Consider the following 72,089-nt stretch of genomic DNA (forward strand, 5'->3'; position numbering starts at 1 on the left):
GGAGTGTAAAGGGGCTGCGCATTAATAAGCCTGTATCACTGACATGAAAGACGTCTAGTAAGAAACATCAAATACACAAGGCTAAGCTGCCTTGCCAATTAGCTAAAATAGCTATTTAGTGACAAATCTTCTAACCCACAAATGAAACCACGTCTAATGTACAAGCGAGGAGATGAATGCAGTTTTAATGGACGCATTAGCACGCTAAGGGATTCTTTGTGAAAACTTTCTTCACTCTATCACTGTGAGTTGGAAGATAGCGGCACACATGAAGGTGTCAGGACTCGCTAAGTGAACTGACTTGACACTGCGCAGTATTGCAGCAGTTCCACTGTGGGAGTAGCTAATTGGATGGTAATTAATGGAATGGAGGCCGATAAATACCTTTGTGAGCAGGCTTGTCAAGGACACGGAGGTGATGGGAGGGAGTTTGAGAGCCGGAGCGAGAGAGAGACAGAGAGAAAGCTACAGGACAGACACCTTTTCTTCATCGTGACAGCTAATCCTCATCCCTTCATCCCTCTCCTCAATTCCTAAATGAAAGTACCCCTCGCTCATCAGTCCTCCCCTTCCACTCCTCTCTCTTCCTCCCCTTATCAGGCCCTCTGCCTATTCTTCTCTGCCCCAACTTCACTCGTTTCCATGGAAACACAGGATAAAAAGAGTTACTTCTAGATTAAATCAAAGATTTTTGAAGTGCCGAAAATATTACAAGCTCTTTTGAATCGTGTTCCTCGAGTTCAGGATGATACTCTATTTTCTCCTTCCAGATAGCTCATGTGTGCTCCTTTCTTCGCTGTAAGAAGAAAGACAGAGCGGCACAACTTATTCTCTCACTGACACAAACTCTAAGGCCTGTCTGTCTCTATGGGACCGATGAAGGGCTGGTGAGGTGACAGTTTTTTCATTCTTCCTGGTTTTTTTTTCTTCTTTTCTCTCTGTAGTTCAAGGCTCTGTAGGTGTCCCGCAAATCTGCTTAACCAATCTGTCAGCTGCCATCGTGGAGGTCTCGGGGAGAATTTTGTGCATAATTGAAAATCCAGGCTAGAAAAAGAACAAAACCCGAAAAGGATTCTTGTCACGTTGCTGTGGCTATACTGCAGTCAACAGTCAGATAAGGTTTCTTGTCTTCAAACATACTATATGTTGCTGTAAAGTGTGTTGTCTTTAGCTCTTCTATCTCTTTGATCCTGATTTCCACCTCAGTGCATTATACAGTGTGTAGCTGGAAGTGTCAGCTCACTTAGCTAAAATAAACAGTGGCTTTTTGCCTTGGTGCCGAGCTTACTAGCTAAATGGCAAACGTGAAAAGCAAATGACTTAACTTGCTTCTTGCCAATACACTAGTGTTTGCTAGCTGAGAATAAGCTACAAATACAATGACAATGAGTTACTTAATCATACACTACAGGCAAAAGATATCATTTCAAATCCTCTTGATTTTTCCAAAAAAGCACTGAAACCATTTTTGGACATATTTTGTAAAAACAGCATCAAAGATTCAAGCGCCTGGGTCGGTTGACATAAGAACCCGACCACCACCACCATCACTACCACCAAGCAGACATAGGCTTTTAGCTTTTTTTTGTTAAGTACAATTTTGATCAAAAGTTAAAAAAAACTTATATCTTATGAAAAATTTGTTTTACTTTCAGCAGTGCTGTAAGTTTAGTCACAAAATTAGCAAACTGTAGCTGTTGTTAGCAGGAGCTGACCTCCAATATGGCTGCAAGAGAGTGCTCCATGGAAACAACTGTCACTTGTCCATTTTGCTCAGTGCAGATGAGTGCCAGGAGATCCATTGTGATGCTGGTAGCACGTAAAGCTTTTACCATCAGCAGACAGAGTGTGTCCCTCCTTCACACATGGCCGAGTCCTGAAGGAGATGAAAGTGCAAGTTATACCTGACTGGGGGCAGGCATGTTCGCATGTACAAGGACACACACACACAGACACACAAGAAGGTGGTGACTTAATCTCGGGTGAAAAGTTGGAGTTTGGACATCAGTCTTTACAAGAGAAAGCACGCTCCATCAGTCCACAAGGGGACCATTTGAGTAGAAGCAGTCTACCTTGCTCAACGTCAAGACTGCTCTGGTGGAATTCATTTTCCCTGAACAATACATTTAATGGACGTTCAGTTTTTTCTTCAGACTGTATCCCCCTCCAAGAGAAGAAATCATAGCTGTGTGAAAAAACTTCAAAAACGGCACGGTTAAATGCTGCAGGACTTTTACATTTTTTAATGCATACATTTTGTATGCATGTTAATAGGGCTGTGTAACTTACGTCCTCCTTCTATGTGGCTCCATTGTACTCGGTTGCTGAGAGCAATAGCATGCATCAGGGAGAAAGGATTTTGCAGATTGGGTTACATTACTCTGCTTATGCCACCCCATACAGTGGTGCAGTGCTACCACCCACCAGAGTATGATTTATGAGGTACACTCTCACAAAATTGCACCTAATGAATTGAATTGCTACTGACTGAATTTAACACCCCCTTCTTTTTACTGCCTTTGTTAAACATGGGTTAATTTCCACAGCAATACCAATCAATGCTTAAATGGTTAATGAGTAAACTGTGTGAGATGGAGAATATAGATCTATAATATATTATATATATATGATTGATTTGCTCTTGCCCTAAGTGGGATTTATAGTGTGTGTTCTCACGCTGGGCCTAAAGATTAACTGCATGCTCTGTACTACTGTGTTGGTGGAGGTTCACGTTACTGTATCCATATGTTCAGCCTGTGGCCCATGGAGGATGGCTTATAAACAGATCCCACACATCTGTCTGCATGTCTCAGATGTGCCTCGACCTCCTCCCCATGACTGACTGGGGGGGGGGGATTTAAGTTTAGCACACACCTGCATCAAAACAACGAATTCAGCCATGCCAGAGGTCAGCATTCTGTAAATATCCTCTCGCTCTTGTTAACATGTCACAGCTTTTAAATGGATCGACAAACAGCCCACCTGGGACTCATGGGAAAGAGAAAGGGAGTGGGTGGTAGGGGGAGTAAAAAAAAAAACAACAGAACACAGCCCATCCGCTCCCGTCGTTATTTTTACAAGTCTTTACGACTCAATTTACCAGATAGAAAATAAAACAAGCAGGGTGTCGGAGCTCCGGGGGATGAGATGAGTTAGTGGGGCTCCCTGAGCTGTCAAGAGAGCTCGCCGCCACGGCATGGGGGTTGGGGATCAGAGAGAACGATGAGGGGGGAGAGGCAGAGCTGCCCTAATCAAGCAAGTTTATTCAGATCAACGTCAGTCTTTAACTTCGCTTCACATCTTAGCAACCTGAAGCGTGAGTGGTTAGCTGAGGAAACTGGGTACTTCTCACTTTACTTTCAGTGTTTTTTGGCATTGGCCCTGTGTGTAAATTTAACATGTTTAGTTGACTTTTTCATCAAATTCTCCGTGCTTTTAATTCTCCAGCAGAACAAGACAGGCCTCGGTGCATTAAGAAGAATGATTTTCTCATGGCATTCAGGCGGTTGAAATGCTCCACATGGTGTTAATATTGCGCTCAGATATTGGCTTTTTCCAGCACGTTCTGATAGTGCCGCGTTAATGGCACCGTCTGCCCCTCAGAAAGGCCCCCTCTTTCTCTTTCATTCGCCTCTTCTTTTTTATTTTTTTTCTTCCTCCACTGTTATTTCAGACCAATTGGGAGCGCACACGCGTGGAAGGGAGGAGAGGGTCGGTAATTAAAATTCTGTTCAGCATGACAACGCTGTTTCATGCCTCATTTTTTGTCACACGTGGGATGAATACGGGATAAGCGCCGAGACTTTGATAGGTAAGTGCACGCTGCTGGTGCGTGCTCAAAGTGCACGCCGCGCTGCTTCGAGCACACAGGTGGAAAACACACGCAAACCTTGCAAGCTTATCAGCAAGACCAGTGCATATGTTATGTCCGTTAATGACTGAGGATTTAATGTTGAATGTGCACTTAAAAAGGGCTGGAGCTTTGTGTTCAGGCTGTCCCTCACCGACATCTGAAATTTTGTGTATGTGTGTGAGTGTGTGTGTATGCTACGCACTGCATGCTCACACTTGCTGATTCTGTGATGTTTACTCATTGAAGGGGGGGGACAGAGGCTCCTGGGATGCCATCCACAGGGCTTGTCAACTACTGTCACTCAGTCATCGCCCTCCCTCCCCCACAATCCCCATATCCCATAGTCCCCTGCAAAACAAAGACAGCGGCAGCCACAGCAGCTGCATCCAAAGGGACCGTCACTCCACCAGTATTTAACCTCTGCTACAGCTTCTTTCTGTCTCACACTCTTTCCTTTCTCTCTCTCTCTCTCTCTCTCTCTCTCTCTCCCTCTTCCCTCCCTCCTCCTCCATCTACCACTCTCCTTCATCAAAGCATTTCTGGCTATTTTGTTTCCCAGCTCTACAGAGAGTTATTGCTCATGACAACGATCACGGTCGTTTATTTTCTCTCCGCAGCCCGGCCTCTGTATGCACGCCGGGCTAGTATTACCCTATGATATTCAAGCGCTCTTTATTAAATATGCATGAACCCTGGAGATGAAAATTAATTTTGGGAATGTTCTCTCCCTCTTTCTCCCCTTGTTCTCTCTTTGAATGTTCAAATATGCCTTCACCCGCCTTTGTGTCAAGCCGTGAATTCATTATTTCATTTGCCGGTGATGGTGTAACATAACACAATATGCGGGGGTACAGCAATGTAGCGATATTGATCTTGTTAAAGCAAGGGGCAACGAAAACAACTCTGGCCAAAACACATGTCGCAGGAAGCAAGTTTCCACAGATTTGCCAAGTTTTGAGCAAGTTCGCCCTGAGCTCTTATCATTCATGAATATTTAGGGCCATAAAATGGGAAAATATTAAATTGAATTATGCATGTATGAAACGATGGAAATCTGCAGTAGGACACTGCAGCTTTCCATGATCGTCTCAGCAAGCCATCCTTATTTCTGCTCATGATACATGCCCCGGCGACCTTCAGACTCATGGCATGTATGCAGATGTTGTTACACTGCTGTCCGTTCTGCTGTGCAAAACGCTGCAGACACAAACAGGCTTCGTGTGTGGGAGGTGAAGCCAACACAAGTTATACGCTAGCTAGTTGCTAACTTGGTCTGTCTGCTGTTTGGTGCTGGGTATGCAGCATACATACTGTAACCAGCAATTAGGGAAAACAGCAGCCATCTCGAGAGCAATGAGAGTGAAAGCATAGAACAGCATAAAATAATGCCCTGAAAGTCTACGCAGAGCTCTAGTCATATGATTCATTACTAATCATCGTCAACCACTTATCCTGCATAGAGGGTCGCGGGGGGCTGGAGCCTATCCCAGCTTACATTGGGTGAAAGGCGGGGTATGCCCTGAACAGGTCACCAGTCCATCGCAGGGCACATTCTCACATTCACAGCTAAGGACAATTTTAGAGACACCAATTAACCTAGCCTGCATGTCTTTGGGTGGTGGAAGGAAGCACCTGGATAAAACCCACACGGACACGGGGAGAACATGCAAACTCCACACAGAAAGGCCGGGGCAATCGGGGGTTTGAACCCACGACCTTCTTGCTGTGAGGCAACAGTGGAAACCACTGTACCACCCATTACCAATCATAAAAGCTTTTATTTTCAACTTCATCTCCTCTTTTTTTGGTCAACAAAATGACATGGAGATTTAGTCACAGTTATTGCTTGACTATAGCCAGTTTTGTCTTGTTTGGTTGTTGTGAATATTTTCCTTCAAAATTTTTGCGAAACAAAATTAACACTATGCAATGATTCAGTGTGACATTAAATCAGTTTCTGTCACCTGGAAGAGCCGGGAAGCTTTCGGCTGCTCCACCAGCCCCCTATGGCCTGCATTCACTCACACTGAGCCTATCTGCATAACTGCATCTTTCATGAGGTTTGGTCAATGCCCAATCCATACCGTATAGGCCTCTGTGTGTGTGTGTGTGTGTGTGTGTGTGTGTGTGTGTGTGTGTGTGTGTGTGTGTGTGTGTTAAGGTGAATGTGTGTTTACCCTTACCTTGTTTTCTGCTCTGACACTACAGATTTTGTCTCACTGTGTCTTGCATGAATGTTTTTGTGCCTAGCCACGTAGAGGGCATGTTTTCTATAAATAGGTGGCGTGTTCTCACCTGTTTGAGACACAATCTTTATAGACTAATCATCTGGGTGAGCAATTGAGCGGTCCTTCTTTCGCTCTGCTATGAATGAGCACTCTCTCCCAAATCTCTTCATCACCTCCATGGTTCCTACTAGTGGCACCTTGTTTAAGCCCGGTCAATACTAGCAAAGAGGGATGTGGGTGACCGTAGTTGGTAGACGGCCAACGCAGTTCTTATCAGGTAAAGTGGTTTTTGATTAGTGTTAATGGCTGGGACTAAATAGCCTTCAGCTTTTCCACTGGCTACACCTGTTATATTTGTATGCGTGTGTGTATGTGCTACTCTGCTCAAGGGTATGCTTGCAATTCATCAAGTTAAGATATATCCTCTGTGCACTGACGAACAGGTTTTATGTCCTAACCTGCCCCCTAAACTATAACCTCTACATCGTCTGGTTGCTTTTGGCTATTTCGAGAATGCTGCCAGATGATGTCTGAGCAGCAAAGTGTTTCCCTGCAGCCACAGCAGAGAAGTTTCTGTATGTCAGCACCACCACAATGTACAGACAGTAAGAATGAGGCTTTTCTTGTTGTGCATAATCTAGCCATGATCCACCCGTGGCCCAGAAAGACAGGCTGCAGCACCCACTCTCTCGGAAAACGCTGGGCATCTGGTGCAACAGACAGCCTTGCATGTTAATGCCGAGTTAATATTATTATTATGAACTGCGAGTGACTTCGCATGTTAGTGAGTGCTCTGTCAAATTAATGTCAGTTCCATTAATGCCGCCGTCTATTTCATGTCACAAGTACGCTGGCGTCAGACTCCCGCTCGCTTAGGCACACTGGGGCTAGATATGCAAACACACAAAGGAGCGCGCGCACAACCTGCCTTGTGAAAAGATTCACACCACTGCACATCAACAGTAGATACATATTTACACATGCACGCCTAGATGCACTCACACACATACACACACACACATCTTTTCTCTACAGAAGCGAGAGATGAGGGGAGGAAAATGAATGTCCTGACTCATTTATCACATAGCCCCAAAAGTACAGATGAAACCAGTGATGAAAATCTGTCCTGAGAAATGTCAGGAAGATATTAACTCCAATACATCAAAGTGGAGCTGCAGTCTCTAAGCTGACTGCCAGCCGATACTCCCAGCCTTTGGTTAAATAGGGGGAGCACACCAGCGCCGATGTAATTTTAGCCAACTCTGACCATTTGTCAAACAGAAACGAGTAAATAAAGACACAAGTCACTTCCGTCCAAAGAATGACATCCGAAATGATGCAGAGTGATTTTCATTAGTGTGCAAATGCCATTCTTTAGATCTGTCTGATCTCAATGAAGTGTGAGAGAGTGAAGGGAAAGAAAAGAAGGGGGAAATTGCCTTTTCATGTAGATTTCACTAATCGCTTCCCTAACAAAATACGGCAGACTTGTACTAATAAGTAAGTTAAGGCTCAGTGGACAGATAGAGTGAAACAGCACAGAGGCTAATGGAATTGAGAGCTTTCCATGCCTCCATGGGTGTCTTAATTGTCAAAAGGAGATTCTCATAGGAGTATTTCGCAACTCAACTGCTGTATTGTGGGAAGCCTAAATTGGAGAGCGACTCACTGGGCTTGTTTTAAGCCAGGGCTTCTCTTGTGTGTGCGAGGTGGATCAAATCCCTTATCCAATGTCTGGAAACAGGTCCTGTGATTCACTCTTGTTTATTTGGCAACCAGCTCTAGCAAAGTATATATTTTCAATACAGCCAATAGGGACTGCAGTAGACTCATATCTAAAATCCATAACTTCTGCTGTTCTGTGCTTTTTCATTTTGCACTCTCTCCTGGAATGTATCATGTGCTCGTTTATTTCTGCATGGATTTATTTATTCATGAAAATGTCACGTGTGATTCATTTGAAATTTGAAGAAAAAAAATATATATGCTTTTTCAATCTCAACCAGCAGGGATTTATTGACTCCCATTGCTGTTGTTATCACAATACCTTTATAGTGATCTATTTTAGCCTTTCTACTCTTCACTAGTTATTACAGCCCTACAAGTTCCAACCACTGTGGTTTCATTAGTAGGGAAATTGGACTGTAAGGGACTTCATGAGAGATAGAGAATGCGCTTTTAATCTAAAAAGGTCAATGTGCGGCAGCTATTTTGGAGATTCACTGCGAGCTTATAATTGGGGCCTTGTCTGAAGACAATGTAGAATTAAATGAAGACAAAGTTACCAAGCGTATGGTTGGCCTTTGATGAGAATCAGGGAGTGAGGACCCTTCATTTGCAACCTTTAATCAGTTCAGTGAGATCAGATTCGCATGTGATTCTAAAAGAAAGGAAAATGAGGGGAGAAATGAAATGGTAATTAGTATTGATTACCTATGGGCATATGACCCCGCGGTCTCCCCTTGCATTCTTAAATCAACCCAAATTATTGAATTTACTAATTTCATGCTTGGAGAGAAGTAGCCACCAACATGAAAATGCCTCCACAATGAACCATGTGCCAATTGAGGTTCAAGGAAATTATAGCGATGGGAAACGAGGTGTCTTTTTGTGGAGGGGCGTGGGAGTGAGGCTGAATTAACCACACAGGTTTAAGTTAAGGATGATAATTATCCCAGGAGGGTCTGGTGGGAGTAAAGGTGATTCAGGTAGCTTTTTCTTCAAATTACATTTCACGTCACTGCACTGTCGCTAAGCGACGGCCTAAGCCCGGATATATATACATGTAATTACTCGCAGTTAAGACAGAAAAAAGGACCATTTAGGTGGGAAAAAGCAGCACAATTACATGTATACACAATTAATACACCCAAGGGAAATTGAAATTTTCTTTCAAATGATAAGATTAATTCCTAATTATAGCTACAGACACACTCACATGCACATACACACAAGGCCTCACACAGTTAATCTACTTTAGTGGATTTAAGCCACCATATACTGAAATTGTGAAGAGCCGAAGTGGACAGCAACTGATGGAAGGAATCGGTGTCATAATGCACCCAATGAACCCGGGTACCTGGGATGTGACAGTGCTCTGCCGCCATCTGCTGGCTTTTAGATAGGACATGAAAACAGCACTACTAGTGCAGAGTCTGGGAGTCTTTTTGAATCCTGTTGTAAAGACTGCATTTATCAGAAGTTGCATCTCTATGTTCTGTTTCTGCACTTTTCTGTTCTGAACAGGACCCTGTTTTGCATGACAAACTCAGTTTCCCTTACTACTACTACTATATTAATTAAAATGATACAAATTTATTGAAGATAATATTTTTCATTTCCGGCCTTTGTGTATTTCTCAACTGTGTTTACAGTGTTACCAAAAACCACCATCAAGGAACATTAACATTGACGGATTATAAGACACTCGGCCCCTGGGCACAGACATGTAAACCCCCCACCCCTCCTATATAACAGTAAGACTGAAAGAGACAAAGAAACGAAATAGCCGTTTTGTCTCTCTGCAGTCAATTTGTCTCTCTTTGGAATTGTTTTGCATCTCCTTACAGTTGTTTTGGGTCTCTTTGTGCTCCTTTGTAGTTGATTTGTGTCTCAAATTATTTGATTACCAACAACAAACATTTACTGACACTTTAGACAGAGGCTCTGGTCCAGTGGCCCCTTGTAGAGGCTGACATTTTTTTGGGAATCCTGGGATGAGAGTCAATTTCACTAATCACCACAGGAGTAGGTGGGATGTGTATCATAGGACAGTTTTTATCTGTAAATATGCAGTTCGAATATAAATAAACTATTATTATTTTCTGATTCGTTCTTATAGTGAACAGGATGGGACATCATATTTTAGTGGGAGTGAGATGAGACATGAGTGAAAATCCACTCCCGCATCAACCTGGAGCCCTCAACTCCTGGGCCTGTGCGTGGTAGGCAATTTAAGTAATCTCTCCATGTCCACTAACCTACTGATGTGTCAGTCATTACAAACTTATTTTAGTTGTCCATAGGGCTGTCCCCAACTAAGGATTTACATAGTGGAATCAGAATCGTCAAGTCCTGCCTATAGTCTAGTCGAATCATGTATGTTTTTGTGCATGGCGATTGCGAGCCGAAGCTAAACTGAGACTTATTGTTGACCATTTTCCCTCTCTCTCTCTGTCTCTCCCTTGTGCAGAGGTTTTGCGGTGCTGCTGACAATTGCAGCCAAGTCGCAGTTCCTCACAGGTCTATTTCAAGTAGTGCCTGTTTAAAAATGATATAATATTCTTTGTGTGGTTCATCAATGGTGATAAATTACCCAACGTACTGCAAGGTGTGGACAACTTGGAACAACACTGGTGAAGCTGTGGCTCCTCTCTTCAGCAAGTTTTCCTCCTGCCACTACACACATACAGGCTACGCATACACATGCGCACCGACGAGGGTTACAATTTTGGATTCATTCGTGCACTTTAAAAACATTTATTATTATTATTTTTCTTTTTACATGTTTATTTACAGCATTAAGTGTTGAAATGTTTTGACAGTCGAATCAGGCTCCGCCCATTGAATCATGAATGTTCACTATTTGGGGTCAGCCCTAGTTGTCCAAGCTTTGGTGAAACCTAATATAATGTATTTCAAATTCTACTAAATATTTTTTATATATTTTCAGAATTGTATCAAATGAAGCGCAAGACATCGACAATATTTTTATTTTTTAAATATTGTTTGAATATTTCACTCAGTGTGAACATCATGTAGCTTAACTGAAGACTGAAGTGTTGGCTACCCTGCCCTATAAAAAAAACACACCAATTTTAATTTTGCTATTCTAATGAAGCATTCCCTGATGTGAACCATGCCTTGAACAAAAGAGCTCTCAAAAGACATAAGATTAAGAATTGTTGACTTGCATGAAGCTAGGAAGGGTTACAAAAGTATCTCTAAAATCCTTGATCATCAGAAAAATGAATTCCAAAGTTTTTCAAGAAATTTTGCTGGAGAATGTAGGGCCATCTGTCCACTAGTTGAAGCTTAACAACACAGTAAGTAAGTCAACAACAGAATGGCTTCAGCAGAAGAAAATACACCTTCTGGAGTGGCCCAGTCAGAGGCCTCAAGAGAGCAATTCACACCAGACATTCCAAGAATATTGCTGAACTGAAACGGTTTTGTAAAGAGAAATGGTCCACAATTCCTCCTGACCTATGTTCAGGTCTGATCTACAACTTCAGGAAACGTTTGGTTGAGGTTATTGCTGCAAAGGAGGGTCAACCAGTTATTAAATCCAAGGGTTCACAAAAAAACATAACTGATTGTGTGGTATCAGTTTAAGCAGACCGTTTGTCTGGTTGTGACTTAGATGGAGATCAGATCACATTTTATGACCAATTTATGCAGAAATTCAGGTAATACCAAAGGGTTCACATACTTTTTCCTGTGACAGTATGCGTTACTGTCAGAACTTCCAACTTTACAGCTACTTAAAAGGGTAATAAAGGGGAGAAATGGGATGTTTAAGGGGTTACATAAATAAGGAAATAAAGAAATCCAGTGACACTAATCACTAGGGTAAAGCTTCTCAAATCAGATTTTTATTCTGTGGGAAACAGTCTCTTACACATCTAACTTGTTGGTGCAATATGACATGAATATACAGCTATTCAGTATAGCAGTGCCTACAGTTAATAATATATCCATGTTTACAAGCAAAATCAACAATGTTAAAAATATCAATATTAGTTTCAGTGTAAAGCACAGCAAGCAGTTCTCTTGAATTGCAGCAGTACAACTGTATTGCATCAGTCTCACATAAATATGCTGAACCTCACACTGGTTCTAGGCAGATACACACACACACAAACTGGTTTTTACAGTCTATTCAGTCCTCGTGCAGCTCTGGTCTCAGAGCCTGCCTAAACAACCGCATACAGAGAAAGTGCAATTTAAAAACAATGGTGACACTAAACATCCGGGGCAACAAGGACACACAAATGTATGGCAGGTCAGCTGTTTCTATGTGTGTGAGAGCATGTGTGTATTTGATGTTAGAAACACAGCAGAGGCAAGGTTACAGTTCATGACTTTGTCAAGACAAAACAGAGAGGAGTGACACTGAAAGGGAAATGACATGGTATGTGGCCAAACAGAAACTGCAGTTGACATTGACGTTACTGGAGCTCTTTTACAACACACCAACTGACACCTCACAGACTTTCAGTCTGACACAGAGACCGGACGTTGCAGGCCGCAAGATGTACAGGCCTTCACATTGCTACTGAAGCGTCCGATTCTTTAGGCCGGTTGCGTACAACATGCTCCAGCTGTCCAGAGTCTGAGACGTCGTAGCTCGTCTTGTACTTAGCCAGGATCTTCATCAGAGGACGCAGCTTCAACCACCACTGCTCCTTAGGGATCCTGTGACTGCAGACAGACGAGGAAATATCAGCACTGTGGTTATGTCTTTTTTTCCCGCTCTAAAAATGTAATTATCCAGCAGTGAAAGGCTCAATTCCCATCTGCACCAAATGGATATGTGACACAAGAGTGACTTTAAATGCTACAATATTTATTTCTGAGTACTGATGGATCAGCTCCAACATAAATCTAGGAGTATTTAGCATCAGTCAACTTAGCTTTGACATTACAGCAGGTTCGGTGAGCCAGCATTAACGTGTAGAACAATTAGAAAAGATTAACATAAACAGTGTGATAATTTCCCTTTATTATCCGTTTTATTATCTTACTCACACACTACCAGGCTTATTCTGTAACTGTATCATATTATCTGTGGCTGCAATTACCCAATTTACCCACAAGGGTGGATAAACTCCCGGTACGGTCATTTAATGTGCATGGCATGGATATAACCAACAGTAACCCAACTTTAACAGGGCAAACTGGAACGGATCAGAAAACAAGGAAGCTTCATGCTAAAAAATGGACATGACATGTATGGAACATAAGTCTACATCAAATAAAGGCCTGTTACACTCTAAAGTTGAGGTACTTAAAAGGCTCCAGACACTATTTGAGAATTTTGGTATTCAAATCTACTACTACTACTACTACTACTACTGTCAGTAGTCCTAGGCATGTTAAAGGGATAAGGTTGGGGAACTCACAAGATACAGATTAAACAAGAATGGTATAACAGTGTCAACAGTGACAAGACGACATCATCTGGGTTATTTTCTCAGAATCCGAAAACTAAGTAGTACTTCCTGTGATGACTAAACTGCTCTTCATGTGTAAAACTGGTGGAGTGTCCCCTTTAAATTCAAGTGCTGTCATACGTACACAAAGTCAGTCTGGTCCTTGAGTTGTACAACTGGCTGGAAGACCAGAGCCCTGCGACGCATCCCCAGCAGGCAGCAGGAATCCTCACCGTTAGCAAACACTCGGCCTGCAGGGAAACAACTTAGCATCAGAGGTCGAGACACAGGGACATACTTTAACAGTCCTTTTTTCTTCTGGGTTTCAATCATACAGTAACGTAGAACAGACATTTGACAGTGGGTTTGGGAGCATGTATATAGTGATGATGACCTTTCTTATAGCTGGTAGCTATCCTTAAGATTACAAGGATAACAGTAACTAAGAAGAGTTTTGTGTGGATTCTCAGGAGGACTACAGTGGGGTGCAACTTAAAGTCTATGAACAAAAAGCCACTGAAGCAACAGAGACAGACAAGAGCATGTGGGGCAATGCAGGTAAAAGAAATGTGTACATTATTCATACAGCCCACGCTCATAGTTTTCAGTTTTACAATTTCAGAAATGGTGTAGCAGTGATACTACTGATAAATTAGTGAGACTAAAGCCTAAAATCCACTGACTCTGGCTACGGCGAGTTACGGCTGTGTAGCGGTTGCCGGAGCTCATCGCGGCCATTATAGTCAATGCTTGCGAGTCCACCAGAAGCGGCTCTCCGCTCCACAGAGAATAGGTAGCAGGTCCATTTTTGACGCAAGCCGCGTTAAGCAGCGCAGAGCAGATCAACCCAGGCAAGAAGTCAGACACAGAACGGCATAGAGAGCTCAAGACTCTCCCCTTACGGTGGAACACCATCGAACCTTACTTTGGAAAAAATATGTATGGTAGTCAATGGCAAGGGACATCAAATGTTTTTATCCAGTTTGAATTTTGCTCTGAATTACACGTGATGATGGTCAATTTAAAATATACATTTAAAACTCAAAGTCGCAGTTTGTTGTAAAACTGTTGAGGTATATGAATGTGAAAATATATAATTACAAAGACCACAAACCCAATAGTCACGTATGTGACGTCATTACTGTTTCTCTCAATGACTGAAGCTAGTTACTGAAGCTAACTTCAAAGAGCTTCCATGTGTAGCTTAGATGATGTGATAAAAGGACGTAAAACACATCAGGTGAAATATATTTCTGCATATCTATGTATGTACTCATTATGAGCTAGGTTGTATGTTGCATCTTTTATTTATTTATTTATTTTTTGTTGCTGTAGTATGTGAAGTCCATGAAAAAGCATTTCAGTATAATGTCTGTGTTCCTTCTAGCTCATTTTAATGCATGCATTCATAATGTATGACTTCATCTTAAAAGATTGTTCAATTAATTTTATACTTGTTTTTTAAGTTTTATAGGTTGACTATTTAAAAACTGTCCAGGGACTACAGATGAAAAATAGTCTTTTGGCTAACTGCACTGTCCCTGCTAAATTAAACTGATTAAATAAATTAAATGGAACATAGTTAAGTTATCTAGCTAGCAGCAACCAAGCAATGAACGTTAGCTAGTAGTACCGCGTTAACATGTTGGTGACGTATACTGTACGAGACGAGATGTTTTTCACACAAAACTAAATGTAACACTGTTTTACGACAAACATCAACTTTCTTGATGGGCAAAATTATCTTTTAAATTGACAAAGAGGATCAAAAAATAAGTTCTCTCTCACCATTCACTACCGTACATATTTTTCCCCGAAATAAGGTCCCATGGGGAGCGAGGGACTTACGGTCTCTATAGAGAAGCCAGTCAAATTTCAAAATAAAGACACCCTGTCGAGACTCAGAATCAGAAAAAAAAACAATAAACACGTTTAAAACAGACACAAAAAGAAGCCATTTAACTACGTAGCCTACTTAATCACAGTAGAAAACACAAAATGCAAACACTGATTACCAAATCAACAAAATCTGAACATGTCAGTAAAATCAGGCAGGCAAAACGCTACGATTCTGAAATGCTCCTTTCATATGCAGCCTGAACTATACAGAACAAAAAAACGGGGTCACAGAGAGCTATGAAGAAGGTAGAAGCACAAAAAGGACAAATTAATAACAAGTCAATAACGTGGTGCAGGCTGCACGCTCTGCTGCTGAAACGTTTCTGAGACACTTCTAGTGAACTTTCATGCCGGCCTATGGACGCATCAGAATCATGGCGCAGCCGTAACGTGCCGTAGCTGGAATCCTGGACTAAGGCATACACTCAGACTGGTAGCAACACTAACCAGTCATTGCTGTACCCCACAAGAACCTATCAGACAGGCTGTCTGGAGCATTGCAGGTATGGCAGAACAGTGGAAAAGACAGACAGGGACATGGAGCTTAATATAAAGATGTAGATGGTCATGGAGCTAACATGCAAAAAAAAGATTTACCTTCATCTTATGTCATCCATGTGTATGGGAAATAGAGATAAAAAACAAAGAGGAGTTTTAACTTTAATTGTAGCCTTTATACACAAGCAGTGTGGTTTTAAGACAAACTATCGTTCAGAAGTATCACATCACTTACAGTTTTTAGTGTTATCCGCCAAAAGAGGACATTTCTAAGTACATTCAACTAAATTTCTCATTTTGTTACGCTGATGGATGTGAACGATAAATAAATCATTTCCTTTGTGAGGACAAAAATACATCAATGCCACACATAGTGACTCAATGACAGATCTGTGTGAAGGTCTGCTTTACAACGGTCACGCTTCTGTACGGTGGGAGGATCAACTACCACCCGTCATTTCCCTAATGCTGTAGTGGAACATTAACCTTACCGTGTCTGAATGTCTCCACCAGCTTTTTAGTAACCCACTGCATCGCCTTGGCAGAGATCTTGGTCCCAAAGTTGCGGTCAAACGGAGACGGTGCTCCTCCCTTTCAAAAGATCCAAAATATATCATTTTGTTGTTGTTTTTTCACAAAACATGAGGATGACACTTGACATTCTGCATGTTTTCCATATATGCTGTGTGTAAAATTAAGCATTTGTTTTGTTCATTTGTTTCAGACTGTTTGTCTTAATATTTTAGTGTTTTGCATTTATGTCTGTATTGCTTGCTCATGTGTATTTCTAGCATTCATAATTACATTTCTTTAGTACACCATAGTGTGCACTCTCACTCTCAACTGCTGGACATATTTTTTAACAATTCATTTTTATTTATTTTACTTGTCACGTTTTAAAGATATTACATTCAGTCTGACCCAGACCCATCAGCACAACCGCCAAACTTGTTAGTTGTGCTATGTTTAAAAACGCTTAATATCATATCAAATCTCCTTTCATTTTCTCTTTCCTATATCTCATTACTTGCCGTAGACGCAACCCAATTTCCCCTTTGGAATCATCAAAGTTTTGTTTGATCCAGTTTTATCTGCCCTAATCTCAAGACACACAAAGCCAAAATACAACAAAGCCCATCCATGTAAAACGGGGATATGCATATTCATGATACAAATATAGAAAATTGTTTATTAAATCTTCCTTAGTGTCGTCGAATTGTTTCCCCAAGAAACTGCTTCAGAAGGCAATACTCCCACTTAATCAGTATGAAATGGTATGTGGCTGTGCCGACCTGCTGCATGTGTCCCAGCACATTCTTCCTGGAGTCAAACACTCCCTTCCCTTCTTCAGAGTACAGCTGGTAGATAAAGTCTGTAGTGTAGTTCTCATTACTGTTCTCGTTCCTACACACACGATAAAAAGAAAAACAGTCTGAGTCAACATTCATGCATTGTTTCTTAAGTGCTACTAGAGATGTCTGCTGCATTATCACTGACTTCATGTTACAGTGATATCAAGAGCAGCACTGCAAAATGTCAGCTGTTGCCATCATAAATGTGTGTGTTTACTAAATACTGAGAGCTGGAAATACTGGATTATAAGCACAGCATCAGTACCCCCAGTTATGTGTCTGTATTTTGCATTTTTACAAAATCACTAAACCCCTAAACTAACACAAATTAGACCACGGACCCCTGTTTGAGTTTGTCCCAGGGTCCCCCATGTGATAGAATTTTGGCTTTAAGATATTTTATTACAGAAAATGTGTAAAAATTATCAAAAAATCCATACAATGTGTATTCATGTTACTTACTGGACTGTGGTAATTCTGTCATAATGTTACCTGAGAACCAGTCCTCTCTGAATGCTGGTCTTCATTTTCTCTGTCAAGTGTTCAACATTGGCCTGTGGGAATATATAGTAAATGTGAGTATTGTTGAACAGTAGATGGCATTGTGCTGTAGAGGCTGTCGCAGAATTAAGCCTGAGTGCCCTCTAGTGGATGAGGTGAGAGATGACGTGTAAGGGACTGACCGTGTGTAATCAGAGAAAACAGCAGAGGCAAGTCAGTGTGTGTGTGTGTGTGTGTGTGTGTGTGTGTGTGTGTGTGTGTGTGTGTGTGTGTGTGTGTGTGTGTGTGTGTGTGTGTGTGTGTGTGTGTGTGTGTGTCTCTCTAAGAGATGAAGAGTTACCTGCAGGTCTCTGATGTCAAATGGCTCCTCATAGATGTAGGCAGCATCAGCTCCAGCAGCCAGGCCTCCTACACTGGCCAGGTAGCCACAGTAGCCTCCCATGGTCTCAATAATGAACACGCGTCTCTTGGTCCCGCTGGCCGACTGCTTGATGCGGTCACAAGTCTGACATGCATATAAGCTCACATCGTCAGCGTACATTAAGTGATCTGAGATACCTCCAGTTAAATTTCATGTTAACATCACAGAATCATAAAGTAAACCAGCAAGATTAGAAGAGTTCTGATTAGAGATCATACACTGTTAAATTAATACACTCCATATAGAAAAACAACAAAAAAAGCACTTTTCTCAAGGCCAGCATGCTATTTTTTTTCTCAATCTGCACAAGAGTCACATTTAAACGTTCAGGCAGATTCAAGCTAAAATGCTGAGTTCACCAGTTTGACTGGAGTTCCTGCGTGAGAATGAGAGAGCACATCAAAATAATAAACTTCAGATACATTTACAAATCAAATGTTATACACTTGGTTAATTAATATTTAGAGGGAAAACTGTCTTTTTCACTTATTTTGATAGTCCAATGCTAATAATCAGTTTGATATCAGGTGACTGATGTCAGAGTTTCAGATGTGTTAAGGGGCATGCCAGTGATTAGCATTTAGCCCTTCCATAAAGTTGGGGGACTCAAAAGAGACAGATCAAGGCAAATCAAGGCAGTAGAGGCTGAGATATTCTGACTTTTAATCCCTAGTATGGGTCAAGCTCCAAAAATGCTGGATCCGATATTTTCCATAATGCAACTTGACAACATCTTTCATCAGACCCTACTTGCCTTCTGAATGACCATGTCTCTAACCTCGCCCCTGTAGTTTGATGGGTTTAAATGGGTTAAAGTTAATCTTACATCTGAGGTTGATGTTGTAACTGCAGTCTGGGTAAGATTTGAGCTTTGGGCTAAAATTGTGGTAATGGCTTCGGAAATCTTCAGAGTTGCAGCAAATACTCATGCAACACTTATGGCATTTGGAACCTGACAGTTTGAGTATTAGCACTGGACCATTAACTCCACTAAACTCATATTCATCCTCTTTGCATTAGCATCTTAAACAAAGCGGTCGAAGTTGTGCGGGCGGCGGTTTGACTGCCTTACCTCCACAATGGCATTGAGGGCCGTGTCTGCCCCGATACTTAGATCTGTGCCTGGTACATTGTTACTTATGGTGGCAGGCAGCATACACATCGGGATGCAAAACTCCTCATAGGTAGCACGAGCCTCATACAGCTGCAGCAGACTCTCAAACGCCTGAAGCGGCAGTATATGAAAACACGTTAGAGCCACAGAAGGCTGGCCACGGAAAGAGAGAGAGAGTGGTGAATCTCTCTCAGTTTGCTAGAGCGTATCCTGCCATTCCGGCTCGTTCCGTGTGATAGTAGCAATGGCTTCCCTTTGGCAGAAAAGACGGGAGGACAGAAGTGTGAACAGAGAGACAGAGGACAGAGGAGAACGTGAAGAGAATGGAAGGACAGTGAAAGAGTGAGAACAGAGCGTTTGGGGGACACAAAATGTAGAAGTGCAAACAAAACAGCTGAAAGAAAGACAGGAGAAGACAAAGACGTGAAAGCAAGAGATGGGACAGAGGTCTGTGTGTTTGTGAGCCTCGGCAGCTCAGTGCAGTCACACTGCACAGCACAACCATATGACAGCCATTTCTGCTGTGGAAGCTCATACGCAGGCAAGACAAACACTGATCGAACCTGCATACACAGGAGGATGATGAGGAACGACGAGGACGGTGGCAAAGCCGACATTCAGGCTTAGAGGTCTTTCGGTTTATATTTACGCTGGTTGCTTAGTCTTAGTTTTTGTTAATTTGAATTACAATGATGCTTTAAACAAAACAGAAAGATGATGCTGTATTAATGTTTGAATGTATTCTTCACACAAAGAATGTCAAACGCATGTTACTGAATAAAGTTGGTGAAGGAGCTTCATCATCAATTCAAGCATAGTCACGCAACACAGTGCACGTGCTGTACAGCTGTATGTGCGAGCTAGTTAGACAACGTCAAACCTGCGTACTGTTAACCACTCATCTTGGTTGTTGATGTGGGAGAACACACATAGTCAAGGAGAAGGGCAGGCACAGCAAACATGGTGGTCACTACAATCGTGCACCTCACAGCATGCCTCCATGTCGTCACTCACTTACCTGTTAGGGAAGGGAGGGATGCTACTCTGAACATGGTTTTACATTTACCAGTCATGGCTTAAAGTACAGCTACAACTCAGATTGTCTGTTTTTTTGTGTAATCTCTGATCTTTTAGTGAAATTTGATTCCAGATGTGGCTAACAGATACCATATTCCCAAAATTTCCTCCAAATAATTTACCGACAGGCTGGTGAAGTATTTGAATGACTGGTAAAATGACTGAGTGAGCGATTTCTCCCTTCTTGAAACACGGCCAGCTATGTGAGCATGAGCAAGTTTGAGTTGCGTGTTTGTCTGCTTGCATGCGTGCGTGTATGTGTTTTATATCCGTCTGTGTGTTGCTGAGATCAACTAGTTCTGGTTGCCAGCACCATCACTTACAGTAGTGATGGCGTTCAGAGCCGTGTCAGCGCCAATGCTGAGGTCTGAGCCTGGCACATTATTGGAGACAGTGGCTGGGACCATGACCATGGGCACACAGAACTCGTCATATTTCCCGCGAGCCGTTAACAATTCCAGCAGTGACAGGAAGGCCTGCAGGGCAGAGCCAAGGGCTTTAGTGTCTGCAAGGGTGGAACTTTGGCAGGTTGGTTTGGTAGGGGGGTGCTACTTGCCACAAGGAAGGGAAAGACAAAAATGGAGGGTGCCAAGGGGAGGAGCCAGGTCTATCACAACGGACAGCAGCGAAACAGACAGGTACCACTCCACATACTTTAAACATTCTCTCTCTCACACACACACACACAAAGCTGGTGAGCATCTAAACAGGAGTGCGTGAAATGACTGGAAAAAAAGCAGGTGCTCTCTGTTTCCAATTAAAACCAAATCATCAGATTATTTAGACAGTTACAGTGTTGCTTCACTTTTCATTCAAATTATTCAAATGTCACAAATTAACAAGCCTACTTTCTCTGTAGTAGTGTATTAAAAGTAGCGAAAATCAACCTTTGAACCAACTTTATGCTACAATTCATGTTGTTCCAGGTTTTGGCAGAGAAATTACTTTGAAGCATGATTATGTACATGACTATGGAACCATATGGTGGTGTGCTGACATAAAATGGCATAATACTGATGAAAAGGATCAACATTACAGTGTTCACTGTCTTATACTGCACATCTGACAATATCATTAGCAATGCCTCAACATTTACTTAAGTGTAGGAGCAAAAATATAACTTCTCACAGCGTCGCTAAATATGAAATATTGCATTAGCCTTTCTCTATTGAATTTTCAAAACTCAAGAGCTTATGGAAATCAAATATAAGAATGTAGCCTCATTCGCTAAATTAGCTTGCAGAGACAAAAGAGTTTTAAACGTACCTCAAATCCGCCAACAATTAGCAGTGCATTAATGTTGTGCTTCTGCATCTGCTCAGCAATTTTATCAATATGCTTTGCAGGAAGTGTTCTGAAAGAAGAAAGGGAAAGAACTACATTGTTATTTGTAAAGAAATAAATAAAGCACAAATTATACAATCCACGGCCACTTTATTAGCTACACCTGTTCAATTGCTTGTTAACACTATAAATAGCTAATCAGCCAATCACATGGCAGCAACTCAATGTTTTTAGGCATGTAGACGTCAATACAACTTAGTAAAGTTCAAACCGAGCAACAGAATGTGGAAGAAAGGGGACTAAAGTGACTTTGAACGTGGTATGATTGTTGGTGCCAGACGGGCTGGTCTCAGTATTTCAGAAACTGCTAATCTACTGGGATTTTCATGCACAACTAAAATATCCAGTGAGCTGCAGTTGTGTGGACGAAAATGCCTTGTTGATGTCAGAGGTCAGAGGAGACTGGACAGACGGGTTTGAGATGACAGAAAGGCAACAGTAACTCAAATGACCACTTGTTAACACCAAGGTATGCAGAGTACCATCCTGAACGCACAACACAACGAGCCTTGAAGCCAATGGGCTACAGCAGCAGAAGGCCACACCAGTCAGCTAAGAACAGGAAACTGAGGCAACAATCCAAATAGGCTCACCAAAACTGGACAAAAGAATACTGACAGAGACAGAAAAATGTTGCCTAGTCTGATGAGTCTCGATTGCAGCTGCGACATTCAGATAGTCAGGTCAAAATTTGGCGTAAACAACATGAAAACATGGGTCTGAATATGGGTCACAAGTCTATGAGGAATGTTTCCAACAACTTGTTGAAAGTTTGCCTCAAAGAATTAAGGCAGTTCAGAAGGCAAAAGGGGGTCCAAAACAGTACTAGCAAGGTGTACCTAATAAAGTGGCCAGTGAGTGTAGATAACATTCAAACAGTTACAAAGGTATAGCTGTGAATTTGGAGAGATTAAATCTGTACCCAGAGTCTACAGCAGTAATATTTACTCCAACACTCCAAGAGATGACTAACAAATCAAGACTTTACCTTTTGGTTCCAAGCAGAGATCCACCTTGTCCCGTCCATCCACCAACATCAGCCCATTTAATCTCCTTAATCTGAGGAAAGAACAGTGATTTTATTGGAGAACTCCATTACCTTTTAAATATTTCCTTCCTTCATTCTGCATTTAAATGTAAGAATCCTTTGCCTAAGATTGATCTTATGTTGTTTTTGGTCCATTTACCACACACCTTAATGCAACCAGAACCTCCTGTGTTAGCTACAATTTTGTACTATCTGACACTTCCTCCTGGGGTCTTTGTGCAGAGATTGTTAAGAGGAGAGTTCATTTTCTGGACACACTCTCTCGTCTATTACAGAGGAAGTGGACCAGTGTAAACACAGAGGTGTGTTGGCAGAGAGTCCCAGAGTACTGAAGTATAGAAATCCATTACTCCCGCTGGTCTAATCTTCTTAGGGTCAGTTGGCGCAGCCTGATTTCAGCTGGCCAGGGCACACACAGGCTGTTTAACTAACCAGGGATATTGGAGCCATTTTGATGAAGATAAATGGTTGGTCAGATGGTTGGTTACATGTTCTTTAAACTACAGATTGAGGGAATTTGAAAAAGTCAGAGGACAACAACAGTGAGAGGAGTGTGGAACCAGTTTTACCAGTCAAGGAGCAGGAAAATATGATGTGTCAAATTACAGCACAGTCTAACACAAAACAGATTTCACTTACAGACTGAGATTTCTTTTGTCTGAGTTTACCTTTTATTCCTCCATAATTAGATCAGGTGAGAATCATCCCACTGACTGATTACTCCAAAGCTGTGTTATACAGTCTGTGTATTCTGTTGCCCTCTATCGGTTTATTGTGGTACTGTGTCAACTCTGGCTGAGCAGGGACAGTAAGTGTGGCAAATTGGTTTACATTAATCTGAGCAGATTATCCCCTGATTATTCTTCAGTCAGCCAGCAGTGTCTGACTCACCACTTCTCTTTGACGTGTTGATTCAAACATGAAATGATTACACACAATATTTTATTTAGCTCTTGGAGTAGATTATCTGATGAATACATTTAAATTATAACATTAAATCGCCTTAGTGTGATAATCTTTCCTGAAAGGTTTTTAATTTTAAAAGATTGAGATTGCAAAGTGTGTATACATTCACCAGTATATCAGTGCTGTTGAACGCACCTGTCCTTTGGAGAATCCCTCGAACCCATCACTGACCGCAAACATCTTGTGCCCCTCAGAGATGCCCACCCTGATGGCTGAACGAACTGCAGCATTCATGCCAGCTGCAGGGGCACCAACATTCAACACCGCCACATTGAAGTTGCTCTGAGGGCATAAAACATCACAATCACACCAAATAAAGCGAGTATGTTACGGACTCTGTAGAGCGAATTAATAAATGGCTTATGGTATGCTCTCAGCTACATGCTGGGCTTGCAGCGGTCATTATCACATGCACATGATGCAAGGGGAACTCCACAGCATGCCGTCTGCCATGCTGCCACTTCACTGATCTTCAGTCTGGCCTGCCACAGCTCCTGGCAAGGTTGAACAAGTCATTTCTCAGCGGGGAACCAGGTGTCATCTGATATCACTGCACAACAGACCAACACTGAGCCACCAGGGCCTCATGTGAAGCCTAACATGACAATTATACACTACACAGCACATAAAGGTAGCACAGCAAGCAGGCAAAAATATTATTTACTAGTCACCATGACTATAAGTCATCTTATTTTCCACAACAGTTGAGAAAATAGACTATATCTGATGGATGCCAGTATAACTAGTGTGCCATAATTATTGAACCTGTTATACTGACATTACTCAATTTTGCCAAACCACACGTTACAGGAATCTTTTACTCAGCCATTTTTTGCCAAGGATACCTCTGAAAATAGCAGCAGCCCATTGCATCATGAGTGCAGTAGCTGAGTCATTATTTGTAGGCAGATCTTTAGGACAGTTTAAATGCATCGTGGTGGCTTGGGAGGCCAATTCAACTCTAAAATCAGCCTGCACTCCGGGCATGGCGTGGACTGCTTCAGTATGTGTGGAAAAAGAAAACAGCGCCTGCTTAGTGTACGTCTGTGTGTGTACATGTATGGCTTGTGTTAGGAGTCAGCAAGCAAAGCTGACAACACTGTCATTGTCAAGTCCCAACAGGAATGTCAAGATGTCGTGAAGTGACTTACAACTGGCAGTTCGGATTCTGGTTTACGATGAGCCAGCAGTTTGTATGTCTTCAGGTTGTTTTCGAAACTCCTGCAGTAAAACATGGGACATGTGATATTGTTAAAACAATAGTTTGGCACATTTTCACTGCCACATACAAAAAAATACACAATGTGGGATCAAACCTGAAGGTTGTATTTTGAATTATCTGCCTAATTACTGTTTCCAACTGTTGACTGTATCTTATGTGTAAACAACAGACAGGTGGTGTTCTAAAATAGCACCATGATCCCCTTTCCCTACTACACCTGTCTTCAGTAAGCAACATCAAACTGATGCCATGTCTTGATCTTGAGTGAAGTACACAGCTTAGGTATTTCAGACTGGTCCCAGCTGTCAGTCATACCTGCCCCGAAGCCTAACTGCCTCCTCGAACCGTTTCTCATCCATGGCCTTCTGGACCTCTTGAGTCTAAGGAAAAGAAGGAGTATTTTTTCACTGTTTGAATTCAGCATTATTTTATATAATGTACACAGAGCAGAGGCTCTTTGTTTAATCAGCAAAGATTAAATATATGTAGGCATTCAGACTGTGATCTTTAAAGTAACTGCATGTAGGACTAAATGCCTTTCCAGTGTAAAGACAATGTACAATGCAAGAGTAAACATATCATCTGTTCCAGACCAAAAAAGTTGCTACTATGCAACTTTGTTTTGACCTGAGCCATTTCACAAAATCTGAAAATAATAGAAAACAGTGACAAGATTTTCCCTGGAGTTCTGTCAAAATCCAAACATGACGTGTGAGTGCAACAACAAAGCCTCTTTCTGCGTTTATATGGGGTGAGCTGTTATTACATCACCATCCTGCAGGCACTGCCAAAAGCTTCAGATAATCATTAACCAGACACAACTGCCTCTCAAACAATACAACTCTCTTGTGAACATTAGTGCCACTCCAGGCCTGATGGGCTCCTCTGTTTGTCATCATTACTTATGCTCCTCCAATTTGTCTCCATTGACTCTGCCTCGCTGAGTCCAGAAGAGTCAGTTCCTAGTGTGTGTTTGTATGTGCTTCGCAGTTTCCCCTCTCTCGTCAGCACCCATACTTTTGTAAATATGTGCTTGTGTGTATGTGAGTGTATTGAATGTGTGGAAGTCCTGGCCTGTTTCCAGCCCAGTCCGGTGCCTACCATCTGTACACACTCCATCAGAGGCAGGCGCACCGATTGGTTACCGCACAGAGAGACCACACAGGCTGGCGTGTTGGCTGTGGTCTCCAGAAGGGCAAGAACAGCCTCCACACCCATTCGACTGGCCTGTGTGAGAAAACACACACACACACACACACACACACACAGATAAAAAATGCATCATCCTCACTATCAAAACCTCATTTGTTTCTCCTGTAAACCTGCAATGTTTTCTTTACCAACACACTCATCCCCGAATCCAGTGATTTCTTTTCCACACTGAACACAACATTGGACTAAATCCTCCACATCTTTTTCTCTGCTTTAGTGTGTAGTTAGTTTGTGGTAAACATGAAGACATTGTCGCACGGTGTCTGTGATGCGGTGCCTCAAATGCTGACCCATAAATCTGTTATTATGCTAAACCTAAAATAGGGGTCCTTTTCTCCTCAGACACATAAAGGATTAAACAGGAAATGTTCTGAACTTACAGTATATAGAGAATTTCTACTTTAAATGCTATGAGTAAAAGATCACAGATGTAAATTGTAGTAAAAGAAAGACAAATAAATCACATCCAACAATGTTATGGTTCTAAAGTCAGTATATAACCTTTTTTCGATTAGGGCTGATTATTTCCTCAATAAATTCGACTTGTCTATAAAAGGTCAGACAATTGTGTAAAATGCCTGTTAAAATGTCCCACAGCCCAAGGAGATCTATTTAGATTCCATGTTTTATTCAAACCTAAGCCCAAAGATATTCAGTTTGCTGTCATAGACTAAGAAAAGCTTTCAAATCCTGATATTCAAGAAGCTGCAACCAACAAATACTAATACTAAAATGATTAATCGATAAGCAAAATGGTTAAAGACTAATTTTCTGTTGATAATTACAGACTGATTGACTAATCAATGGAAGTGGTGGACCTACCAGTATGCGGTCAAAAGCAGAAGGGGTCCCTCCTCTCTGCACATGCCCCAGGATTGTCACTCGCGTGTCGAAACCCAAGCATTTAACAACAAGCTAGGAGGATACAATGTACAGGCCTTAGCAAACACTGTGGCAACATATTTTGTTATTCCTCTAATGTGAAACACCACAGTAAATTTATTTATTTTAACTTAATGGAAAATGGTACTAACTCATCACATGCATATTAGTAATGCAGCTAAATGTGAAATAATGTCTGCAATAGAGCTATACTGTGAAATAAATGTATATTCTAAAATGCATACATATATGGACCAACACATCACAAACACACACAAAAAAAACACAATAAAAAAGCAGAAGAGAAGGGGAAACAGCAAAGCACAAGCAAGCCATTCTAATTTTTCAGTCATGTTAGCAGAGAGCTCTTAGCTTAAACTGAACATCACAGAAGACCCCAAGCAGGAAGTGCTTTCAATTAAATGGTGATACTTTGGTACTATACAAAAAAAAAAAACAATGCCTTCAAATAAATAGTTAGTGCACTGTCATGCCATTCAGTAATAATCTCCATGAGCAAATTTACAGTGTAAAAGCATCAAAAGACACAAAACCTAACCTAGTGAGTGAGGCAGTTATAAATCAGTCCAGGCTGTGAGGTTTAGTGAAGGTATCTGCTCAGGGTCTTACAGCAGTACAGGGTTCCCACACATTTTTACCAATACATTTTCTAACCTTCTCCATAATGACTTACCCCATTTCTTTGATGTTATTAATAAATACATTTAAAATAGGTAGGCCTACAAAGTGATCATAGGGCGCAATAATGAGGCTCTTACTCCAGTGTGCTATGCCCTAAAACAGGTATTGCATTATACAAATGCAGCGTGGAATGTTACTCGCTCGTCACTAGCTACATGTGTATAATGTGATACTAGTGATTTGAACATATTAGAACGTATTTTGCATAACATTTGACAAGTTTGGGGATTTTAATGAACATGCCAAAACAATGTATATATAAATCCTTTCCAAAACATTCTGTTAATTCCAAACAATTTCAAAGCCTGGAAAACAGGTTTTCTAATTCCCTAACTTTTCCAGGAGTTTAATTACCATGGGAACCCTGAGTAGTAGTAGTAGTTGTTGTTGTATGGTGAAAGCAGTCTTACCAAAACTAGAGAGTGTGTCTGATAGAGCACTCACAGCAACAGTGTCAAAGCCACACCAGGGCAGCAGTACAGTAGTAGTCAGGCTTGAAGCTGGAACTTGCCACACAAAGCACTGTACTTACATTCTTGATATAGTCAGTGGTAATGGGCATGTTGTTCTGATCAATCGCCCCTTCAGCTACAATTATGATATTCAGCCTTTTCATCCCTGCTCGGTTCTACAGGAGGGGTGGTGGAGAAACAACATGACAGAAAAACTGAGACTGTGGCTGTGACATGGACTTTCAGAAGCATGGGGGCCAGACGATGCTAACAGCCAGAGAGCTGATAAAGACTGTGTCTGTTTGCACTTTGTGATCAGCAATATCCTGCCAACATTATTGCTTGTCATCATGGCATTCTTGTGGACTTAGCATGCATGATCATGATTATCTTATCAGGAGTAGGATGGATCTTTTCCTCGCTCACATTACACATCTTCTGATTTTATATTCTGATGCTAATTATGATGGCAAACAAACCGTGAAACAGAATTTTGAGGTCAGTTGTGGCTCATAAGACTGATTTCCATCAGTCATGTCTCCATGCTTCTGGCTTCCCCTTTCTTTGCACTTAGGTACTCACATCCTTGACCAAACTAGAGGTTATAGGCTTCCCATGCCTGTCAATGGCTCCCTCTGCAACTATGATTATGTTCAGCCTTGTGCCCCTGGAACGGGTCTAAATCATAGAACAATAGCATGTGTCCAAAGCAAAAAACACAATAAGACACCGAGCGACTGAGACTAAACACTTTCCTCAGTCAGGATTAATTCCTTGCAGATAAAAAGAAGTTGTGCAGAATAAAAATGACATTGTCATGTTAAACAAGACTGCTAGGAAACATTATATCGCATTGGCACCGGTACAATATGGTTCACTGGGTTCACTGTGGGGAACAAATAAGATCGTTTTACCGCTGACAGTTTCTGACACATCTTATCCTCCCAGCCGTCCTCTGGGGGCATCTCAGGGATCAACACCCAGTCAGCACCACAAGCCAGGGCGCTCACCAAGGCAAGGTAGCTAGGATAAAACCCAAACAGATCACTGTGTATGTAAACAGAGGTGGTAATGGTCTCTGTCGCTGTCTCAGGAATTGTGTTTGTGAATATGCTATTAAGTTAATTAAATGCATTCTTACCCGCAGTGTCGGCCCATGACCTCTAACACAAATGTCCTCTGGTGACTGGAGGATCAGAACAGAAATTATGACTTAGCAGTGCATCTGTGTAATACAGCACCAGAGTGATGTATGATCAACAGATAGTTTAAATATGATGCTGAATTGACCTGAAATTACCCTAAAACCATTTTCTTGCAAGGTTTTCAAAGTAAAAGGCAGGCCTCCCCAGGAGAGCTCCATACAGTTACATTACTTACTACATTATTATTTGTAATCAAAAGAAGATCACATAGAAAAGCCTAAATGTGTGTGATTTAATAAAATAGATAGTTCAGAGACACAGTGGTTTTGGGGAACATTACAGTTTTTCCAACTTTATCAGAGTCCCTTTAAAACCTACAGGAGCGTCTGTAGTTGGCGTCTGGCATCCAGGAATTAAGCAAATCAAAGCAAGTAAACTAAAGGTGAGGGGGGCACCTTTTTCCAGGCTTTGTCTGAGGGGAGGCCCACAGTCTCAGACTTTGTAAACCCTGTGATAGAGCAATGTAGATACTCAGCATCACAGTAATTATAGTAAGCATCCTATTCAGGACTTAAAATGGACTTTGCATTATCCAACTTTTACATGCCAGTTTAGGATGTACTACTGTTCATAGCCATAGTTCATAGTTCAAATTAATCACACAGGTATAAATAAACAAATACAGCCCCTCTTCACCTCTGAGCAGTTGTCATAATTGCGTCCACCACCTCGATGATTCTGTGCAGAGCAGAGTCAGTACCGATTGTCATGTCGGTTCCACAGAAGTCGTTATCAATGGAGCCAACCATCCCCACAATGTGAAGGGCCGAATACTTCTGAACGGCATCGGCTTCGATCAAGCCTGGAAGGAGCAGGAAGTCAGGGTTTAACCAGTGTTAAAGTCTGTGTTTTCCAATGTGTTTTTACGGGATACAGAACAGGTTACTCTCACAGCTTGTTGTCAAAATATAACTGCTGAGGTCAGGGGAAATTATATTATTGAATAGGAGAATTTAATAATATAGAATAAAGAGGAGAACTATAACAATAATATTAATAATAATTGTTTTAAGTGATTATTTGACTTTAAGGTGGTACAGTTTTAGTATCCTACAGTTAAGTATCCTTTGGTCAACTTTGTAAATATTTAATCTGACCATATCAGTTACATATTAGAGTTACATATCCCCTGAATTCACAAAAGGCTGCACTGAGAAACTCCACATTAACCATAAGTGAGTGCTTTTTATTAAAAAGAAATGTGAACAAGTCAGAAAGAGCAAAAAAAAAATGCATCAAATCTGGCATTATTTCGATTCATAGCAAAGCACATCCTAAAGTTTCCTACTAGCGAATAGTGTTCTAATATGGGGAGAGCATCGAGAGGATGTGGGATGTGCAAACTATCTAACCTACAAACAGATTAGCCTGCTAAAACTGGCAAGTGCAGCGGCGAGTAAGTGTGGAAACAAAATCTGTAAGTTGTGACAGATGTGTTTTCTAGCGTCACCATAGCTGGTGCCACAGTGCAGGGTTTTCAGCAGAGTGGGTACACCTTAACCCAAGAAAACAGTATCAGGGTAAAGCAAAGAGGAGGTTCAGCTTTCCTCTGTACCTTGCTCCACCAGCTCCGTCAGAAGCCCACTCCACTCCTCCCTGAAGAGGTTGGCTCCTGTCAGACTGCCATCTCCACCGATCACACACAGGTTGGTGATTCCGTGCTGCACCAGGTTGTGAGCTGCCTTCAGGCGTCCCTCATGGGTGCGAAACTCTTTACAGCGGGCACTGCCAATGACAGTCCCACCCTGATGACGACAGGTGTGTCTTCAACCAAAAACATCCTCTTTTCCTGTGACTCTAATGCTGCGTTCCAGACTGCTCGGAACTGGGAAATTTCCAAGCTCCAACCTCAAAGTGTTCCAGGTGCATGGTGGTGCATGACGCCGAAAGTGAACAAAAACCATTGCTGACCGTGACAAAGTGTACACACAGTTGCACCCTCAGCAGTGCCTTGGGTGTTAATTAAAAGGATGGCAGTTTAAATGCAAACAACTGACATAAATAGCCTATATGATAACTAGTTAACTGTGTACCCCTCTAGCTACATCAGTTGTAGGTTACACTTCCTAATGTTTTGACATTTTTAACATTAACTTTTATGCAGAGAAGATGACTTCATGAGATTCTTTACTGTAGCCAGCTACCTAATAGGCCCAACATATTTCTACATCAATCATATGTATTATTTTAATTTAAATACATGTAAATATACTTTTTGTTGCCTTTTAGTTTATGGTTTACCATTTACAATATGTGCTTCCATGGCCACTGACATTGTTTTGTCACGTCATTCAGCTGCTTCTCGTGAAGTCGGGGTACATATTTTTTCTCCGAGTTCAAAAGTAGGAAATCTGACTTCAAGGGGAGTTCCAGGATAGTTTTTCTAGTTGGAGGTCGGAAATTTCCCAGTTCCGAGTTGCCTGGAACGCAGCATAAGTCCCTCAGCTTCTTTCTCACAATCAGTTCTGTGTACTTGGTGCAGTGTCTTGCTTGAGGACAGAGTACACACTGCTGATCAACACACACTGGCAGCTGGGATGTTTTAGGGGATGACTTCTCTAACACAAAACAATTTTATGTTTAATAACAGGGGCGTCCCTCTCTAACTTCAAGAAGCTCTTGAAAACTCATCTCTTCCGAGAACTTCTTCTTATAACACCTCTAACATGCACTTCCTGTGCTCTTCTTCTTCTTCTCGCCTTACAATTATCTTGTACTGATTGCACTTTTTTTTGTTAACTCTTACTTCCTTCCCTAGGTATTTACCCCATTGATGTGATATGAACTATGAGCTCTTACTAGTATGTATTGTCAGTTGTACATCTGTATTGCATGATGCTCTGTTGATGTTTGTATATTGTTCCTCAAATGTAAGTCACTTTGGATAAAAGCGTCTGCCAAATGAGTAAATGTAAATGTTTTTCATTTAAAGTACAAGAATATGAAAAATGTGATAACTATACATTCTTTAAGAATATTTAATGTTTAACAGAAATCCACAGATGAGAGAGCTGTTTATAGAGTCCATTTAGTAAGTGCATTAGATGTGTGGAATGCTGCCTATTATAATTACTCACCACTTGTAGCATGCTGGAGACGCTTTCCCATGAGGCTTCCTTAATGTTCTCTCCACCGTCCACCATACCCTGATATCCCTGATAAAAAAAAGATTAGGCTTCTTGGTAAATTAATACAAAATATGTCAAAACTAGGAATGCACCGATTCGATACTTCTATCGGATATCTGCCTGATACTTATTCAAATAGCTGTATCAGGTATTGGTGACAACAGGCTCGATCTGGGGCTAATCAATTACGTTTGTACTACGCGATGAATCAGCAGTGTGCCGGAAGACCCGAACATTTTGCTAGTGACAACATAGCATTTTTAGACTCTTCAACAAGAAAGCGATAAGAAGTAAGTTCTGTGGAAGAAACGTCTTCTGTATTCTCAGTATGGATATCATGGCAGAGGCTGCAAGGAGACAGAAGATTTTGGGTGAAGCAAGGAATAGAAAAAGAGAGAGTGACAAAACAAGAGACCAGACAAGAGTAAATATCAGACTGGCTTTAACTCATTGGCCTGAGCTAAAAGCTAAAAGGATGCAGGACACATGCCAAGCTGGTCTTCTTTCTGTTGGACTAATAAGAAATAACCTGGCTTGCTATGTCTTGTACCGTTGTCAAAAATCACCCACAGACAGAGGTTTAGCCTATAGCTATAGATCTAGAGTTGATGTCAGCAAACTTACTAAATAACACAGTCAGACATTTGTATTGTTATGTGAGAGCTGTTGTGTCTGTTGCTCTCTAACTTTGTAGGCTAGTTTGCCACCCAAGTTTAAGCAACAAATATGCTGCGGCTGTGGCGAGCCAAAGCTGTGCGAGTGGCCAACATAATTGGGCTCAGCAGCCTCTATGGACATAAGCTAAGAAGATAAAACAAGGACAACCAAGAGCTTTGTGAAATAAAAGGCTGCAAGACACACGCTCAGCTGGCATTCTTTCTGTGTACACAGTTGGACAACTAAGTAATATTGCTATGTCTCGTGTTGTTGCACTTGCTTGATGTTTGGCTGTGTTAGCAAAGTTGTCGACTTGCTAGTTTTTTATCATAAAGTAATCATAACAAATGCACGTGTACAGCTGTCCTTATTTACAACAGCAGTGAATTACACTCTGAAACAGTCGAGGCGCAAAATCTTACATGTTACCTTACACATGATGAATGATTCCCAATCTCTTCCTCACAGTGAGGAAAACAGCTTTTTAATTTTATACTGGTACCAGATCTGTACTTGGCATCGACCTGCACCCAAAGCCCAGGCATTAGTATCAGGACTGAAGAAGTCAATGCATCCTTACTCAAATCAGATACTCCAAGCAACATTATGCTACCAGCTGGAGTGATGTGGACTCACTCAGAATGAAATAAATATTTCAACTTAATGCAATACCTGAGAATAGTACAAATATGTAATTGCAAGTGTCCTGCAGACGTGTGCAGGAGAACACCCAGAGTACTGCTGTACCTAAGTGGGAGGAGAGTTTTAGATGAAGCATCTGCTAAAGCCTTAAGTCAGTTATGTAACCACACGCTGAGCGAGGAGGTGCATGACATCCACAGATGTGCAGGGATCACAGGATGAGCAAGCAGAGCTCGGCCCTCGCCAAACCTCCTCTAACCCTTTCCATGTGCTACATGTGCAGCCATCCCTTCATGAAATGCATTAATTTAAAACACCTGTCACTGCTTCAAATGTCTTTGACACCGAGTTGCTAAAAAAATCTATTTCCTTATACTTCTGCTGTGTTTAAAAAACTTGAATAATTACACATTTTACCTACAGCGTTAGGCATAAAAGGTATGCAAATTTTTATTTTAAAATGTACAGGTACACACGGGCTCACCTCATGAATGAAATAAACTTTTGCTCCCACATATAACCCCATTCGAACCACAGCACGTACAGCAGCATTCATCCCTGGGAAAAAAGGACACAAAAAAAGTCATCTTAACCATAAAACAAACTTTCTGCAACACTGCAGTGATGAGCAGGGTCAAGTTAACCTTTAAAGAGGGAAAACACATATGTTTCAACTGCAGCAAATCATTGTAAAATCCCATTTTTCGTGGCTGTTCCACAGTTGCTGCACAGATCTTTATTTCATCTTTGTCATAACAGCTAGCTCTCTCTAAGAGACAGTGTATGTTAGTGTGTGTGTAAGTACAGCCTATGTGTGTTGTTTACAGTGTCTAAATGATGTTTGGGCATAATGTTTTTTTCAACCCAGCCACACTGCCATTTATGGTCAAAATGTTTCCTTGCGCCTCCTCCAGCCTCTCAGTTACTTTGTGGTTAGTCCAAGTGAACTCAGTAAGGCTGCTCTGAGACTGATGGCAGGTTAGCTTACAGGCTTATGGTGGGAATAATGGATAATGCTTTCCCACAGCGGGCAGACAGGATCTTGGCCGACTGGAGGAGATATAAACACAAGAAAGGACTGAGCTTCCTTTCTCTGCACAAACTGGTGAACACTACAGCTCTGATGGCAGCCAAGCAGTGCTGTTACTAAGCAACACAAGGGTTTAAGCCATTGAGGCAGTGGTGAAAACAGCAAAGAAAGTGAAAAGACAGAGAAACTTGCAAGGTAAACTGTACTAGGAAGTAAAATGCGTTTAGAAATACCATTAGAAAGGGACCATCCTGTCCAGTGTAACAGCCAATGACCTATTTATTCATTACATAACTATGTTCAAATGGACACCCTTGTTTAATCACAGTTGACGAACACAGAAGAGGTTCAGAGACTGAGAAATGGAAAGACTGAGATAAAATATCCAAGAAATGTATCTTTCATGTCTCCTAGATGTCTTCATCAAAGCTAAACGTTGTTAAGTTGGGCCTTCTCATTCTGCAGGACTGACACTTTCTTGTGCACAGTGAGCGAAAAGACAAAGGCAAGGCTACATAATGCCCTCTGACACTGACATTCAGCTCCTGTCATGCATGCCACAGCCTCATTGCTTTGCTCTGGGGCCAACTGTGTGTGTGTGTGTGTGTGTGTGTGTGTGTGTGTGTGTGTGTGTGTGTGTGTGTGTGTGTGTGTGTGTGTGTGTGTGTGTGTGTGTGTCAAAAATGAATCCTAAAACCACCCACCAAGGATCGACTCATTTCTCCTGAGCCACAGCTATAGTGTAGAACTTGGCAAATAATAAAACTGCACAAAACTGTAGTGCTGCTTCTTGCTGACAGGGAAGTGCAGAAAGAAGAGGATTCAAGCTAAAACGACATCTCCAGGCTGACCTCCTGCAGGCCTTTTAAACAAGTCATAGTGAAAAAAAGCACCGCTGTAAATAATAAAAGGATTTCTGGCTGAATTCCATTTAGCTGCATTGGTTTGTGTTGTGCAGGGCTTAGTAGGACACTTGAATACAACAGAGCCATCATTAATGGTATTAGTAACACCTGTGCTTATCCTACTATCACTGCTCAAAATGTCTGCTGCGGAAAGGGCTATAAGAAGATGATTTTCTAGTTAACGGACACAAATATACCTGAGCCTCAATAACATCTGGTTAATCGACAACACACTTAGATTGATATATTTCTGATATCTAAGGTTGAATGTCATTTTACTGTATTAGATTTTAAAAACTCAATGTTATGATGGATTTATAAAATATTCCATTGGCATGTAATTGGCCTACTAGTTACATTGAATTTCCCCTTGTGGGATTAATAAAGTATATCTAAACTAACAGAAACTACTTATTATTTACATGTAGTGCTGTACATCGTGTATTCAGTCAAATCAAGACGCGAGCCGGTGGCCACGTGACTAGGGTTTCCTCTATGACGCAAGACCGACTGGCAGGGATGTAGCTGAGATGTATGCAGCTCATCACGTACGCAGGATGCAGGCATCCCACCACTGGCCCACGCTGTGACTGAAAACCAGCATGTTGATGAGGCTGTTTTGCAGTTTCTGCTTGTCATCCTACACGTTGACCAGTAACTTAGCACAACCCGCAATGCAGTGGCCTGCGGGTTTCCGGCTGTCACTGATTCTTCCACGTTAGCCTCATTATGCTGGCTTCAATTAAATGGTAACATAAAGTCGTCCGTTCTAGTGCACTAATACATTCGTGCCCGTGATTATGAAAAGACGACACGGCTCGACAGCTCTCTAAACTTCATCATACGTAGCGATAAACATGCCACCAAACCGGTGACTAACGGATGCTGTTAGCAAATTAGCAGGATGTGTCATGTTAGCATGCTAGCCGGCGGGGCAACTGAATGAATGGCCAAAACTTAAGATTTGTGTTTATACATTTAACGTTAGCTGCAGCAAAATGCGTTGTACACGGCAATAAGAAAGGCACCGTTACTCCACTAACACTACAGCATCCCGTAGTTGGAAGAAGAGTACTGACAATGACAGCCTCACATATCCGTGAAACTGTCCCCCCGACAGTTTACCTTGAGCATCCCCTCCGCTCGTCAGCACGGCGATAGCTTTCCCCGCTCCCGACAGGTTCTCAAAGAATATTTTCTTGCTGTCTGGCTGCGCCATTTTCACAGCGGTTCAGTATATATTCGAGTCCAAATCGATAAAATAATACAACGGGCCCGCAATTGAAAGTAGCTGTGGTGAAATGATGAAGGGCAACAGTCGCTCGCCCCCTCTACCGCTGTATGCCCGATATGTGCTGCTTCTTCTCCCTGTTCCGCATCTGTTCCTCGATTTGCATAGACTGGCAGGCAGAGTGATTGACATTGTTGTTAGCCAACCACATCTCGGTTTAAGAAGATTTCCTTTTACTTTAAACCAATGGTAAAGAAGGTGATGTCTGTGAAGATTCTCAGGCATACAGGATGGCTTTTTCCTTTATTGGATAACGTAGATGATCTGGGCGGGACAGACAGTGACAGGAGGGATGATGGTGAACGAAGTTGACTTGGGCAAAATTCCTGTCCGAAATATGTCGGACAAAGCACCCTGCAGCAGGTTAAATGCTAAAAGAGTGCTGCACTGAACCATAGTTACAATGTAGCAGCATCACATTGCTGAAATGGCACAGTGTAGCCATGTAGCGATTATGGGGGCAGTTCAATAAATACATTTAAACTTCCTTGAAGCTAATTGATTCCCCTGGCCCCTTCACTGTGGATTGATCATCACAGCATGCTGAAAACATTAATCATATATGACACCACTGACTGTGAATAAAGGAGGAAACACAATTCCACAAGTGAGCTACAAAAATATTATTATTATAACTATGCTTTTAAAATTACTCTATGTTGCATATTGAATTACATATTTTTGTATGATAACAGCTATTTACTTAACCCCATAGTGTGTTGTTGATTGTTTTGCATATCTGTAATTATGTGTTTTGATTGTGTGATCATGAAGCCTTCTATTCTCTTTACTTTTAATTTTTTCAGTATTCTTGTACTATTTGCTGATAAAGTTTGCCCACGAGTAACAGAAAATTTAACCTCTTCACTTACCTTATCCCAGTCTGCACCATAGTTTCAAAACACAGGATGACCTTTTTTGTAATAAAAACAGCCTTTTTGTTGATTGCCTTATAGTGATTAATAACCTGAAAGAATTAATTCACCTGCCTCTATTTAGAACTGGATCACTGAAACAACCCACAGTAGCGTTTCACTATGAGTGATGAGAAAGTATTCTCATTACAGCGAAACCTTTGACTAAATCCAGGGCTGTCAGAACCATTTTCACCAAAGCTAAGATATTCAAAGAGCCGACCATTGATTCTTGTTGGTGTATGACAAGGTCTGTGGTCTGAAGTATTGCCTTATTGCCTTATTATACAGTAAATTTGCTCAAATGTCCTCCTGTCAAACATGAAGCATGCAATGAAGATGGATATCAGTATTTCATTTCGAGTGTGTCTAACTATCTCCATCCAGTGGCAAAAAGAACAAATTACAAGCACAGAGACTGTAAAGGTGACATTGACCAAACACGAAATACACTCATTGTTATGTTGAAGAACTTTTACCTTACCTAAGATATTTTTATTCAGACAGGTGGGAGCCTATTTTGTTTATCTCATCAAAAGCCCAGTCATCATCATCATCATCATTATCAACATTATACTTCCTCCTCTCACAGGAATGTGACTGGTCATGTTTTACTTCCTTCTGAGCATGTTGGGGCATACCTGTTTCAAACTAAAAGGACCAAGCTAGATTTAATTCAGGTCGCTACATTCAAAATATTCTGCTTCATCTTAAACACATTGCCCAGATTCACTTGAATGACACGTCCAAAAAAAGTTTCAACAACTTTCAAGGTCACAGGAAGACATGACATCACCTTTTAAAAACAACTAAATGACTAATCATCAAAATCATTTCACTTATCAATGCAAATCTGTCTCAGATATTTTTCCACTGACTGAAACTCAGAAAATTCAGTCCAGCAGACTAGGGGTATTAATCATAATTTAAAAAAATCAAGTAATTTCAAAGTCACCCTTTGGTTTAAATACTATAATTCTTGTCTGGAGAGGTGGGAACGGTCCGTCCTCCAGAGATAAGTCCTAATTAGACAGGAGGACCAACCACAGTGAAATATATTTGGCTTTATTGTTCCTATTGGAATATCTAGAAGTCTCATACATGGATACACTGGGACGTACGGGGAGTAGTTATGGTCATATGTCTATATTTATTTTTATATACAGTCTATGGTCTATCTATACTAGGACTGTGTTCATTTCTTACATGCTACTATAAATTCCGCACATCTACCTGTATCATTACTGGAAATCAGTCACATAGGCACATCAGAGTCTGCAACAACAGTGGTCTTGAATATCAGGATTGTTGGATAGCACCTCACCAATCAAGGTATTAATGACGGTATGTGTGAAAAACACTATGTTGTAAACACCAATTATGCTTCCAACAAGTAGTTTTTTATGTGGTGTGATGATTGCGCAATCACCACATAATTTATTTGTGTGCATTGTAATAGTAAAAAGCTGCTAATGAAAATGAAAAAAGATCAGTGAAGCTTCCACATCATAAATAATACGTTCTACATTATCTTCAAATGCTGCTTCGCTCGTACTTGTGCTTCTTTTTCATCTCTTTCTTCTGGGAGAGGGAACTGCTTCCTTTACATTAGTAAGCCTCCCTCCCCTCAGGCGTTTACAGCAATCATGTGGTTTCACTCCATGGGGTTGCTGAGAAGATGGCTTTGCTGGAAACCGCAGAAATGACGCTGCCAGCTGGAAACTCTTCATTTTTGTATTTGATCTGTGCTCGTCAATTTTTGCCTTGAAAGTTCTGTAGCTGTTAAATTATGTCATCTGCCACAGTACAGTATGTAATCTCAGAATGGTTTCAAACTCTGTAGTAAGCAGAGGAAATTTTAATCCTTGTGACAAATGAATGTTACTTAAATACAAAGCATATGTGGAGTGTTTTAGTTTTTATCTATGCAGCAGCAACATATTACCTACTGTACTGTAAGCATCCATTTCAGCATGGAATGAAAGGTAGAATTTCTAAGCTTCCATTTAACTTAACCACTCAGAAAATCATGAGAAACAGCAGTATTATCTCTCATGTATAGAGATGTACACAGCCCAGAGAGAGCTCTACTGGCTGGCGATTTGCCATCAGCTTTGCCTTCACACAGTACCTGTACAGTAAATAGACCCGTGTATTTAAAGCGCTGGCTCACAAGAGTCTTTGTCTCTGCCTGTTACACCCTGTTAGCTTCATTCTAGAGGCCTGTAATGGAAATGATACTGAACATAAAGAACAAACAGTTGAATAAACTGTACTGAAGGGAAATTAACATGTTCCTGTCGGTGGATCCGGTGTTGGTGAGATTTAATGGCGTGTTGAAACACTATCAGGTGCAATTGCGGCATCTGAGTTGAAATGCTGTGGTAGCCTGAAGGTGAAGCCCTCCCAGGCATGACACTATTTTAAAAGGCTGCTTTTTTAAAAAGCCCCTGCATCGGCTCTGTGTAGAAAGTGTTGAGTGTGGCTTGGATGACACACAACGTGGCTTTAGGATAACTTAGGTAAGCATAGAGTCTTGATTTGATCTTCACACATGTATAGAGGGGTGAACAGATGTGGTGTTGGCATCACATGTGTTCACAAGTTGTGTTCTGGCACTGTATCTCAACAAACACACAAAAGAAATACTGTGTATTGTCAAGCAGGGGATAACTAATGATGAGTTTTTGAATTTATACGCCTCAACCAATATAAGAATCCGAATAATACTTACACTAATTGCTATAGTTAATAGTTAATGTTTTCTACCAATATTCAGTTTTAAATTGTACTTTTTTCATGCAAAACAGTTGTTGAATGAATTGTATCACTAAGAATGGTATTCCTAACAGGATGAAGAAGCCTCTCCCAACCATTCCCTCCCAGCAGAGGTCTCTCTCTCCCCATCCTGTCTCACTCGCTGTCAAATTACATTTCCCACCTGTAATTTTACACCCAAAACCTTATTGCATTGCTCAGTTTGTAGCTGTGTCTCAGGGGAAATCAGGTCCCAATTTGGCAGTGGGTGCGATATTGGCTAACATTGATTGTTTGTTCATTGGCTCGAGGCTGTCATTCAGAATGGTCCTTTTGTTGGGATATGGTTTCAGCAGATGTTGTGTCCTAAAGGGAGGGAGCTCAATCTTTACCTATCCCGGGAGAAGATCTGCTGCCTCATAGTTGAACCACATGGGGCAAGTTATGGTCAAGCACAGAAGTTTTTTAATGCCAATAATCAATAATGCCAATTTTTTAAAAACATGTTAATGATATAAATGATAAATTATTCTGGTCTAAGAAAATAAAAATAATAATATATATATATCAACTTTGTTTTGTGATTGTTTATTATTATTTAATAATTGGATAATATAGATTTTTACAAATGTATATGACAATTTGCTTGGTATTTAGGTTGCAAATGACACAGGAATATTCTGTGCAAAATTACTATGTTAAATATTGTCTGTTTGGAAAATAGGACTTTTGCACGTTGAAATTCCACATGAATGCGCTAAAAAAAACTGGATGTCCGGGTTTTTCACCAGTATTTAAACATAACATGCAATTTGTGGCTCAGATGCTTTGAAAAGAGAAAAACACACACGCATATATCAATCACTAGTGGCCGGTGACCCGTGCATACACATCTTCTACATAACAGTTGGTGTCATGTTAGGTACATAGACATAGTGAGCTAATGGTATTAAGTGGAGTGGAGCTGTGAACAATATTCCCCATGAACAGAAAATGATTGTGCTTGTCATGAGACTCATTAAAATTATCATGCTTTTAAATGCTTAATGGCAAACTGTATTTTACAGCTGATTCTAAATGCAACAATGAAACATACTGTTTTTATTTAACCTTGCTGATTAATAAAAATAAGCATTACTTATGTTTTATTTATTTTTTTATCTTTAACAGCCAGATTAAACTGAGAGTATTGTTACCGACAGGAACTAAAAACACCTTGTCTGAGGGTTAATAGTGGTCACATTTGGTATCAGGAACATGTATTTCAGCTGCAAGTCACAGTGAAGAAAAAAAAATGTTGGGAAAAGTAACAAAAAGAACACAAAGAGATGCTTTATAAAGTCAGGTAATAGCGTAAAGGTTGTGAACTGATTTCTTTTCCTCTCTGATTGCCACATAGGAACAAATGAGCAAGCTGCCAATCTGCTGAACTGATTTCGGGGGGCCTCAGGTTGCTGATTAATGAAATGTGGGAGGACAAAAAGACGGCTGTGAGCGGTGCCACAGCCTACCCACAATCGCTCACTGCTTTTTCTGATTGGGCTAATCACCCTATTGTCCCTCAGCACTTTGAGTCTGGGAATTTTAACGGCAAGAAGAAAAGACTGACGGAAGGAAATGCACAGAAAAACTGCATTTCCTTTTTATCCCCCCACCTTCTCCGCTTTCTCCCACATCAAATCTTGCACCATTACCTCCAGTTTTTCCATAAGGCCTCATGTGTCATCCATCTAGCTCACTTTAATGGCAGCCTCATAATTATTTAGATGATTATGTGTTGCAAGCCATTTAGCATGCTCAATGACACATGTTTAATTTATTTGCCGCTGCAGCTTCCCAAACAGGACCAGAGGAAAGAATTGAAGATGGGTGATGGTGGTGCTGCTGGTAGTGAAGCAAATCAGTGCCAAAATTGTTTGATAAATTGCAGCTGTTTATATAATATGCTATGCCACATCAAAGAGCTAATGTGATACAAATAAGGTGTGCTTTGTGTAGCATTGCAAGGCAACGTTTGCGAGGGCTAATGGCGTGTGTCTTGGTTGACCAGTGAACCCACAGAACACGCTGCACCATTGAGCAAGCTATTAGGACATGATAATAGGCAAAGCTGCCGGATGCTGAATGTAGCCTTTTTTTCCTTCAAGGTTTTCAGAACTCCAGCTGAAGGAAAACAGAGAAACATGCAGAGGATTCCCTGATGACTTCTTTATTTGGAGGAAATCTAAGTATTTTCATTCCACAGGCAAGAAAATTTTTTTTTCAGCAATCATGTTAGTCTATAGAGTTCAAATATGTTTGAAAACGTAATTTTTCCGTTGTAAATTCTTTTCTATTTTGGAAACATATGGAGAAAAGTACATAAAAAGGAATAAAGGCTTTAAGTTCATTTTACACCAACACTATATTTCTACAATAGTTTCAGTTAACCACTAGAGGATAGTATAACCTCATTGAAAGGTAACAGAAGGCACTGATTCCTCTTAATCCCAGATGTGTTTTTGGTCTTAAAAGATAGAAAACATTATGTTTTTGACAGATGTGATGCCTTTTCCATAAAATCTGTTAATACTGTACATTCTATTTTAAACTGATTCATTATTTCTCTGTAACACCTGATTGAAAATTTAATTATATGAATGAGAATGAAAAAGACTACGAATACCATTTCAATGCATGATTTTCTATTTATCTCTAAAGGGTTGCAAGAAAATGATTAATGCTTTTATTCAGTCCCCCTCTGCTTAAAAATGTGTTTTTCATATTGTTACTTCACTAGAAAGCTGTTTTTACATTCATAAAGGAGGAAGTTTCCCTACACTCACCTTGAATCTGAGTTTATCGTGTGTATGTCCAACCAGGGTTTTGTGAAGTGTGGAAGCCAATCATGGTTCAGTGTGCATCTTACATAAGCATGATGTGAAAACTTGAAACTTCCAGTGTCCATATACAGAGAGTGGACTTTTTAGAGAAGTAGAAGACATCTTGTGTCCAGCAGTTTTGAAATGTACAATATTTGTATAATTATAGAATCTGGTTTTGTTTCAGTAAGGGAAAATGTTTTTTTAATGAGGTAACCACATCAGACAGATTTATTCTTCAAAGCAGAGTATTTTCATATGTCTTAACAAGGAGTTGTCTCTGAGGACTGTGTAGGGCGGTCAGCACAGATTTGTGCTTGCATGGTAGTGAACAGCACAGCTTGCAGATACAACGTCGGGTGCAGTGTGCTGCAGCTGGGTCCTGACGTGCGCTGAAGTCTGTCACTGTGCTCCCGGACCGCTCTGTCATCACCAGCATCTGCTGTGACTTCTTGTTGGAGAAGCTTCTGGAACAATCGCAGTTCCCTTCTTGTCAGCACCTGGTGTTCCTGTCTGCTTCGCTACAACATGTCACACACACGCACACACACACACACACACACACACACACACTTAACTGCAGAACCAAACAAGCAAGCATGGCGTTGTCAATCATTTCCAAATAAAAAAATCTACTCTGTCTACTCCTGCTGTAGGAATAACAACCTTAACTAAAACAGCTTTTCACAGCATTATTATTATTATTATTATTATTATTATTAACTTTTTAGCTGTTAACCAGGAAAAGCCCATTGAGATATAATCTCTTTTTCAAGGGAGACCTGGCCAAGAAAGGCAACAGAACAGCATTTAAAATTACATTGACGTACAAATGACAATACAATATATTAATACTAGTTTCATGTTTCAAAGCTATTACTGTGATATAATTCTCTGCAGTACAGTGCTGTTTATATAAATGGCTAATTTCATTCCTAAAATGCAATCCAACTCAAAGGCAAAATTTTCAAAACAGGAGATGCAGCCATCTGCTTTGGTGTTACACACTGACCCAGAAAAGCCAGAAAAGGCTAAGAACATTTATCAACACTGCAGTGAGCCTTTTGTGATAATGTAGCTGACTGTATAAAATGTACATATAGAAACTAAGCTGCTTTGATTTTGCTTACATGGACTGTACCCTGCTGACACTGTGTCAGAGATTTTTTGTTTTTTTTTTACTTTTTTGTAATGTGGAGGACTATTTACATTGTACACCGAACATCACACTATTTTTAATATACCAAATCAGAGCGCAAAAAATATGCCCTTTTAAAACAAACATGTTACAAACTAGTTGCCAGTTGACCTAATTAATTGTACAGATATATATATACATACACAATTTTCTGTTTCAACATTTGACAAGTTGTATTTGTGTTAATTTCAATTAAATATAGGGTTTCAATGTGTGCACATCATAACATTTTGTTTTTTTGATTGGAGTAAAATTACAATTATAATTTCGCTCAGCAGCTGTGTGTAAAGTGTTAAATGCACAGTAAGCAGTAGACATTAGAAATCAGCTGTAGTAGCTCATGTATTCAGAATAATAGTGAGGATTTTTAAAGAACTGCATAGTATGTCATTGTTAGGGTTGTATCATATTTGTTTTATTTGCATTATACCTATGCTGATGTTTTTTTATTAACATAGGTTTGCCCATAAAACACTTCTTATAACATAGAGTTTGAAAAATTATAAGCACAGTTTTAGATTTTGTGGCACAGTGTTAGCAGTAGCAAATTTAAAATCATGACTGATTTTAAATTAGCTACTGCTAACACTGTTTAGAAAATGTATAGTGTCAATGCAATGAAAAGAAAACAATTGGCTCACAGAATACGGGCTTAGTGCATAAAGTTAACCCAGTCCAGTACAAATACTTGTAACCAATTGGCCTTTTCCGCAAGGAAAAGCACAGCCGGAATTAATACTGCTTAATTTAAATATCAAACAATCACACACAGCAGGGATAGAAAATGTGTTTACATTTTATTCTCATGAACAAAACTTTTTCACCACATTTTCTACACTACTAGTAACATAATGTGAAATTCCTGCTGTTTGACTGCTGCCCAATCACATTACAAACAGGAATGAGTGAGATAGCTGAGAGGAATTACATGTTTAGATTTTTAATTACTGATTATTTTCCTTATAGGAGGACAGTAAGATTGACTTGCCTCCAAGAAACCCCCCTTCCCTTATCCTCTCAGAGCTGGTTTGAAACATTAGTATTGAAAATATTGAAGAAAAAGTGATAAATAAGAAAAGAAAAGATCTGAGGTAAGAGGCAGGGAGCGAGAGACTCACATTCACGCACAGCAATCCATTCTGTGCAGGGCTGCTTCAGGCTCCCACTTCCCTTCAAAGTGAATTTACACTGTTAAGCAAACATGTTCCCATCCTCCTTTACTCCATTTTGGCCGAGTTTGATTCAGCAGCTCGGAGACGTATCCAAACACCTTAAACAGGAAACGAGAAGCAACGCAGGAAAAGTTCATATTCTTCCACTCAACTTTTGCTTCAGCTTCTAAGAATAACAGACTCTGGAAATATTTTTAACTTCTTCACAATTCACCTTGCTTTGCACAGAGTCAATCGTTTTTTGTTTTTCCACACAGTTTCTAAAGTGGTGTACTGTGGAGTTGCATCTCTTCCTCATCACTATTAATTAACGATTAAATGATGATTGAAAGTTCCCTCACCTGACTGCTTATGGAGATGTATTTAGTTTGCTGATTGAAGTCTCTCAATCAGCAGCTAGGTCTGTAATCAACACCTGATTATAACATGCAAACATACAGTGGTCCTTCTGCCCCTCCCCCATCCTAAAATCCTCTCTCCATTTATTTCAATTAATCAGTTAATAGTGTTAAGGTCAGTAAATGTGCTAGCTATCATAGCCCCTCTTTGTTTAGACTCACTCTTTTTCTCTACAACCTGAAGCAACCCTGCATTGCACTATCACTCCATCAACCAACACATTAAACCAAGTCAGAGACTGATAATCTTGAGCTTTATGTTTTCTCAGTGAGTGATTGCCAGTCAGAGAGCATGGAGGCTGTTAAGGTCTCAGATAAACTGACACCACAGCCAAGATTGTGTCCCAATTTTTTCCTCACATTTACACAGATCTGATGTTTCCTTATCGCTGTAAACAACAAAAAGCTGCACACAGTGAGGCATTTTCAACTGGTGAATCACATGAATATGTGGTACAAAATCAGATTCTGGGACATGCAAATGAGTGACTTCAGATTTGTGTATAATCCCAAAGATAGAAAACCATACAGAAGACTTGAGTGGTACTAAAAGTTGAGACTGCATGATTGAAAAGCGTAGGTACAAAAAAAACAAATGACACCTTTTAAGATTGACTCTGTGTACATTTTGACATTTGTGTCTGTTCATATTGGTTACAAAGAATGTCATCCAAAAGAAACCAGTTATAAGCAGGAATTCTGGGTTGAGCATGAAAGGCTGCACACAGTTTGAAAAAAAAGCCATAGTCACATCCTATTGAACACAGTGTTGAAAGAAATTGACATTTTGGGACATACGCTGGCATATTTGCTTTCTTCCCGAAGGTGAGATGTGAAGATTGATACCGTTCACAGGCTTGCAAGTTAAATATGAAGTCTGACCAGGAGGGGATTTGTTCAGTTTAGCATAAAGACTAAATGAATGGAGTAACAGCTAGACTGGCTCTGCCCTAAAGCTCTACAGCTCACTAATTAATACATTACATCTACTTAGTGTTCCATACAAAAACTGAAAAATTTGTAAAATTGTAAAATGTTGAGTTGCTGGTCGGCATTTTAACAAGCCAGTCTAGCTGTTTCCCCTGCTTCCAGTCTTTATGCCAGTGATCAATTGTAGAAAATAAAAATGGATGTGCGTGCACTAAACTAAGCGTAGCTGATTCATTCTCTCCTCCGTGCTACCTGTTTATTCTGTGTTTTAGTGGAAAAAAACCTTGAGGCCTGTTGGCTCACAGTCCATGGCCACCAGCCCAAAATGCCCATTTTAGTTTCTATGCCAGTCATAGTTGAGCTGGCGCAACTTGCTGCACACTGTGACTCAGTCGAACTGCCACAGTGAAAACCCGCTAGAGGGCGAAAAAAAGGGCACACCATCCCTGGCCGGTATGGCTCAAACAGCTTCATATTTTTGCACAGATATGAGTAGTAGTGATCTTCTCTTTGCAGGTGCATTTGTTTAATTAGGCACCACATTAGTTTTTTTTAAAAAGTGACTGTGGTTGGCTAATACCCATCAGCATTATAGCACAGATTTCTGGGTTCTTTGGGTTTATACCCCTTGGCTAGCATTCCCAAAATCTAACTCCCCATGCTGGCTCAGGAACCAGGGATAGGTCATTGTAATTTTACTCCTGAAAACGATTATAGTGCAATACTGATTACCTGACAGAGGGAAATGAGACTACAGCGAGTGTTAGTGGGTTTTTTCCAAATCTGAATTGACAGGGCGGAGGTGGGTGGTTAAGTTCAATCCACTATTGCTGATGAGCAGGCTGATTTCTATTAACCTGCAGCCTACAGATCAAACAGACTGTTCCATGCTGCTGCTGAGAGAGAGAGAGAGGCAGGGAGAGAGAGAGAGACTCTGCCACCAAACTTTTATGACACAGAAAGTCTGCTTAATGGGCTGGAAGATACTACCCATTTAGCCCTGTGCGGAAATAAAAGGAAACTGGTCGGTGCTCAGGAAAAATGGATACTTCCAGTTAAGCCCCCGAGTGGATTGGAAATTAGGAAATTATAAGCAGAGTGATCAATCATGGAGGAGTAGGCGCTCGCATGAAACGCCCCAGTATTCTCCAAGATGGGTTTGTGAGAATGTAGAGCGACGTCAAACTTAATCTGAGCAATTATCTTAGGTGCATCACTGCCTGTCCCATTAGTTCAACCATGCCTGACAGAGCATGTGCCCAACTTAGTCACATTTTTCATGTGCTTATTCACAGACCTAGCTTAAATGAGCTTCCACTGAGTTGGTGAAAGAGACACAATATGTCATAAACCAAAATTATCTCAGTGATATCCTTCACAGTTTGTCCAAAATGTCCCTAAAAATCAATGTTTGTGTCAATACCTATTTACACCACATCCTGTTGTGTCCAGCCAGACATGAAGCCTACCAGCGAAATACAACCAAGCAGGCCCAACATCCAGTGTTAAAAAAAATTGCTGTTTGTCTCCCAGCCTCCCCTTATTTGACATCTGGAGCTGCAGTACACGAGCAGACAGAAGCAGCGGCAGTACGAGATCAGGAAGTCCCGAAAGGAGAAGCAGAACTGGGGCCGATGGGCGGAATGTGTCAGCTACGGTGCTCTGGGAGGGTTGGAGGGTAGAATATTGATGCTAAGCAATCATGACAAACAAGATGCAAATTGTCATCATGAACAATCAAACATTTCTCACAGCTGACAGTTGGAGGTGTTTGATTGATAGTGATAGTGAGTCAGATGTTTTAGAACAGAATTGTTTGAGTTTAAAGCTGCAACATTAAACTTTTTCATTGATGCAGATCAGAGATGTGACAACAACAACAGTTGAGGGAAACAAATATACAAAGTGCAATGAAGCTAAACAGAAGCTAAACATATTTTGTTTTTTATTAAACTTTTTTGTCATGTTCAGGTTTACTTCTTGTGATGGCTGGTCAAATTTTAGAGTGGGACTTTGGGCAAAAGAGAATGAGCTCACAGTAGGCTGTAGAAACACATAAATTTAGTCTATGTTGTGTCATACATTATCTTCTAAAGGGATGTTAAAGACTATGGAAATTAGACCAAATTTGGTCGGAGGTTGTGTGGAGCTGAGATACAGCAAGCAGATGATGGTTAGTCTATCAGACAGCTGTCAGTCAGTCAAACATGCTCCCAAACATATCCCTCTTTAAGTCTTAATGTCCTCTTAACTGAATAATAACTTCAAGACACAATTAGCATGATATTAGCTATCCACCACTTGCAGGGAAAGGCTTTGGGGCCATGTGCATTGTAGGCTGAGCAGCTTGTTCCACCATCATGGTGTCACAGAAGAGAACAGCAGGGAGTGAGATTGCTTTGTGTGTAGGGATGGCAGAGACAAGCGGCATTTGTTGGAGAAGTTGGGTGCGCACCCATCAGTTTAGGTAGACCAGTATGTATCCAGTAGTCACACTCTGTGTGTAAGCATTAATGACTTGAATTTTATTTGGGAGGCCATGGATAGCCAGTGGAGGTTGCTGAGTAATGGGGTTACATTCGCTATTTTGGGTTGATCAAAAACCAGATGTGCTGCCGCATTGTCAACCATTTGTAGGGGTTTCACCACACAAGCTAGAAGACCTGCCAGTATGGCATTGCAATAGTGGAGGTGAGAGATAATCGTGGCCTGTACCAGAAGCTGGGTGGTGTACTGAGTAAGGTAGGGCCGGATTTTTCTTATGTTGTATACATCAAAGCGGCACGACTGAGAGACAGCAACAACATCTTCTGAAAAGGACAGCTGGTCATCAATCATGACACCCAAATTTCTTACCACCCTGGTTGGAGTGATGGTCGAAGAGCCCAATTTTTCGTTTGATGTTATGGTGGATAGATTGCTTGGCTGGGATGACCAAGTATTCAGTCTTAGAGAGGTTGAGTTGATGGTGACAAGCCTTCATCCAGGCAGATATGTCCAAGAGACAGTCTTTGATCTGCGCTGAGATGGTGGGGTAGTCTGGCAGGAAGGATAGGTAGAGTTGCGTATTATCTGCATAGCAGTAGTAAGAGAAGCCATGTGAGCAAATGATCAGCCCCAGTGAGGTGGTGTAAATTGAGAAGAGAAGGAGCCCTAGCACCGAGACGTGGGGCACCACTGTGGAGAGGGAGTGAAAGGAGGACAACTGTCCGTGCCATGACACATTATAGGAACGCCCTGAGAGGTAGGATTCGAACCATAGGAGTGCTTTGTCCAAGATGCCCATTACTGAGACTCTTAGATTCAGGAGGACCAACACAGATTCTGTCATGGCCGTGGAACAGTGGATCAGCTCTTTAGTCTTGCAGGTTGTAGATGGACAGGCAGATTGGTGCAGCATCAGCAGCATCATGGGTGTTGCTGGACTGTTGTGGTGAAGTGGAGCTGGAAGGAAAATTTACCAGTTGAACATCCCAACCCTTACTTATAGTCACTGGCTTTGGGTAGTGGCCGAAAGATCCAAGCAGCCAAAATTAATTTCCTTTGTGGGGTCACTGGGCTCACCCCATGTAATAGGGAAAGAGTCTCAAACATTCAGAGGGAGTTTGGAGTAGAGCCCCTGATTCGTTGCATAATCGGAGGCAGTTGAGGTAGTTTGAGCATCTGATCAGGATGCTTCATGGTTGCACATCCAACTGGTAGGAGACCCCGGAGTACAGAGAACACCAGCTGAAATACCAGGGTTGGTCAGCAAAGGCAATGAAGAAGACTATAGAGGTAAACAATGAGATAAAACATTCTAAAATTAGCTTTGCAGATGTTTTGAGCAAGGAAATGAATTCAACACGTTTGCTAGACCTTAAGGATACTCACAATGCTTTTTGTGAGAAACAGTTAATGTAGAAAACTCCACAGGCACATTGAATTCATCATTAATTAACTTAATTAATAACTTTTTTAATAACTTAATTTCCATCAAAAAGAAGGTTCTCTGGAGAGTTAAACCCTCAAACCTTGCATGCTGGGATGTTTGCTAATGAGGTTAGTCAACATTCAGCATAATATTCATTTATATCATTTTGAATATTCACAAGACTTCAACTCAGAAACTCATGTTCTGAAACGGATCCTGATTTGACTGCCAATCTCACAGAGGCGTCATAGGAAAAGGCCATGTTGGCTATGTCGGGGTGCTCAATGTCTGATTTTACTTAGAACTACCGGTTTTCTCCCAATAAATTAATATAAAGCCTATTATTATATAAATATCATGCTATATCATGCATATAATGCTGCAAATAAAATATGAAAAGATAGAAGCTTTTAATAAATCTTTTGAGTGTGTGAACAAATTCTAAATTGTAACCCTAACTCAGTTTAGCTTAAAGTGGAGCCACCTTTTGTCATTATAGGCTAGTATGAACAAACTGTTCCACATTTGTTTTGTACCGTTCCATCATTTCTTGCAGGCTAAAATCAACACTTTGACATAATACCGGTGGTATACAGGATGGTAATAAGGATCACGTTAGCAGGTGAAGTAATGTGGCAAGCCATAACATTACAACTATAGTATTTTGCATACGTTACCAATCTATTTCTATATCTAACTTGAGCCAACCAAGCACAAATCATAATATATTTTACATGTTTTGCAGTAATATTGGCTTGTCTCTGTGTCATTTTTTTCAGTTCTGAAACAAAGCTGATGTCTCCCCGTGACTCAAGCCTCTCTGGTGTTTACAGTGTTTCCTCGACATCGATCTGATTCTCGTTTTTATCCTGACGGGCTTCAGCACATTAAACTTTTTGTTGTTGTTTTTTAGACCTTGTAAAAGTACACTGGATGGCGGCACCCAGCAAGTGCGATAGAGTGTTCAACATGAAGTTAATGACTACATGTATAGCACTTCTGTAGTAATCTCCTAAATCTGATCCTAAATTACTCTGTCTATTCAGATACCATAGGAATTGTATATATATATAAAAATTTCAAATATATATATATATATATATTATATATATATATATATGTATTATTTAAGACAAAAACTGAATTTGTCTCTGCTTTGAGAGATGTTTGGACTCAAAATAGGAAGTTCCTGCCAAAAAACATCTCACAACATGGACAGAGGATTCTAATATCATACTACAATAAAAGGGTTTAGAATTACAGTAATAATAGGACTAACATCAGAAGTTGCTGTGAGGTGTTGCAGGTTGCCTCCACACTGGAAACCAAGTAGTGATGTGGGAAATATCTGCCTCTGCTGAGACTCCATGCCCTGTTTCTTCTTCATCCATGCATACTGCTCTTCTAATGACTCGCAAGTCAGAACATAAGAGCACACAATTCCTCACTTTTCCAGTGATTCATTCTATTCAGTACTTGTCACGATTTTAGCCTTTTGGACAAAATAATGGTCAGTTAGTAACCAGAGCTGAGGAATTCAAGTAGCTTAGCCAGTGTAATACACCAGACACCATGCTGTCTTCATGTTTGTGCAAAATCGCACTCTAGAAATGGTTTATGAATGAATGTTTTGATGGTTTTGGTAAGAGAGTGAGAGTATAAATGTTGGGAAATAGGCCCTGTGATGAAAGGTGTGGGCAGGAAAATCTTTTATATAAATTGTCTGTATGGAGTGGAAATGAGAGGTGAGGAAGACACAGGCAGTAATGGCCAGAAAGCTGAGAGACGTCTGGGATGGCTATGGGGTCAGAGAGAGAGAGAAAGAGAGTGTTCAGCAGGCTGCACAGGGAGCTGCAGTGGTGGCTGTGTGCTGATCATTCATGATGGCACCTTAGAGGCCATCCTGTAAGGAAGAAAAATGAAAACTATTAAAGGCTTGCTGGGCTATGTTGGCTTTGGTGTGTCAGCAATTATTAGCCAGGGACAGCAGTCTTTAGGTCCTCAGCTATAGAAGAGTGGGAGACTGGGGCAGAGGAGGGAAGGACACCATGATCCTGTTATATACACTACCCTGATCTATGCTGCAGAACTTTCTATACTCCTGTGGCAGCAGTGGCGCTTTTCTTTTATCAATGGATTTTTGAGTGGTAATGTAGCAGTAAAGTAGTAGTAATCCACAAAATCTGTTTTTGTATGTGAGTTTCTTCTCTCTTTTTTGGCTCTATCTTTGGAGTTGAGCAGCCAAAGACTCTGTGGTGTGTCTGCACTGGACTTGCCAGAGATCAGCTGTCAGTCAAACAGTGTGGTTGGCACTGTAACCTCTTTTCCTTGGAGTTTCTGTTGAACACACCAGGGGGTTCAATGCTCAGGCTCACATTATTCCAAGTGTTTCCATCCTCTGTTAACTGTCCAGGAAGTCACTAGATGACATGGTATTTTATGCCATCCACCCGTACCGTAATGCTGTTCTTCTCTTTAGATGAGAAACTCTATGATCACAACCCAGTAACAACAGGTGTCAGTTCTATCTCCTTATATGACTTGCTCCCCACTTTATCACTACACTTCCTTTATTAGACCACCAATCAAACTCTGCAGGTTATTTTGGGGAAGCGACATTCAGCCCGCAGTTTCTGCCACTATACAGCAGCACTGCATATGAGACCAATAACCATGCATACCAGGTCCTCACCTGTGACCGCATGATCCCCAACTCTATCATTCCCTTTTCTTTTTTTTCTTTTTTTCTTTAGGATTAAATAAATTATATTCTTATTATATTAAATTATATTCTGTAATTTACTTATCTTCTTTTTCATCCATTTTTATTTATTTGTTCTGTTATTGTTTTCTGACTTTGATTTATTTATTTTTATCATTACCAGGTTGTTCAGTCTGTTCTGTGAAGAACAAGTTCCTTTTATAACATAAGTTGCATCTAAAACCAATGAAGATGCTTTAAAAAAAAAAAATCACCACATTTGTCAGAAGTTGCTTGTAAGACAGATCCCTGGGTCATCTGAAATGTTATCACACAACAAAAAATCTTCTATGTTGGCAAGACAAACATTGATTTATTTGAAAATGATGCAGATGGCCACTTCTTTATTAGATTTTCATTGTCAATAACATAAAAATGACTGTAGTGACATGCATTATAAATCACATAAATTAAGGTCACTGTGTCCATTAATGCATAGCCTGCTGGTCATATTCACATATTGCATTATCAAACTACTACCTGCTGGTGAATTTGGTGTCCTTGCATTCGCAGCCCCTGCTGGAAGACAGATCCTCGACGGACTAACTCTCATTACTCATTACAGTGTTTGAGGACGCGGGGGACCACCTGCGACACTTATAAATGACTTGCTGTACAGTTTGCCTTAGGCAGAGCTGTTGCTGGGCCTGACCAGATGGCCTGTGATCGACTCTCACGTGGTGCAATACACATGCAGTATGTCCATTGCCCAAGGGCCCAGTTTACACATCACTTGCATTATAAGGTGAAAGAAATGCAGCATCACACGGATGTCACTGTTGGTGTTGTTTCATATTAAGCGTGAACACAAGCTATATATCATAATTTGTTTTCAAGATCTCAGACTGATTGTGAATTTAGAAGTCAGATAAAACAGTTTTATATATACACAAAATGGTTCCAAACAAAACAGTTTTTTATGGGGTAGGAGGCACTTAAGTAAGTTTTTGTCCTTAAAACAGCTTCTGGTCCACATTTCCCTCAGAAAATGCTCTTTCTCAATCCTCCTCATCTTCTTAAGAAATTTGTATTCTGGTTGGAAGACAAAGGTGGACAAAGAACACGAATGGCAACGTTTGTGACGGTAATCCATGCCGTAGTGGGAAGGTGATGCAAGAGGTCACTGAATGTAAACATTGCTGTTATTCGGGTAGTGTTAATCCCTCAGGCATAGGGACTGAGCATGCATCAATCACAGCCGTGTGTGTCCAGAGGTGAGCCAACAGGCATTAACCTTGAACCAGAAGTCAAAGTCTGGCTGCTCTTCCCCCATGGCTACAAGATAGACCACCATCATGTCCACTCACAGAAACACAAGCTGGAACTTGGCCAAAGTTAAAGTGAAGCCCTATGCCGGTAAAACAGAACCGTGAAGTAAGATGTTAAAAAGAGCAGGCCGTTTTGACAGTCTTGTCACTGGAAAATCCCAGTGTAGTAGCACAAGTGGCTGCACACTCTGCTGTATCATCATGACCAGCTACTTAAAAGCTTTATTTTGACTTTTTCTAAATATTTCATTCATTAATAAGAGACTAACTCCACTTTGTAGTTGAAATACATTTTCTTACAGCTGCCTGCTGCTAAAAAAAAAAGGGTTGATGAGAGCAGTGAGTATAAACCTCCAAACCCCTTTTCAGTGTGTTTAATGTCAGACAGCAGACCATACACAGGTGGCTGCAATCAACAGGCACTGACTTAATTAGTCAACGAGAAGCACCTGGCGCATTAAACATCAACAAGCTTAGGGAAAAACTAAGAAAACATTAAGAGAAGAAACTTTTACTTGGCTTACTTGAACATGGCGAAAACGCCAAAAGCTGAAAGGAGGTAGCTAACTACGTATTTTGTATCCCAATACTCTTGATATATACTAAGAGTCTATGCATGTTGATAATAGCTGATCTTCCAAATTCAAAACTAACCTAGTCTGTAGATATCTAGGTTAGCTAACTAGTCGTGACCCACTGGGCCACTTAAAATAAATACATTAAAAAGAAATGGTCTATGCTTTGTCAGGTAAGAACTATATTTTTACATTTTCATCAGTACATGTGATAATTATGACAAGAATATATATAAAATCTGGATAGATCATGGACGTTAATCTCACATTGGTAAATGTTAGATAGCTAGTAGCTGACCTAACAAATAACTAATAAGACTAGTCTGTTAATTTGATTAGAACGATAAAATATGCAATCTTGTCCAATCAGTACAAGGAGGGTCAAAAATATTTGTCTGCTACTGTTTCCAGTAACAGGACTATCTATAAGGATATTTTTGTAAGAAAGACTATCTTCTGTGATTTCCTTTTCTGATGTATTAAACACGGCTAACAAAAGCTATATTGCTCGAATTGAAGACTCAACAGTGTATACATGATTTTTTTTGACCATTTCGTCCTATAGATTACATTTTTCTATGGTGAGAACTTTCTCCCTTGCGGCTATTTTAGAAAAGACTAAAGTGACTTTATTGCTTAGATCTAATCATGCTTCCTCAGCAAGCAACATCAGATAGGCTCCCTCACCTTATCAGTGTAGGCAGGCAGAGGAATCATTTCAAGCATCTACGGCCAGAAGGGAGGAAAAGGAGTAATCATCATGGCTGTAATAGCAGTGGTTCAACAATTAGAGAAAAAGTCCGAGAAATAGGATGGAAAATCATAACAAAAGTACGCCTTGGAGGCTTTTGTGATTGGGGAAGAAAGGAAGGAAGAGGAAATGAAGAAACAACTACTTTTAGAAAATTTCAAGAGCAGATGAGTACGATAAGCCCGTGTAGCACTGTTTGATTCTTGTCAAACAGCTTTTGATTTCCTGCGACGTTATATAAATGGCGCTCATGGGGAGAACATCAAAATTCAATAATTCCCTTTGAGATGAATGTTATTAGATTTTCATGTGAGTGGAAGTTCCTTTCATCTGGCAACAAAGGCAATACAGCTGGAAAAAAAGCATTTGCATTAATATCACATCAATTAGCATAAGCTTGAACGTCTGCGACATTGGCTGGACAGTTCCCAGTCTTGCTGTGGTGTTATTATCTTTCAATACCTGGGGCCTCATTACAGAAACATTTCCTAACTGCATGTCCTATCTTAAGTTTCAAAGATAGGAAAAACTGTCTTCAATTCCTAAACTCACGGCTGTGTCCTGTCCTATCTCTAGACCTCGTATCTTATATTAAGAAATCCTAACCAGAACTGTAAACTGAATTCTTCACTCGGCACTCATCCTGTTGTGCCTGTATCTGTGTTTAGAACATACACGTGACTGCCATTGACAATAGCTTACTTGTCACGTCACTTTTCACTTGCTAACTAGCTTGCTATAAGGGACAGAAGTTCAGTTTTAGCTTCAATGAGTTGGAGGCATTAATCGTGTCGGTGGAGGAGAGGAAACCCTACCTTTTTTTGAAAGTTTTCTTCACAATTATTGGCCCAGGATAAAGATTTAAAGTGGCAAAACGTAGCGGATGCCGTCCCATAAGTATGCAGAATTGTGAGGACTGCAGACACAGTAAAAAAAAAAAGGGCCCATCCATGGTATAGTACAGGGGTATTCAATTAGAATTCAGAGGTCCAGTTAGAGAACATTTCCCGAAGCAAAGGTCCGGAACATCAAAACAACGTTAGTTATCATTCAGTACCATAACGTATAGTTGTATCAACATATGTTTTTAGTCAACAACAGACTGTCAAATCAAATAATATTTCAGTTAGTTTTCACATCAAACTGGAGGGATAATAAATAACTAGGCTACTCTAATAATACATTATTTTAGTTTACTCAAATTTCTAAAGTGCCTAATTTTTAGAAAAAATGAAATAAAAATTGTAGCTTGAAGTGATGAAGTGTAGTCTTAACCAGTTTTATAATAAACACTCAACACATAACAAATGAACAGCTGTAATGCCTCTTCTCTTTCATTCCCTCTTACAGAGCTACCACTCCTACTTTCTCTTGTTCTGTGAGAAATGTGAGCTCTAGTTTGTCCTGCCAGCTAGCACAGGAGTTCTGAGAGATTCTGGTTTTGAACTACCCGTGGGAGGAATGTACATGTAAAAATCTGTACATTTTTGATTAAAAGCCATGTGAAATCTCTTTTCCCTTCAGTCTCCTCAACTCGTGTGTGTTTCCAAAACGTCTCTTGTGAATCTTGCGGACTCGACTCGCAAGCATCGGGATGCACAGATTTAATTGGCTGAGCAGCGTCACATGAGACGATTGGAGCACATGCGATTGGTCTGTGAGTTTTCTGGTCTGTTAAACCAGTACAGTAAATGCTAGAAAAGCTGCACAGATTAAAATAGAAACGCTCCGTCACGAGGTAGTAAGTCTCAATAATAAATCTGCTATAGGTCCGGAGAGGACAGCGACTGGGTCCGGATCCGGTCCGCCTATTAGTGACCTCTGGTATAGTACAGGTATATCCATATGCTGTCATCAGTTTGAGTAGCCCTTCAGTCTTGTGCACATGTTGTTCCATATCTTTATTATCATTGTCATACACACCTCGCAACAGTGATGCCTGGTGGACAAACAGTTTTGTAATGTATCTGAAAGGCTACTGGAAAGAATGCTGCTTTTGGGAAAAAAAACTTTTTTTTTTTAATAACTTTTGAAATCAAACTTTACCAAGCGTGCAATGCTGTAAACCCTGAGATGTATAAATGGTAAATGCAAGCTGCATTTTTCACAGGTCAAGTAGGACCCTATTTAGAATTTATAGTTTGTTAATATTAAATAAGTGTTCATTATGTACAACATAATGATATTATTGAATACATACAATAAAAGAAATATGACAATTTTATACTGGTGTATTGCAATTTACACAATAGAGGAGCATTTTAAAGGCAAGATTTGAGGAATATCTGGAACATCACATGGTGAAGTACTTTCAGTCCCAGAAATATTGGGACGAAAAAGAGACGAGCAATTTTGAACCCATCTGTGAATGTAAGGGTTAAAACAATGATCCACAAATTCAGTTTGTGTTTAATGATGTACTCTGATTGTGTTACCTTGATGTCCATGTGTTATTTTATTTCAACTATCTCCAAAATGCATTGTTATCGACATGGCTGAGGCTGCAGAGAACAGGAATTGGAGATGTGTAATAAAATGCTGAGAACGATTTGCCACTTTGAAATGCTAAATGGGATGGAGGTACAAATTAGCCTGAAAATGTCTGCTGCATGTAATTAAAGGCCCCAATGAATTCCAATAATCAAATAGGCCATCTTCTGAGAAAACTATTACAGGGGGGGATTATTAATGTAGCAGGTTTCACTAATCACTCACTGAGAGACAGGGCTGTCATCTGGTGTGTGTGTGTGTGTGTGTGTGTGTGTATATACATACACACACACGGCCACACAGATGCACACTCAGAAGCTCATGTGTAATCACAGTCATACCCCCCCAAACATGCATGTAGACAGACTGGTACACACATAACACACACAAGCAGAGACAGTCAGTCAGTCCTATTGATGTCAACCTTTTGCTCTCAGTTATCATCTGCACACAGGCAGGCTTCATATTGAATCAGGGGGACAGGGTTAAATAAAACTGGAAGGCTTTCACTTTCAATCTCATCCAGCCTCCAACTTACATGCCTCAAACGAAAGATTCAGGAGATAGAGGGGCTTTGGATGTCAGCACGCAGAGACAACATACAGTATATGGGCATTTATTCTGTTCCGTGTCTCTGTAAAAATGGAGCCAGAAAATCACTGAACCAGTATGGTTGTCTTGTGCATTGTCCACACAGCTTGTGTTAAAATTATAACTGTATTTTACACTGAGAAATGTGTTAGAAATGCTGATGATGTGCTGCCCATTCTGATCCTTGTTCTTTACAGCAGTGAAGTATTTACTACATCAGATTACCACACACAGGCTTGCACACAATTTGTTAGCTGTCAGCCCTCTGCAGCACCGAAGGCCCCTGGTAAAATTAATCAGTGACATTAAAAAACAGACCAAAATGCGTCACGCTTTGATGCAACCCAATGTGTTTATTGATTAATAAACGGTCAAAGAATTCCATTTCCCAGATATACTGTCTCTGCCTGGCACTGCTCTTTTTGCTGCCGAAGAGGCTTTTTCCCCCAGGACAAATGTGTTTCAGCTGAGCTGATCCAATCCCTTCTCCATTGTTTTTATGTACTTCTGTTTAGCGCTCCCAGTGCTCCACTGACTACCTGTCTGTTTAGAAGCCTATAAACATAAATCAGACTTGTTAGAGACTTTTTCATAAATTCCTCACAACAGAAAAAAGCTGCTTCAACAGATGGATGAAACACCATCAGGGCTTTTTATTTTTTCTCTTTTCTGAAATGAATTTCTGTCCTCGCAGTGCTCAGAACATTATTGGTATCATTAAAGCCCTGATGAAAATCTGTGATAGTAAGCCAAGAGTCATAGCACCAAGATATTGTTGTATGTGCATATCACATACAGTAGATTGAAATTATTGGGTCAGACCAGGACCATAACCTTTTCCCACCGTATATATATTGATATTCAGATGAGACTCTCGTCCCTGACAGACACTAAATAATTTATACAACAAACCCCGGTAGGCCTTCTCTCTATCCTCTATTTTTAACTGTTCTGTCATGCATTGAAAATCTTCCTATGTAAAGGCTGCTCAAATAGATAAAAAGCTATAAGGTACAGTGATCTGAAACTTTTTTCTTTGCCAAAGCATTCATCAGTTTTTCCCCAACTTTGATTTCAGCCTAATTTGTATTTATAAGTCATCATAACTCTCTATTTTTCTCTCATAGTATTTTAGATGGGAGGTTTGACCTTTGTAGTCCACCAGTAGGGAATCTGTCACCTCTGCCGCTCCCATTTGTCCCCTCACTGCACTTCAGTGGGAAAGATAATTACGCTTCAAATGAAGCTCCGTTCATTGTGTCAGCTAATGTTTAAAGCGCGCTCTCTCTCTCTCTCTCTCTCTCTCTCTCTCTCTCTCTCTCTCTCTCTCTCTCTCTCTCTCTCTCTCTCTCTCTCTCTCTCTCTCTCTCTCTCTCTCTCTCTCTCTCTCTCTCTCTCTCTCTCTCTCTCTCTCTCTCTCTCTCTCTCTCTCTCTCTCTCTCTCTGTGAGAGCATAATGGGGAGGGTCAATGGATCCACGCTCACCTCTTATTTACAAGATTCATGTTTATCTAATGCAAAATCAATAGCTCAGCACCAGGGAGAAGTTAGGGCTCAACTAACAATCGTTGAGAGCTACTTAACAGCACATCTGCCAGTGCTTTAGTGGGCCATAAAGGAGAAGGATCGGTGTGGACTGGCCCTCAACAGTACTGAGTCTGAAGTCCACAAACAGCAAAGGGTCAACTGCATTCATCTCTGTATTTCCCTATATATCTATATATACTTAAACCTTGGGGAAGGAAAATCAAGTTGTTAACGCAACAATGAATTATTATCACATTCACAAGTTTATATGGCCTATTACACATCAGGAAGACAGGGAGAACATTACTGAAGCATTTATTTGGAGTTGTGTTTCAGTCTAGTTGCTAAGTGGCTGCTTGCTCATCATGGATGGTTAATTTAAGGCATTAATATTATTTGTAAGTGGTACAGTTATTGGTCATAAACGTCTTTGGACCACTTTAAGGCTGAACGTCACAAGCTGTAAATCACACATTTGTGTGATTCTCTGTCGGGTTGTGACTACAAAGAGACCCCTTTCACTATTCACTATCAAAATAAAAGTCTTGCAAGGGAGCATCACTCTTTGGTTGTATTGTTTGTTTCAACAAAGTTTAACAAAGTTTGTTCTTAGCAAAACAAATTTAGTAGTTGACAGTTTAGTTTTAGTTTAGTTCAGTTTGATCAGATGACTGTTAACTGATGATTGTCATGTTTCAAAATTGACTTAAGAAATTAATTGGAGCCAACAACTGTTTGGTTGGTTTAATTGTCATGAGCTGTAGGACATAATTTCATGTCCTTGAATTTATTCTTCACTCATAAAGCAGTTTCATTCAGGTTTGATTCCCCCATGTACCACACTGTCTGACATTCGATTTAATAAGTTCTGAAACTAAACCATACACTTCAATACAATTTTATTTATGTAGCGCCAATTCATAACAGACGTTATCAAGTTGATCGTTTCATATAGAGCAACAACACAAGATAACAGAACTTTGTAATAAATCTTACAAACTTGCTCGCTTGTTTTGAACAATGAGACTGGCTTGATTTGTTGACACTCTATTATAATGTAATTATTATAGTTTACATGCTGTTAATTTATATTTTGCTCTCTAACAACTTTTTATCCATGTTTATGACAAAGACGTGTAGACAAATGGGATGTCTGAGACTGTGGGTAGGCACTCCTTGGCTAAACAGGGTAACAAGCCAAGAAGGTTGGGAAGCAATGCTGTAAAACAATGCAGCAGATTTCCTGTGAGTTCCGGCTGTGGTAGCAACACAAAATTCGGAGGGTTGGTAGAAGCAGCAACGTCATCGCATTGGTCTTAATTGTTTAGAGTAATTATGACAAATCATCTTTATGCCAACATAAACCTAGGCACTATAAATCAATTTATGTGTACAGTTTTGATGTTCTCAAGCACTGACAAAGGGTTGTGTGCTCCAATAAAAGTTTAAAAGACTGACTAACTATGGTGATACTTAAATTAGGTCTCTTCATCATGCAAAACTCTCCCTTGACATAGCGGGTGAATATCCTGTAGAGACACTGCTACCTTATTTCCTGGTTCCTTGCACTTTGAATAGATCAGCACTTAGAAATTTGCCTCAGTGGCTCTGCTCTGGGGCGTGTATCATTTGGCCCCAAAATTCACTTTTCCCCACCAGTAAGCACTATCTCCCTCGCACCCCCGTGAACCCCCGACAAAGACCTTGCCATCTGTCAGTGTCGTTCGCCGCAAAGTGGCTGCGATTAATTGAAAAACAATGGCGGGGCCAAGTGGGAGGGTCAAAGCAATATGCATCGTGGCCTCGCCGGGTCACCTCCTCATTTCCTCATTGTCGAAACCCCTTCTCCTGACATTAGATGCAGAGACATCTGAACACATTGTGCCTGTTTGGTTTAATGTCCTCCCCTCTTTTGGCAGTGGGTACTATCAGGCGGACAGATCCAGGAGACTCTATCTGTCTCAGTCCATGTCAGTGTAACACAGTGCTAATGAATGCTGAGGGGGATAACATGGATTTGATCCCAGATGACAGGAGGCTTCCTCTATGACAGCACTCTGCATGAGTTATGAGATATGAGGTTAACAGTGAAAGTGAGTGAAGAGCGCAATGTTATTTTAAATCCTGAATGAGTTTCAAGCACCTCGATCTCGAAGTTTCAACTATCCTGCCTCTGGAGTGAAGTCTTCCTCAGTGTGATGGGTTTTCCTCCTCCTATGCAGCCTCAGCAGATCGAATCATCCTGCACACATGCTTTCAGGGTTGACTGAGCAGCTTCTCGCCCTCAGTAACCAGGTGAAGTGACCCTGTCTATATGCAGACTTACAGCTTGACACCTCCGTTTACAGCCACCCAGCCCGTTTTGCTGACACCATATTGCAAGCTGATACATCAAAGCGACGGAGCCAAGCAAGAGTTGGTCATCTTTATGTCACCCACCAGACTTCATCATCCATAATTCTCAGATAGATAACTGGTGTTGTTGTACCAAGGTAAATCTTGGCACATACACATAAAATTATGCTACCTTATTACTGTTTTTTAAATCAATTTATTAATACTGTTAAGCAGTTTTACTCAGTTTTGGGTTTGGATTATATGACTAGGTGTAACAGGAAAGGGGTCTCTCATACATAGCATAGCATTCAGCAGTTAAAGAACCTGATAGGTCTTTCAGAATAATATGTGTATGTTATATACTGTATGATTGTCTAATAACTTCTGTTGAGTGTTACAACTTTAAATTATTTTACTGATAACAGATACTGGGCTAACAATGATAACTAGTTAGCTATCAGGTGCTACTGTATGCGATGGAAGGATACATTCTAAATGTTAATAACTTATGAAAAAGGCAAAACAATGCAAATTGCGACTCAACGAAAAAGGGAGAAGCCACACAGTCACACGTAGAGATGAGACCGAGGACAATAAGAAGTCAGCGTTGCTCCTGCACTGCTGGGTATGTCAATGCAGACATACAATGTGCCATGAAGACACATCATATTGTAATGGGTATTCAGTGTCACTTTTACAGTTCCCCCAGCAACATCTTTTAATCATCTTCAAAATGTGTTTTGCTTTTCAACGTAGACAAGCCTAGCAGATAGAATATCTAAGTCCAGAAAAGGGGAATGTAGACAGAGTTTCTGCTGCATACCAAACTTGCTCAGCTGTTTTTGGAGAACAGAGTGAAAAGGGGCAGGTGCTGGGATCAGTCAATTGGAATGCAGACTGTGGATTTGTGATTGTTGAATGGAAATGTCACGGTCACTTTGATATGTAACTAATATACAGTATAAATCATGCCTTGTTATATTTGAAATAGAGATGTCCAATCAGTGTAGGATTCTGCCTTAAGATCTAAAAGCACAGCTCATATGCCAACGCGATCAAAGACTTGTAGGTTAGCAAGAGGACTAGCATTTTAAAAATATAATGCTATCATATAAAAAATCTGGCTTATTTTAAAATAACATCAAATCCAACTGATATTGAACATTGTACAGTATATATTATGTTACCAATGGCATTGAGTTCCTGGAAAATGAAAAGAGGCAGAACAAAAAATGGGCAGAAATGTTTCAGTGATCAACCCCAGATTTTCATCACATCCTCCAAATCAATCTTCCATTTCATTTTAAGAATTCAGCATATCAAGGTGTTTGAAAATTAAATCATCAGTAGTTATGACATTCTGAGGAGATCACAGCAGGTAGATTAGCAAATCAATAACTTCTATTCTGGAAATTAAGAGTAAATCATATCCGTGAAAAACAATAACAGAGTGTCAGCGTCATTGCTGCCATTAGAAGACATGTAATTATTGCACTTCAGGAAACAATGCAAAAATAACGGACATCTCATCTATACACTCACCTAAAGGATTATTAGGAACACCATACTAATACTGTGTTTGACCCCCTTTCGCCTTCAGAACTGCCTTAATTCTACGTGGCATTGATTCAACAAGGTGCTGAAAGCATTCTTTAGAAAGGTTGGCCCATATTGATAGGATAGCATCTTGCAGTTGATGGAGATTTGTGGGATGCACATCCAGGGCACGAAGGTCCCCTTCCACCACATCCCAAAGATGCTCTATTGGGTTGAGATCTGGTGACTGTGGGGGCCATTTTAGTACAGTGAACTCATTGTCATGTTCAAGAAACCAATTTGAAATGATTGGAGCTTTGTGACATGGTGCATTATCCTGCTGGAAGTAGCCATCAGAGGATGGGTACATGGTGGCCATAAAGGGATGGACATGGTCAGAAACAATACTCAGGTAGGCCGTGGCATTTAAACGATGCCCAATTGGCACTAAAGGGCCTAAAGTGTGCCAAGAAAACATCCCCCACACCATTACACCACCACCACCATGATGGATCCATGTTCTCATTCTGTTTACACCAAATTCTGACTCTACCATCTGAATGTCTCAACAGAAATCGAGACTCATCAGACCAGGCAACATTTTTCCAGTCTTCAACTGTCCAATTTTGGTGAGCTCTTGCAAATTGTAGCCTCTTTTTCCTATTTGTAGTGGAGATGAGTGGTACCCGGTGGGGTCTTCTGCTGTTGTAGCCCGTCCGCCTCAAGGTTGTGCGTGTTGTGGCTTCACAAATGCTTTGCTGCATACCTCGGTTGTAACGAGTGGTTATTTCAGTCAAAGTTGCTCTTCTATCAGCTTGAATCAGTCGGCCCATTCTCCTCTGACCTCTAGCATCAACAAGGCATTTTTGCCCACAGGACTGCCGCATACTGGATGTTTTTCCCTTTTCACACCATTCTTTGTAAACCCTAGAAATGGTTGTGCGTGAAAATCCCAGTAACTGAGCAGATTGTGAAATACTCAGACCGGCCCGTCTGGCACCAACAACCATGCCACGCTCAAAATTGCTTAAATCACCTTTCTTTCCCATTCTGACATTCAGTTTGGAGTTCAGGAGATTGTCATGACCAGGACCACACCCCTAAATGCATTGAAGCAACTGCCATGTGATTGGTTGATTAGATAATTGCATTAATGAGAAATTGAACAGGTGTTCCTAATAATCCTTTAGGTGAGTGTATATATGGCCTTTAAAAAGCTTTTTCTCCTTCTAATTTGACCTATCTTCTACCAGCAATGTCTTAACATTTTTACTACAGTTACAGACCTCGAGGCATTCAAGGTTAAGTTGGAAACTAACCAGACTTCAAACTTAACTAGTTGAAAAGAAAGTTAAGTGAGACCCCGACCTGCAACACTTAAAATAAATATAACACAGCCACTTGCTCTCCCATGTCCTCTTTTTTTAAAATATCCCAGGGTACTGCATTTAACGACATCTTTAACTTCCTTCATTGCCCATCATGAAAGGATTTTCTAATGTATTTCTGCTACTATGTAATTAACATTAAAATTATTCATCTGATACTCGTCAGATTGCCGACAACCAGTGGTTATGTCAGGCACTGTTCTAAAAAAGATGGCAGAAGGGTTCAATTACCTCTGGCTGAACAAAACCACTGTCTCCAGTGCTTGATGCGTGGCCTAATACCACATGATTTGATTATTCTGCACAAGCAAACACATGCAAATTGCATATCAGTTTGAAGTTGTTAATTTCTAAGCGTGTTGATTAAGTGTAAGAATATGTCAGAGATATCTTGCCAGGTATTGATGTGGATTTCAAATTGAAAACATGGAAGAAAACTTCAAAATCATTTTTTATCAACAGGAAAGAAAGAAAAACAATCAAGGCATGTGTGCACAATTTTCCTCTTAAATAAAACTAAAGAAAGCCCGCCGGGGTTAACCTTGGAGGCCGTTTTACAAAGTGAAGGGAGATAAAACATGGGCCGACCTGGTTGTTCACTCTGCCATCCAAGCCTTTGTTTTTCTCACAGTGTGGATGGCCATCTGTCAACCTTACCTAGAGAGAGGCAATGATTTTTGCTCGCCTGAATGAACACCCAGCAAAGCAATATTTCACATGTTAGCTCTGAAAAAAGACCCGTCTCAGGGGATTTTGCTTACTGGAGTGATGTGGTGATGTACATCAAGAGTGATAGTAGTGCCTTAGTGATGGATCAGATGCTGCAGCAAGTCTGGTAAACTAGGAACACCAAACTCTCTTAAAGCCCTGGTTGTTGAATTCCTGCTTTTTAAATGCTGCCTACTGGTTTTTGCTCTATGGAGAAAAAAACGATCAGCGTTACAATACATATTGGCCTGAATTATTATTAGATTGAATTTCACTCATCCTTTCGTCATTCATCCATCCATTCAGGATCATTCGGCGCCTAGGGCCTAACCCAGCATGCTTTGGGAAAACACTCTTCTCTGCATGTGTTTAGAAAATGCTCAGTTTCTGAAATTACATACCATTTAGTGCCACATTTATAAGATTTGTAGATGATACATGGACAATACACCACATTGTTCCAGACTAAACTATCTCGACAACTATGAGATGGATTGCCACACAGATACAGATATCCATAGTGTCCAGAAGATGATTACTAATGACATTGAGTTTCCCTCTAGTGTACCAACAGCTCAAATGTTTTCAATTATCCTGTGAAATATCTCAACATCTACTCAGTAGATTGGTACTAAATTTTGGACACACTTTTGTGTTACCTGACGATGAATCCTAATGATTTTCGCGATCCCCTGATGTTTCCACTAGAGCCACCATGAGGTGCATGCTTGTGGCTTTGAATCAAATATCTCAACAACTAGTGGATGGATTGCCATGGAATTTAGTAAAGACATTCCTGTCTTCTTCCAAATGAATTGCAATAACAGCAGGGACACTGCTATTTAAACTGTGTCGGTAGCGACTTCCTCATTGGGCAGCTATGCACATGCAAAATTAATTGGGTGAATACGTGCTTGTGGTTGGAGAAAGCTATTACCTATAGAGTCCAGTAGAGGGCAGAGCCTGTGTAAGACAGAACATTCTAAATTAAGACGGATGAAATTAGTTCAAAGCACTGCTGTGCAGCCAAAATATGTCTGTAGGACTACTCTTAGTCTTGTTTAGGTGATGTCTGACAAGTTAAGTTAATTTATACAGTTTATAATCACAAATTTGTCTCTCAAATTTGACATTCTGTATCTTTAGATCCATGATTCAGAAGTGATGTAAGACTTGACAAACCTGACTAGCAGTTCATCAATATCTTTTACGGCCCTAGTGTTTACTTGTGTTTCCCTTTGCCTCTTTTCCCAGTGTTCCCCTTTGTGTGTCTCTCTCTCTTTCACTCTCTATGTTTTGTTTGTGAGTGTCTGTGTGTGTATTAGCGTGTGCACGGTCTCCCTTCCTCGCTCTCCTGGCTCCCGGTGAGGCTCATCCTGCTCACCTGTCTGCAATCAGCTCATCCCCTCTCCCAGTCTGCTCACCTGCCACTCATCAGCTCATTATATCACCCCTGCTCTCCAATCAGATTGTGGATTCACCTCAGTGGGGGCTACTTTCATGGCCAACTTATTTCATGCCCGTAGAGATTCAGTTTCTTTGTGTTTTGTGCTCTAACCTGTGTTTTCTTGTGTGCCAGCACACTAAAGGTTGCTAACCTGCCTGACTGCCAGCTGTCTCCTAGATACCATGCTAATCCTTTATATCTATAAATTGCTAAGCTCCCTGAAGTTAGCAACACCAGCAACCATAGTTAAATGTTTTCCTCAGGCCATAGCATTAAAACTGCTGGCTAAGGATAAGCACAAATACAGTAAGATTGTTATTTACTTTGGCAAAAATGACACTTGATTACGCCAATAGGAGGTTACTAAAATGAATGCTGAGTCAATGTGTACATGTACAAAGACATTGTCAGACTCTGTAGTTGTCTTTGGGCCCCTGCCAAATCTGACCAGTGATGACATGTTTAACATGACATGTGACATGTCATCATTCCACCGCTGATGGTGGTGTCCAGCATAGGATGTGGGCTTTGTAAATAATTGGCGGACTTTCTGGGGCAGACCTGGTCTGATTAGGAGAGATGGCATTCATCTCACTTTGGATGAAGCAGCTCTCATATCTAGAAATCTGGTGAAGTTGAGTAGTGGACCAAATCCATGACAACCCAGAGTTGAGACCTGTAGACAGAGTTGCAGTGCTACATGCTTCTCTGTGCTTCCGTTACAGCAGTTACCAACTCAAAACCACAGTGACGGTGTCTGCCCCCCAACCACTTAAATTAATTACATCAAAAGTAAATAGAAGAGGAGCTGTGCATAAAAACCTAATAAAAATAGAAGAATTAAATGTGGACTCTTAAACATCAGATTTCTGTCACCCAGGTGAATCCTGTGATGATGTACTGGGACTGAAATCCAGCCCGGGACTTGGAGACAGAGAGGACTTTTATACGAGCACCCTGTGGGGGCGCAGAGAAAGATTTTTGTAGTTACCTCAACATATAGTGTTGTATTTGTATACAGTCAATTGCATTATGATGAAGACCTTCAAGAAACATTTTGACACCTGCCTCTAAAGTTTGTTTAATCAAGGAACCACTGAACAAGATCGGGCCAGGTAAGTCGGAGTCAGTCAGAGCAATAAAATAGATAAATATAATCAAACTACAATGCAGTCCCATAAAACAGAGCAGTGTATATGTGCATGCATAAAAATAAAATCCCTCATCTTCAGCACTGAGTAGGCCTATCCCTGGCTTAGCTTCCCCTATGCTGGACCTTAACTCTGCTTGAAGTGAGCTACATGAGAAGAACATCAGTAATAAATATAACTAACAATAATCCATTCTCTAATTCTATCTATGGGTAATTGCATAGCCAGTCCTCTTTTGGGCACCACACATTTGTTTTCCCCCTTTCTTTCTTTTCCATATATTTACCTGCTCTGTTGTGCTTGTCACACAACCCTGGGCTGAGTTTATCGGGGCTGTTGAGCCAATCAGATTTCAGCAAAAACGAGGATCGGTCTAAGTTGGGAGGGGCCGCTCGTATCCCCACCCAATATTGAAAGTATTGGGCTGCGTCCGAAAAGTCAAAACAATCTCCTTTCCAAACCACCTTTCCTTGACCTCAATGAAAAATGTCATGAAGTCAAGGAAAGCTGTAAAGGAGAATTCATAAGGACTTAGGAAAAGAATCCGACTGCTCTTTTCTAGACGACGTAATAATGCGACGGCACATGTTTCTGACATGGCCTGCCGTGAAAAAACTACAATGTCCCGAAGATGTACTACAAAAAGCGCATCTCTGACACTGCGCCCCCTGTTGTTTTTAATGCAGGCCATCTAAAGGTGGACAACATGGTAGAATATATTAGTAGGCCTACTTCATAATCAAGATAGTAAAAAGGCCTGCAGGGTAGCCTGCCAGTCCCGAATAATGGAAAGGGTTGTAACATTGAGAATGCTTGCTCACACTCACCCTCCTGCCCCACCCTTATTTATCAACATGAATCCCAATTATTGTTTGTAAACACATTTCCCACAAAATGACAGTGTAACTGTGGAGAGAGAGTGGGGGGAAGCAACCAAGCGAGAGCAGGTGCTGAGCAAATATATGCGCTGCCCATATTAGATAGTAAGAAAACGCGGTCAGCGTTGATAATGTGTCAGGCCAAATCAGTGTGTGGGAAACACTGAAATAATACATTACATTTACTGTAGACGTCATCCAGCTTGATCATGGCCTTAAACAGGCACCTTTTTCCAGAAAAAACGTCTAAAATAACATACCCAAACTGAATCAGGAATAACTCCAACCATTTGGCCTAGATGCATAATTCTGGTCTCCTTTGAAAAGTCAGAAGCTAAGGAATATAAATCCATTGTATATTTAATATTTATTTTACTATTACAGACTACATGGAGATGCAATAAAGAGAATCTGATATTTTCATCCTCGCCTGGTAAAAAAAAAAAAGCTATATTTTAATGCAATAAATCATAAGGAAGCTTTTAATGCAACTGAATACCTTCTAATACACCTAGAATGCAATTGTAACTGTAAATCTGAAACTAAAATACAACAGTTATCATACAACATTTTTAAATATACCAGGCGAATGTCCATATTTTGGCAAATTTACTGTTAAAATGTTGTCTTTTATTGGTAGATATCTTTAAAACACTTTCTGTCCATACAACCAAGTTTCAAATGACAAAACAATGAAATATTGATTAAAAACAGGAGTATTCATCAACATTCCTGTCACCAAAAGCACTCCCATGCTTTTCAAGCCTGTAAACTGAGAACGGAACATCCCACAGCGGCTTGAGCAGACCTTTCATTTGGCACCCTGCATGTCTGTCTCTCCAACGGATCAGCCACAAAATGGCGAAAAACACCGTGTGTTCTCTGCAGAAATGTCGAGAGCAGGCAGGCAGATTGCAGGTATTGCGCAATAATCAAGATGGTGCCCGCTTAGACTCGGAGCAACATCGGTGGGTTTGAGTTAAAACGGCGAGGAAAAAAAAATTCAGTAATTTTGCCCAGAGCACGGTTGGGCATCTGTTTTCAACAGGTTAAGGTTCCTACCTGAGTGAAGTGACCCTGAAGTATTTCAGTGGCAGCCATGATAAGAGCTGGTCGAATTCTCTAAAAGCTAAGGAAAGGAGCCTCAATGCTTCCTTTCATATCTCCTTTAGCATAGGGTACACCGGACCATCCTTTACGAAAGGAAAGAATGGCGTCGCACAATTCCTTGCAGCGGCAACATTTAAAGCAATGCACGTTCTCAAACTCAAAAGATAAAATCCATTGACCACATTTAGCAAAATCCTTGCAACACAGACGCACATTATGATACCTGAATAAGACTCACAATTTCCTTCTTTCTTTTGGTTTGTTTTCTTTTGGCTTTGCTGTAATCTGATAGGCTACTGTTTCAACACTATTTTATGTTTCGGATTGTTGAAATATGCTTTAAAATGTTTTCTACAATGATAAAAAAAAATCACTGACCATGATGGATAAAGGATGTTGAACAGCATGTAAGTTACCATTGGCTATTAAGCCTTTTCTCTCTTAAGCCATAACTCCCTGTATGCATAGGCTATGTCTTGAACTGTCAACAATAACTGAGACCCATGCGAGCTGTGTTTATAGTCTTGTAACGTGATCAAAGTCAGGGTAATGTTGCAGCGTGTAGGTTCACATAATGTATTTCCAGGCTTCAGCAATTTCATTAATTGATTTTTACATAAGTCACAGATGCCGACACCCTTGCCT

The 72,089-nt window shown here is 40.6% G+C and overlaps 1 protein-coding gene and 1 long non-coding RNA gene across 13 annotated transcripts; both read right to left on the reverse strand.

The window, feature by feature from the left end:
* Positions 1 to 11,648: 11,648 nt before the first annotated feature.
* Positions 11,649 to 36,887, reverse strand: pfkpa (phosphofructokinase, platelet a). Of its 12 annotated transcripts, none has more exons than XM_038724120.1 (24): positions 36,618 to 36,887; positions 34,042 to 34,115; positions 32,208 to 32,285; positions 30,686 to 30,875; positions 29,767 to 29,932; positions 29,067 to 29,111; positions 28,840 to 28,948; positions 28,508 to 28,603; positions 28,006 to 28,101; positions 26,712 to 26,804; positions 25,779 to 25,904; positions 24,993 to 25,057; positions 24,607 to 24,676; positions 23,591 to 23,737; positions 22,430 to 22,500; positions 21,364 to 21,451; positions 20,421 to 20,573; positions 17,826 to 17,990; positions 17,477 to 17,538; positions 16,925 to 17,036; positions 16,124 to 16,223; positions 15,732 to 15,737; positions 13,381 to 13,486; positions 11,649 to 12,504 (listed from the first exon to the last, which is right to left on the reverse strand). In XM_038724120.1, the coding sequence occupies exons 1-24, from the start codon at positions 36,709 to 36,711 to the stop codon at positions 12,348 to 12,350; spliced, it is 2,469 nt and encodes an 822-aa protein (XP_038580048.1). In that variant the 5' UTR covers positions 36,712 to 36,887; the 3' UTR covers positions 11,649 to 12,347. The 12 variants fall into 12 exon arrangements, with proteins under 12 accessions (XP_038580048.1, XP_038580040.1, XP_038580090.1 ...); XM_038724112.1 differs by lacking the exon at positions 20,421 to 20,573 and adding an exon at positions 18,979 to 19,131 and having other exon boundaries at positions 36,618 to 36,885; XM_038724162.1 differs by lacking the exon at positions 28,508 to 28,603 and having other exon boundaries at positions 36,618 to 36,886.
* Positions 36,888 to 66,593: 29,706 nt separating this feature from the next.
* Positions 66,594 to 67,642, reverse strand: LOC119899741. The gene is made up of 2 exons (XR_005443905.1): positions 66,912 to 67,642; positions 66,594 to 66,807 (listed from the first exon to the last, which is right to left on the reverse strand). It is a non-coding gene; the product is annotated as an uncharacterized LOC119899741 (long non-coding RNA).
* Between the last annotated feature and the right edge of the window lie 4,447 nt (positions 67,643 to 72,089).

This window comes from Micropterus salmoides, unplaced genomic scaffold, assembly GCF_014851395.1.
Source record: "Micropterus salmoides isolate LMB-PRFRI ecotype aquatic unplaced genomic scaffold, ASM1485139v1 Ms_hic_scaffold_1, whole genome shotgun sequence".
Taxonomy (NCBI): Eukaryota; Metazoa; Chordata; class Actinopteri; order Centrarchiformes; family Centrarchidae; genus Micropterus; species Micropterus salmoides.

Coding starts and splice junctions, on each gene's coding strand:
- pfkpa (XM_038724120.1), bottom strand. CDS start 36,711: ATGGCGCAGCCAGACAGCAAGAAAATATTCTTTGAGAACCTGTCGGGA. Junction 28,604..28,839: donor TGTGTCAGAAACTGTCAGCG/GTAAAACGATCT, acceptor TCTATGATTTAG/ACCCGTTCCAGGGGCACAAG. Junction 16,224..16,924: donor TGCTGGGACACATGCAGCAG/GTCGGCACAGCC, acceptor ATCTTTTGAAAG/GGAGGAGCACCGTCTCCGTT.